At 31.5% G+C, this 69,775-nt stretch overlaps 10 protein-coding genes across 15 annotated transcripts; 3 read left to right on the forward strand and 7 right to left on the reverse strand.

The window, feature by feature from the left end:
• The first annotated feature begins 4,743 nt into the window (after positions 1–4,743).
• Positions 4,744–10,575, forward strand: LOC123909124 (CDP-diacylglycerol--serine O-phosphatidyltransferase 1). 4 transcript variants are annotated; one of them, XM_045959910.1, is made up of 13 exons: positions 4,744–5,272; positions 6,472–6,747; positions 6,881–6,946; positions 7,044–7,103; positions 7,257–7,347; positions 7,540–7,594; positions 7,711–7,790; positions 7,911–8,027; positions 8,123–8,207; positions 8,749–8,840; positions 9,017–9,270; positions 9,362–9,450; positions 10,279–10,575. In XM_045959910.1, exons 2-13 carry the CDS (start codon positions 6,587–6,589, stop codon positions 10,404–10,406), a joined length of 1,278 nt encoding a protein of 425 aa, XP_045815866.1. In that variant the 5' UTR covers positions 4,744–5,272; positions 6,472–6,586; the 3' UTR covers positions 10,407–10,575. The 4 variants fall into 4 exon arrangements, with proteins under 4 accessions (XP_045815866.1, XP_045815854.1, XP_045815874.1 ...); XM_045959898.1 differs by having other exon boundaries at positions 4,773–5,272; positions 9,341–9,450; XM_045959918.1 differs by having other exon boundaries at positions 4,783–5,411.
• An 863-nt stretch (positions 10,576–11,438) lies between these two features.
• LOC123911414 (palmitoyl-acyl carrier protein thioesterase, chloroplastic-like) lies at positions 11,439–13,851 on the reverse strand. The gene is made up of 6 exons (XM_045962823.1): positions 13,436–13,851; positions 13,088–13,221; positions 12,618–12,731; positions 12,349–12,517; positions 12,144–12,212; positions 11,439–12,033 (listed from the first exon to the last, which is right to left on the reverse strand). Exons 1-6 carry the CDS (start codon positions 13,790–13,792, stop codon positions 11,713–11,715), a joined length of 1,164 nt encoding a protein of 387 aa, XP_045818779.1. The 5' UTR covers positions 13,793–13,851; the 3' UTR covers positions 11,439–11,712.
• A 1,615-nt stretch (positions 13,852–15,466) lies between these two features.
• LOC123887354 (sec-independent protein translocase protein TATC, chloroplastic) lies at positions 15,467–19,288 on the forward strand. The gene is made up of 4 exons (XM_045936666.1): positions 15,467–15,866; positions 16,528–16,817; positions 17,859–18,149; positions 18,897–19,288. Exons 1-4 carry the CDS (start codon positions 15,626–15,628, stop codon positions 19,104–19,106), a joined length of 1,032 nt encoding a protein of 343 aa, XP_045792622.1. The 5' UTR covers positions 15,467–15,625; the 3' UTR covers positions 19,107–19,288.
• An 885-nt stretch (positions 19,289–20,173) lies between these two features.
• On the reverse strand, positions 20,174–23,238 carry LOC123902107. Its single transcript, XM_045951765.1, has 3 exons — positions 22,996–23,238; positions 22,212–22,421; positions 20,174–21,097 (listed from the first exon to the last, which is right to left on the reverse strand). The coding sequence occupies exons 1-3, from the start codon at positions 23,174–23,176 to the stop codon at positions 20,406–20,408; spliced, it is 1,083 nt and encodes a 360-aa protein (XP_045807721.1). The 5' UTR covers positions 23,177–23,238; the 3' UTR covers positions 20,174–20,405.
• Positions 23,239–24,714: 1,476 nt separating this feature from the next.
• Positions 24,715–28,741, reverse strand: LOC123907288 (protein DETOXIFICATION 14-like). Its single transcript, XM_045957488.1, has 7 exons — positions 28,400–28,741; positions 26,608–27,152; positions 26,415–26,501; positions 26,260–26,316; positions 25,918–26,156; positions 25,598–25,803; positions 24,715–25,095 (listed from the first exon to the last, which is right to left on the reverse strand). Exons 1-7 carry the CDS (start codon positions 28,637–28,639, stop codon positions 25,033–25,035), a joined length of 1,437 nt encoding a protein of 478 aa, XP_045813444.1. The 5' UTR covers positions 28,640–28,741; the 3' UTR covers positions 24,715–25,032.
• A 780-nt stretch (positions 28,742–29,521) lies between these two features.
• On the reverse strand, positions 29,522–33,275 carry LOC123907296 (protein DETOXIFICATION 14-like). The gene is made up of 7 exons (XM_045957499.1): positions 32,757–33,275; positions 31,591–32,135; positions 31,219–31,305; positions 31,035–31,091; positions 30,678–30,916; positions 30,371–30,576; positions 29,522–29,982 (listed from the first exon to the last, which is right to left on the reverse strand). The coding sequence occupies exons 1-7, from the start codon at positions 32,994–32,996 to the stop codon at positions 29,920–29,922; spliced, it is 1,437 nt and encodes a 478-aa protein (XP_045813455.1). The 5' UTR covers positions 32,997–33,275; the 3' UTR covers positions 29,522–29,919.
• A 3,038-nt stretch (positions 33,276–36,313) lies between these two features.
• On the reverse strand, positions 36,314–39,120 carry LOC123907305. The gene is made up of 2 exons (XM_045957510.1): positions 38,510–39,120; positions 36,314–37,448 (listed from the first exon to the last, which is right to left on the reverse strand). Exon 2 carries the CDS (start codon positions 37,440–37,442, stop codon positions 36,747–36,749), a length of 696 nt encoding a protein of 231 aa, XP_045813466.1. The 5' UTR covers positions 37,443–37,448; positions 38,510–39,120; the 3' UTR covers positions 36,314–36,746.
• Positions 39,121–40,584: 1,464 nt separating this feature from the next.
• Positions 40,585–45,267, reverse strand: LOC123907312 (protein DETOXIFICATION 12-like). Of its 3 annotated transcripts, XM_045957526.1 has the most exons (7): positions 44,847–45,227; positions 42,392–42,936; positions 41,866–41,952; positions 41,725–41,781; positions 41,387–41,625; positions 41,107–41,312; positions 40,585–40,943 (listed from the first exon to the last, which is right to left on the reverse strand). In XM_045957526.1, exons 1-7 carry the CDS (start codon positions 45,141–45,143, stop codon positions 40,881–40,883), a joined length of 1,494 nt encoding a protein of 497 aa, XP_045813482.1. In that variant the 5' UTR covers positions 45,144–45,227; the 3' UTR covers positions 40,585–40,880. The 3 variants fall into 3 exon arrangements, with proteins under 3 accessions (XP_045813482.1, XP_045813490.1, XP_045813473.1); XM_045957534.1 differs by lacking the exon at positions 41,866–41,952 and having other exon boundaries at positions 44,847–45,267; XM_045957517.1 differs by having other exon boundaries at positions 41,725–41,952; positions 44,847–45,228.
• A 3,285-nt stretch (positions 45,268–48,552) lies between these two features.
• LOC123907339 (probable H/ACA ribonucleoprotein complex subunit 1) lies at positions 48,553–48,939 on the forward strand. The gene has a single exon (XM_045957557.1). The coding sequence runs from the start codon at positions 48,601–48,603 to the stop codon at positions 48,814–48,816; it is 216 nt and encodes a 71-aa protein (XP_045813513.1). The 5' UTR covers positions 48,553–48,600; the 3' UTR covers positions 48,817–48,939.
• An 8,224-nt stretch (positions 48,940–57,163) lies between these two features.
• LOC123907330 (protein DETOXIFICATION 12-like) lies at positions 57,164–62,023 on the reverse strand. The gene is made up of 7 exons (XM_045957545.1): positions 61,551–62,023; positions 58,839–59,383; positions 58,348–58,434; positions 58,201–58,257; positions 57,860–58,098; positions 57,563–57,768; positions 57,164–57,452 (listed from the first exon to the last, which is right to left on the reverse strand). Exons 1-7 carry the CDS (start codon positions 61,854–61,856, stop codon positions 57,387–57,389), a joined length of 1,506 nt encoding a protein of 501 aa, XP_045813501.1. The 5' UTR covers positions 61,857–62,023; the 3' UTR covers positions 57,164–57,386.
• Positions 62,024–69,775: the final 7,752 nt, after the last annotated feature.

The raw sequence follows: 69,775 nt of genomic DNA on the forward strand, positions 1-69,775 counted from the left end.
GGTAGTAAGAAGAGGTTGATGGCATATACTTTAGAAAGATTGTAGAGTAAGGCACCTATGTTGCACAATATAATTAAGCTTCTCTGTATCTATTTGTGTTGCTTGTAGTTGATGTGAGATTTCTTAACAAATCTCTTTACGTTCAATGCTATTGGCTTGAGGGCGCATATACAAATGATGGAAGGTCCGATCAGAAACCTAATAGCAAGCGGTCCAGCGGAGAAGACTTTGATACCATCTTAGAAGTTTGACCTAGCTCAACCTTACAAAACTCGTCTTATAAAATGAAATTTGTCTCTACTTTATAAATACATATTCAGGTTATTTCGCAACCAATCTATCGATTCTTAATAGACTTTAAAACGGACCCGTTAATTATAAAATGACAGGAAGGAAATTGACCTCTTTTGGCAGGAGTAGTGGTAGAAAGTAGAAAGAAGTATCTATACCGCACGTTTAATGGTTGGATATGATTGATCACTAATGTTAAAAAGTGGTTGTCTACTTCATTTTATTTTTCTTTGAGATAATGTTTATCTGACACGGAGGAGTAGAACAATATGTAACCAAAAAAGAAGAAGAGAACAATAATAATATACTTTTCCGACAATATTTGGACCATTGGAGCACAAATTCATTCTATTCAATTATTTTCTTTATTGAATAACCCTAGGTTGTTTTGTAGTCCTCTTTTATGAGTCTCTATTGTATAGAGATGTGATTATTATTAATAATATATTTGACATTAAAAGAAAAAATATATGTATATATATAACACTTAGCTAGCATTCTACTTAATTAGAAAGCAAGTATAAGAGTATTTTTTTACTAGACATGAACAGATTAATTAGTAAGTTTTTATAATAATATTATTTAGTCAAGTCACAATGTAAAAGTTGTTAAACAAACATTCGACCAAATTATATTAACGTGTCGATTTATTATGTTTGTTCCTAATGTTGGAATATACAGTAAATTCGGTAATTGAGAGAGAAAAATAAATGAAAGTTAAGAAGTTTAATATTGATTGTGAGATGATCTGAATATGCATTTATAAAGTAGACACAATTCTCACTTTACAAACCGGTTTTGTAAGATTGAGTTAAACAAAATTCTCAATTTTAGGATGATATCAGAGTCTCTCCACGATCCATTGTGTCGTCTACTATCAGGTTTCCGTTATAATATCCGTGCCCCAAGCCTAGTAGTACTGAACGCGATGTAGTATGTTAAGAAGTTTCACATCGGTTGAGAATCTCATACCACAAGTCGATTTTATAAGATGGAGTTGCGATCAAATCTTAATTCTGAGGAACTCTCCTTAAGACATTGTGTCCGTGTATTTTTGTATCATGCATGTAAGACCTTATCTTAAATTTGGTATGATTAGTTGCCTACATTGTGATAGTTGTCTCTGTACTCTATCTTAAAGAGAGGACTTTATGAATACGAATTTCATATAGTAAGAGATCCCAAGCATTTAAGTGGTTATTGTATGTTGTTGAATTGAGATTAAAAGGTTGAGTTTTAAAATTTGATTTTTTGTATTTTAGAAAAGAAAAAAATGGCTGTTGAATACCGATATAGTGACAACTTTAATTGCCGAGAATTCATATATAAAGATTTTTTTCATCCATCATTTAAAATTTATCCTTGACATTAAACATTATGATTTTTGAAATGTTAAATGGACATACAAATTTAAAAAGAAAAAAAAAATCATGTCAAATATTGGAGTTTATATCTAGATTTTGATTTTGATTAGTCAGAGAAAATAAAAAATTCTAGACTTTGATCATCTTATCCAAAAATGGTTGTAGATGACATCAAGTGATGGTAAAGAAGTAGATACTATAATTTGAGGATATTCTCAAAGATAGTGGAATTATTCTCTTCATATCAAACACAACATATTATTTTTTGTTTTTCTTCTATCAAACCCAACTAATTCGTTAATATAAGTTTGTTGGGACAAAGTTTTTTGTTTTTTGTTTTTTTTTTATATATAAAAGTAGTAGTCTATATTAGTTATTTAGGTAAATTCTAAAATGGACCACTTCATCAAGTGGTTCATGATGGACTAGTCATGAATAACATTATAACGAATACGAATTTTACAAAATCCACCGTTGAATTTTAAAGTTTATATCATATAGATCATCCATAAAAAATTTAGAAAAATTGAAAATCATTTGATATGTTATTGAGACACATCAAGATTAACGGTTTATTAAATAACGTAAATCTTGATGGGTCTCAATAACATATCAAATGATTTTCAAAAAATTTCAAAAAATTTATGAATGATCTATACGATATAAACTTTCAATCCAACTGTGAATTTCGTAAAATTTATATTTGGTAGGTCACTTGTCCACGGTGGACCACTTGTAAAGGTGGTCCACCGTAGCATTAGCCTAGTTATTTATGTCATCTTTTAAGACTTTAGGGGCGTATTATGGGTCAAGTTAGTGTCTGCTTTAGTGATTTGGAGATTGAGATATTTCTTTCTAAGTATGAGATTAGAAGTTGGCCCTAGAGATCGAGAGGTTATGAAAACAATAATTTTATGTTTCTTTTTCTTTTGACTCAAAAGCCACTTGTTGATTGTTGGCATACATAAAATTTAAAAGGGCATATGATGGGCTCGATAAAATGTGGTTATATGTTCGTTTTTTGATTTATGTGTGAAGGGAAAAAAATGTATTTTTAAATGTCACATAATTTTTTTTACAGAGATTTTATTTTATTTTTAGGCAAAAGTGATAGTTCAAAAAATTAAACAATGACATTTTAAATATGTTGACACTCTTTCATTTAACTTAAGAAGTGATCCAGCATTCAAATATTATAAAAGAGAAATAATGAAATACAAATTTGGGGATTAGAAAAGTACAAAGCCTGCAAAAGGAAAAACCATATCAAGGGAAAAATAGTGCAATGCTCCAAAACTTTGCAAAATCTTCAGACTAGTATTAGCAAGACCATCAACACACTAATTTTTCTCTCTAAAGATATGAAGGATAATAAAAACGATCTTTTTGGTAACAATTTCAAAGCCACCGAGAAATCATATAAGTGTTACTGTGTTAAGCAAATCAAATTCACCATGAGAGAATCTATTTTCAACCATAAATGATGCTACTCACGAGAGTAGGTAACTTCAACAACAATCACTACACAACGTAAGAGACATCCATATGTTTAGCGAAACTATCCAAAATTGTCACCGAACAATCACGAAAGATCCCTCCATAAACAGTCACGTCAGGAGACCCAAGGGCAGTGCCATCAATATTACATTTGATCCAAGAAGCTTTAGGAGGATCCCAATAAAAAAATTTAATCACCGGAGCTTTTGGAGGACGAACCCAAACCGAAAAAGCTCTGAGAACTTGAAATTCATGTATAGAAACTAAGCATTACTGACAATTGCATTGGCGCTATTGCTTTTCCGGTGCTATTGTATAAAGAACTCTAAGAATTTGAAATTCATGTAGAGTCGATCATTTTATGGCCTTTGGCGAGTAGTTCAATGTTGAAGATAAGAGGCGTATTCGTCATTTGGTTTGGTTGGCCACCACTTGGAATTTATGAAAAGTCCGAAACAATGTTATTTTCAACGGTGGCATAACGGATGCGTCGGCGCTTTTGGAAGAGATTAAATTTACTTCTTGGTTATGGTTCTCTCGTCGGTTTAGTCGTAAAACTTCTATTTCTTTTTCCTAGTTGGTGTTTAGATTCGTTGTCGTGTATCCATAACTCTTGAGTTACTTGTTATTTGTTGTAAAGGTTTGTGTACCCCATTATACTCCCTTATAATATCATTTGATTATAAAAAAAAAAAATACATATTTAATATTTCGATTACATAAAATACTCTTTAATTTAATTTTTTTTACATTATCTTTGCAATTTTTTCAATTTAAAGAATTGAGGAGGTAGCTAGTCAACCCACTAGTTTACTATTCTTTTCGTCCCAATTTGATTGACATAGTTGACTGTTATGCACTATTCACACATGTTGTTTTGACCTTATTTTTTTACTAATAAACAAAAATAAATATTAGCATATGAGATGTTGTTTGATTCGTCTCGATGAATATTTTCAAAATATCAAATTTTTATAATTTTTACTATTATACAATTAAAAGTATTAATCATCAAAGTTATGCATCGACATGCGTGAAACAATTAAATGTGTCAATCAAATTCGAACGGAGAGAATAGTATAAATCAAGGCAGAATAAGATTTTTAACTCGCCACTTTTAATTAACCGGCCCTATCCTGCACCAATTTTGGCAAATTACTGACAGTGCAAGTCGACCTTTTTTCCATTAAGGAACCAAATTTATTACTATTTATATCAATTCATTGTTATTAAATATTCTTATAAAGATTTAAAATAAACATTAAAACATTTATAGTGGTAATTTTTTTTAAATCCTGTTATTAAAAAAAAAAAGGGTTTAATCCTACTACTTAGCAATTTATGTGAAAGTGAAGGGCTATATAGTCAGAAAAAGTAATAGTAGCAGTAGTAGTACACATATACACATAGTAATAATATAAAAAAGGGTCATGCTAACCGGTGCCCCTGGGCACTGGTTAAGGAAACCAAAAAAGAAAATTTTAAAATTGAAAATAACACTTTTTAGATTTTTGAGATATTAACCGCACAAACTTCAATATGATATTACTATATTTGGTTTCTTAAACGGTGTCCCGCATTTTCCAATAAAAAAATGTTGGTGATGATGATCGTCATCGTGCGTATCTAAAACATCTTCAAATCTATCTTTGACCATCGTACTCTTTTCTCTCTCTCTCTCTCTCTCACTCATTCCTCCTCATCATCATCATTATCATAATCACACCCTCTTCACCTTTTCGCCGCTGTAATTGCAGACTCACTCTGTTTCTTTTCTTTTCTTTTCTTTCCAATCCAAACAAACAAAACATTCATCCACCACCACCACACAAATCATTCACTTCTTCTTTCTTTCTCTCTCTCTCACTCCCACTTCAACATATATATACCCAATACCCTCCTCCTGAAACAACCTCAAACTCAACAACAACAAAAAAACCTTATTCTTCTTCTTCCTCCGATTCATTCATTTATCAACATCATTCATAACTCTGATCCAACGGCTCTGATCTCCTCGTTTCTTTTAATCGTACGGCCAGGAGTCCTTTATCTCTGCCTCTTCATCAACTATCTCTCCTTTCTCTTTCACTCTCTCTCTCTCTTCTCTCTCTTTACGTAACGTAAGTTGTTTGTTGGTTACTATCTCTCTATCTTCTTTCTCTAGTAGTAGTATTTATAACGCGCTTTTTTCATTAATCTCTTTTTCATTACGTACAAATATAGCCTAATGTTGCAGAATCTACTTCCTACCTATGTTATGTACTACTACGTCATTTTCCCCTTCTTTTATTTACCCTTTTACTTTTCTTTTCTTTTCAATTCAACTTTCGTTTACCCCACTTGGGGTTTTGGTTTTTGCTTCATTTCAATTTTTTAATTACATGCATCGATAAACTCTTGTTCAATTATGCATTTTTCTTTATTATTGCTATCATGGATTTCAGATTTAGATCCATCATGCTGTTATAACCGTTTTCGAATCTTCAATCTCTCTGTTTTTTTTTTTTTTGATGAAATGCATTCCAAATTATAAAAAAATAATTTTTTTCTTAACCCTTTTCTGAGTTTTTGATGTGCATGTGGGTGTTTTCTGTGTTGAGATGATGGCTTTTGGTTTCTCTGAGGTTATTAGAGGGAATAGTTTTTACAAAAAAGTAATTTTTTTTTAAGTTTTAAGATTAAGTTGTGTGCTAGATTCTACCATAGGCTACAATTAGTCAATTACAAAGTTGGGGTTTATTGTGTTGTCAATTCACTGGATTTGTAGGTGTTTCTAGTTTGGTCCTTAATTTTGAAATTTGAACCCTAATTTTGATGGCTTTCTTATGTAGAATTTTGGTATATACTTTTTCTAAAGTACTCTTGGTATACTGTTAATGTACTTGGTATACTCTTAGTGGAAGTACTTTTGTGAGTATTAGTGTTTGAAAACTTTTCAGTTTGTATGTTCACATGGAGTTGTCTTATTTGTTCAATTTACACTTTGTAATCATTATTTTATAATAATGCATATATGAGATTTATTGTGTTAGTATATGTGAACTTATTCTTTCTCTAGTTCTTTGCTCAATTTATTTCTCTTGTCAATGAAGTGTTCATATATTGTAGCTGAAATGTAATTATACATGGATATTTAACAAGATGATGTTAGTAATACATATGTTATGCTAATGTTTGGTGTGTCTTTAATTATAGAAAATGAACTGTTTGGTGTGTTTTTTAATCTATGATATTGTTTTTATTACTTTCATATTGATAAATTTATATTTGAATTAAGTAGATGAACTTTTCGTGACTGTTTGTTTTGTGTGTTTTCTAGGAGGTGATCTATTGAGGCACATATAACTTCTGGGCTATCTGCGTGGTATCTTCAAATGATCTTATTTCTTTGATTTCAATTGTTGTTAGAAAGTAGCTTCTCCGGAACAATAAACATGGAGTCCAATGGTCATAGAAGAGCAAAGAGATATGATTGTGTCATTAAAGAAAATGGTGATTCCCATTCATCAAATGATGATGAGCATGATCCATGGACTGCGTGGGCATACAAGCCTCGAACGATCACACTATTACTTATTGGTGCTGGCTTTCTTATGTGAGTGCTTCACTTGATAGATTAAACACCAATAAGTAGTGTATAACTTTCATAAACTTGGAAATTTGTTCTTTTATAAATTTGAAAACATTTCTCCTCACATCATATTCTTATGTATAATTTTATATGTCAGTTGGGCAAGTGGAGCACTTGATCCTGAAAGAGATGCATCAGGCGATGTTGTTACTTCGGTTAAAAGGTTTGGTATCTTTAGTTTAGTTAGTGTTCATTTTGATTTGTTTAGCATTTTCTGTGTGTACAATATGCTAAATTTCCACACAATTGTTTCTCTGTAGGGGTGTATGGGCAATGATTGCTGTTTTTCTCACTTATTGTTTGCTGCAAGCTCCTTCTACGTGAGTTGGCATTTTTTGTTTATTAGTCTTGTTTGATGGAAAGCTCGTAGCATAGAAATTTTATAATGACTAAATTTGTTCAACTAAGTTATAATGCTTGACTTATATACTTATGTGTATCACATATTTTACTGGTTTCCTATTTTCGTTCAGGGTTCTCATTAGGCCGCATCCTGCAATTTGGCGCTTGGTACATGGGATAGCTGTTGTATACCTTGTTGCTCTCACCTTTTTGCTTTTTCAGGTTGGTTATCATTTTACATCTTGTAAAGATTTAGTTTTGCATTTTGTTGGCTAATCTTTGCTCTTGATTTTTGCACTGTCTGGATTTTACTTGTGTTAGCTTCTTCCTCCAATTTTGTTGGTCTTCTGTTACTATGCTTGCAGCAAGTGAATAAAAGTGAACTAACATTTAATCTTAATAATCCCCTCACAGAAACGGGATGATGCTCGACAGTTCATGAAGTATCTTCATCCTGATCTCGGCGTTGGTAATTTAATTTGATTCTTATGATTTAGCTTTGAATCGGTTGGAATTATTTCATCGCTGATCAGGGTTGTATTTGAGATTCGAAATACCTAATTGCTGCTAAATTACTTTTGACAGAACTTCCTGAAAGATCTTATGGTGCTGATTGTCGTGTATATCTACCTGAAAACCCTGCAAGCAGGTTTAAGAATGTTTATGTATGATTTCCTCTTTCTCAACTTTGTACTCTTGCCTATGAGCAGGAAATATCTCGTTGATCTTTCCTTCATCATGTTGGTATCTAACATAGAGGTTATTTATTATGCTTTGTTTTTCAGGAGACACTTTTTGATGAGTTTGTTGTAGCACACATTATTGGATGGTGGGGGAAGGCAATATTGATTCGTAATCAGCCCCTTCTTTGGGTGCTATCAATTGGTTTTGAGTTCATGGAGGTCGGTGTTGATCTGATTAATAAACTTCAATTTTTTATTGTTTCGGTATATGTCTTCTGTTTTCCTTACAAACTATTCTATGTTGTCATCGTCAGCTTACTTTCCGTCACATGTTACCGAATTTCAATGAATGCTGGTGGGACAGTATTATTCTGGACATATTGATCTGCAATTGGTTTGGTAAGAGTTCATTGTACATCAAAAAGTTTCAATGATTTAACTAGTAGCTGTACTTTTTTTTTTGTTGGTAATATTGTCTAGAATGATTTTCGAGCCTGTAATAGTTCAATATATTTTCGAGTCTGTAATAGTATAAATAGTTCAATATAAATAGTTCAATATATTTTCGAGCTTATTTTTGAGCCTGTAATAGTATAAATAGTTCAATATATTTCCATGCAAATTTAGTTCTTATTATCTATGCGGATTTTTGCATCCTAGAGAAACAACTTTGGATACTAATAGATCATGTGCACTTTAGTGATTATTTTTGTCTTGTAGTTGATAATTCTGGTGGTATTCCTAGTATTCCTATTTTGTAAATTCTTGTGTCGATATTTTAAAATATTATTTGTTTGAATTATCTGATTGTCCCCCCTCTATCCATTTTCACTGAAGATAATGTAGTTTTATTTTTGCAGTATTTTTCGTAATTAATGTCTTTTGACATTAAAATTGCAGCAGCAGTTTGTATGATGTTTTAGTTATTTTAATATTGCAGGAATTTGGGCAGGAATGAATACTGTCCGGTACTTTGATGGGAAAACATACAAGTGGGTTGGTCTTAGCCGCCAGCCTAATATTATAGGAAAAGTATGTCTTTTCGTTTTGATTTGTTTTGTCACCTGTTATTCCATTATGTTCGAATCTTTGATTTCTATTTGAAATTGATACTGCATGTATGATACTCTTTCCCAGCAATACTTACTGTTTCATCGTATCTTTTGTTTTTACTACTAAAGTTGTGCGTTATCTTTGATTGTTACCAGGTGAAACGAACGTTAGGTCAATTCACGCCAGCTCAGTGGGACAAAGATGAGTGGCATCCGTTGCAGGGTCCATGGCGATTTATTCAAGTCCTAAGTCTTTGCATTGTATTTTTGACTGTAGAGCTCAATACATTCTTTTTGAAGTTTTGTCTATGGATACCTCCGCGAAATTCAGTTGTTATATATAGGTTAATTTTGTGGTGGTTACTTGCAATTCCAACAATTCGCGAGTACAACACATACCTTCAAGACAGGTAACATTCTCAATCTCTCATGTTGTGATGACTGAATGCATCATTATAAATTTTTAACATTTTGTCATAGTCTTTATGAATATTTTTTCAGCAAGCCAGTGAAAAAGGTTGGAGCTTATTGTTGGCTCTCTCTTGCTATTTGTATCGTCGAACTTCTGATCTGCATCAAATTTGGACACGGTACGTCTTTCAGTTTCTTTATTTTTTTTTAAAATAAAAATATTATATTAGTTGCATTATTTTTCATTCATGTGTCAAAACCTTAAACAACTTACATAATACGAAACATATGAAGTATCATTTAATGGGGTGATAAGGTATTGGTCCATGGCGAACCAAATCACGAAAGCTTATTGAGATCATACTGAACATTTCCTTGACGCTATACTATACTATACTATACTATACTATACTATACTATACTATACTATACTATACTATACTATACTATACTATACTATACTATACTATACTATACTATACTATACTATACTATACTATACTATACTATACTATACTATACTATACTATACTATACTATACTATACTATACTATACTATACTATACTATACTATACTATACTATACTATACTATACTATACTATACTATACTATACTATACTATACTATACTATACTATACTATACTATACTATACTATACTATACTATACTATACTATACTATACTATACTATACTATACTATACTATACTATACTATACTATACTATACTATACTATACTATACTATACTATACTATACTATACTATACTATACTATACTATACTATACTATACTATACTATACTATACTATACTATACTATACTATACTATACTATACTATACTATACTATACTATACTATACTATACTATACTATACTATACTATACTATACTATACTATACTCATGCATGGTATGCTTTATTATTATTCACTAATTAAATTAAATTAAACTTTGGACGTAACCAAAAGAAATATTAAACTTTGGTTGTGTTTGCATTGCAGGCTTATATCCCAAGCCAATGCCTTTATGGCTGGTAATTTTGTGGTCATCTGTTGGAGTTGGCATTATTACATTTTTGGTTCTATGGTCTTGGCAACTTCATAGGAGTCTAGAGAGAAAGAGGAGATAATTTAATTTTTACTACTATTGTAGTAGTGCATTTTATTATTACTACTATTCTTTGATTTGATTCCTTCCTAATTTTTATGGATTTTCATAGAGCCATACAATGTGTAAATACTATCCAATCAACAACATCCTCATAATTGTAAATGTTTGCCATATTATTCTTCTCTTAATAGTTTTGAGTTTCTTTGAGCAGAGGCTAAATTTGTGTCTACCGCAACTAAAATTGGCATTTTCTTTGTAATTCTATTAATAAAATTTTATCGTTCAACAAAAGAAAAACTTTGCAAATTCAATTCATGTATGACTATGCAAAATCATTTTGCATAACACCCAAAAAATTAAATTGATTTTAACGTTATAATAGGCGACGAGTGTCATAATTGGCTAAATTGGAACATGTAAAATCTTGAAATTTCAAAAGGATTCAAGAATTCAAATGTGTAAAATATTGAATTTCAGATTTTAAAGTTTAAATCTGTAAACTCTTAAATTTCAAAGGATTTTTTTGAACCCTATATATAATTTACGGGTTTTAGAATTTACATGTGTAAAATGAAGTTTAAATTTTAAAATCTGAACAAAGTATTTTTAAAGTGGAGAAAGTAGAGTGTTGCATAAAATTTCATTACTCTTAATAGAATGGAAAAACTTTCTCCACCCCGTACATATTAAAAAAAACAAATCCTTGTAAGAATGAAGAACCCTATATAACACACACTAAGCAACAAGCTATACAAGATACTACACAATGGATATTATACAAGATACTACCCTAAAATACGGCATATAGAACAAAATATGTTTTGTCTTTTAGTGATTTTTTTTTTTGAGAAAATGTTTTGTCTTTTAGTTTTTTTTTTGAAGCATGTCTTTTAGTTAAATAAATGTTTTTTTCACATATATATATTTTCTTAATAAATATTTTCACATATATTAGTTTTTAATAAAAAATATATTTAGAAAAGAGTAATAAATACATCTAAAAATTTATAGAGGAGTAAATTTTTTTATAAAATTATAAGGACAGAGCAAGTAAAAAAGAGATTGAGATCTTTGTTTACCAATTACCATATAATCCAGTATAAATAAATTAGTATCATATTTCACACAAATTTCATTTGGAACATACTCAAATTTCATTGGTAATGTGACTTTCTTTATATATTTTTGTTTCTCCAAATGCTTCTCTACTATCTTGCCATCATGTCGTTTACTTTTAGGCCAAGAAATTCTTAGTGAGCAAAGTTTGTTCCTTCTCAGTTCCCAATTTCCAAACACTACATCCACATGAATTACTATGTAGAAAACTATGCAGTGAACTTCCTTTTCCATGTAGTCTTTCCTCTAACCATTTCTTCATTTTGTTTTATTCCCTTAGCTTGTAAAAGATGTGTATACTTTATTGGTCTTTGTTCAAAGTAGCTCAAAACTCCACCACCATTTATAATATCTGATGATACTAATGACAATCCATTAAACAAATTTGGTTCCAACATACTATTAAGTACTATTTCATCTTCTTCAGGTTCACATAATGATTCAACTATATCTGAACTTCCACATTCCCTTCTGTATTCCAATATGATTTCAGATAACTGGTGACTCTCTAGAATTTGTTCTGGAATTGTCTGTAAAATCATCAATATACTAAAGTTAACTATATGATATTCTAATCATGATATTAATATTGAAGAATGATATGATGACCAATGAGTAGATGATTTTTTTATTAATTTACCTCAAGCATCCATCTTAGATATTTTACATTATTAACATGTTGGTTCATGTCTAAATCACTTCTCTTGGGCTGCAAATTTGAGAGTGACACAAAATCATTAATTGTATACATTTTTCATGCCGTGGCATATTTTAATTGAACTATAATGAAAGGCTCTAAAAAAATGTTCGCAACCACAATCTAAGTTGTGACATCAATTGCATACCTTTAAATTGGAATTCATGTATTTTGCCTCTTTGTCCAATTTGACAATTTTTTCAAGAGCATCTTCTTTTATTGCTTGCTTCTGTATGAACCAAGGTGTAAGTTCATCCCTCACCTCTTCCGGCATTTTGGAGAGGCGTCTTGTTTTGCTGTTCATCATCACCCATGTGCTGTTTTAAAATTATGTGTTAATCTCAATTCTCAATCAGAACATGTATGAAAAATAGGAAGCTGAAGAAAGTTTAGAAAATGTACAGAAATGTGACCAACCTTGTTGCACGAGCGAAAATTCGGCCTGTTGCCTTACTTCTTATGAGCCAGTCGCGTCGCATTCCATTCTTGCCCGACGCTCCAACCCATGTGTCAATTTCAAGTACCTCTCCCCTGTCACACGTGAAGTGTACACCTACTGTTATAATTATTATGGTATTAAAACTAAAATTTCATATATTTCATTAAAATTGTTTTAAATCTTAAGTTTTTCTATTGTTATGTATATCAATATTTAAATCTAAAAGGGCTAGTTGTCTGCATCCAAAAGGGTATAGGACAAAATAACTTGATTAATATGGAGAAAACTCCTAGAAGAATCTCCATGAAATAGTACATTTTTGTCTAATATGGCATGAAAGTTATCAAATTGGATGGATTCTGTTTTTCAACAAGGTTTCTTATGTACATTAACTTGCATTGTGTCTTTGTATAATAATAATAATAATATAATAAATAATAGGACTTACCAGATGGGATAATAATCAATGAGAACTTGCATTCTTGATACAACCCAAATAAGATCATTCCTCATCATTCCATGTGTTGCTCCAAATCCATCACCAAGGAGTCCAGACATCCATACATGGTTTAATGCTGTTTCCTGCATAATATTAAATATAAAGTTATATAGATGTAACATATGAAGTACCGACACAAACGTCAGACATGACACTGACATGCTGACACTGATAATAATGTAAAATGTTACGATTAAATGTAATCACATGTATCAGTGTCAAACACAGACACATGTCGTACACTCTTCAATCAAAAGTGTCAGGTGGTAACAAAACAATGAAACCCTTGTGAATTACCTGAAGAAGATTGAGAATGCTCTCAAGTGTTGCAGTTTTATCAGCACCAACTTCATAGGACCTAATAACAACAGTTTGTCTATAACCAACACCACCTTCAACAATAAGACCTTGACGATAAGGATCAACTAATTGCTTCTTTGTTGGAATGTTCTGTCGTTGACCACTTTCAACAAGAGTTGTAGGAGCAACTTCAGCTGTTTGACTAAGTGATTCAATTTTAATTGGAGACCTAAAACTCCCATTCATTCTAATGCTACTGTTACTACTCAATTGATCGCGATGGTTTTCTTTCATAGAACAACATCTTACAAGAAATGAAGAAGCTGAACATGTAAAATTAGTAACAGCAGCCATGTTTTCTTTTTCACTTTTAGTCTCCAAATGATATGGAAGGAGAGAGAGGTTGGAAATGAAACATGTTATTTATAGTTTATAGTTTGGACGGATTGAACAAAGAATGACTTAGAAGAATGAGAGACAAAGAAGTGAACCTTGTGAATTATCTGACAAATCAAAGAAGCATTGAATGGTTTTTGATGTTTGTGTGGAAGTAGCTGTCTAAATTGAGAAAGGAAATCAAATGCACAACCTTGAACTGATCGATAAGCCAAAGTGGGACAAAAGCAACTGTTTAGTTTGTGTCAGGTAAATTTGTTAGTTTGTCAAATATTGACCAATTTATGAGTGAGTATTTTTTTTTTTACAATATATAAACACTGTCCTCTTACATATTACATCATTACCGAGATTTAACTTTTAAGTAAAGAAGGACATCACGAACAAAGGCAATCAAACGGTGAAGACATGATGACAAACACAACTAGTGACAACGAAAATTGCTAATTCGTACACAAAATTGTTTGCTCTTTGTTTTGAAATGAAAACGGAAGCGAAAATAAAATAGGCTAAACAATAAACAAATAAATTTTTCTTCAAAAAAAATAAACAAATAAATTTAAAATAAAATACTCCAACAAAAAAAATAAATAATATATTTGGGAAATTACGAAAGAAAGAGTTGAGATCAAAAAATTGGTTGACCGACGTCTTCAAGTATTGAAAGATCGTATAGCCAAGCCAAGGTTATGGAAAAATATGGAGCAGTTATGGAACCTTCAACACCATCATTTTTATTTTCCTCTTGAATCACTGTTTTTTCATAAGAGGATTTGTTATCACTATTTTACCAAAGTTGTTTACTTATTCTCAACCGTAAAATTCAAACGTATGTTAGTCTCAACCGTTCCGTCTTTAACTTAAATTTTCACACAAAAGAGTTTTCACTTTCTCTTATTTCAAAAGTTACTTTTCATCCATTTTTTCCCCGACAAGTATCACTGACACTCACACAATTGCAGGATACTAAATTCGAATTCGAATAAAGGTGTTCAATCTAATAATATTAACATTTCTAAATTTTATTCTATCGGTATAACAAATTAATTTAAATATGCATTACCGATCATTTTTTATTTCAAAATTTAAATTTCTCAAAATTTAAATTTCTCAAATATATAGCTTCACAAAAAAATCCCGGCAAGAACTAAAATAATAATATAAAAGTTAAAAAAAAATATTTTTAAATAATTAAAGTGATAAAAAATATATAGACCAGGAAATAAGTGATAAAAATATTTTAAAAAATTGAGGGATAGATCAACCCACTTCAAAACCCATTTTCTTCATCCGAGCTCCAACGGACACAAATAGACAACACTCGTAACATCTATTGTTGAAATCAAATGGCCTTTAATGCTAATTAGTTCATTAAAAACCCAAGTTTCTCTCACCCACTAATGAGAGGCGCCATTGACGATGAGCCTGTGACTTCCGCCCTCTCATCAATTGACATTGGCTCTACCTTCGAATCAATGACGATGAGCCTGTAACATTTAGTGTCAAACTAGTTGGTGTCATTTGATCGTCACCCTTGTTATTATCCATCTAAAGGTTGAAATTAGTATAAAGCAAAATTAACAAAAAAAAATAGTAATAGAAAATGAAATCTCTTTCTACCAAAAAAATAGTAATAGAAAATGAAATCTCTATGTGTAAGTGCAAATATCACAGAACAGAACAGAACATATAACACGCAAACAAAATCGTATCTAACTAACGAGAGCCAACCAAACGTTCGACGGAACCAAAAAGAAAAACATAAACAACACCGTACGTGGCCGTGGTAGTATGATTTTGGGAACCACCACTGTTCCTATGAATATCCTTTCTCAATTCGGGTTGCTCCGAACCCACTTAACTCCTATTCGGGTCAACAACTCTTCCGGGTTCAGCTTCCCTCACTCTCCAAGAAGAAATAAGAGTTTTGGTAAATTCGTTTGCTTAGCCGTTGATGACGAACTTAGACAGAATCAACAACAGTTGAGTACTACTTCATCTAGACTTGGCTCCGCTATTGAAGAAAGACCCGGTAAGTTATATAGTGCTAAACCCACTTCATATGTCTTGTTTGGATAAAACTGCTTAATTAAGCTGTATAGTGTTTTTGTGTAACTGTATAAGTTATTTCTATAACCAAATATTTCATTGATCATACGGTTTTTATATAAGCTTTAAGTTGTTTTTGTAAGTTATTCTAGATAGCTTAAGGAAATAGGTTCGGTTTGGATAAACAGTTTAATTAAGTGTTTATAGCATAAGTGCTTATCATATAAGTGTTAATGCATAAGCTATTTGTAGAACAAAAGATAAAAGTAAGTCAAACTATTTTCAAATAAGCTATAAGTCGTGTTTATAAGTTATCTTGTTAAACCTTGTGGAAATAAGCTGAAAACAACTTATCGACATGTTATTATATAAGTTGTCTTCATAAGCTCTCACAAACTGTTTTACAACTCAAGTGTTTATGCTAGTAGATAAGTTCAAATAAGCCAATCTAAACGGGCATGTAAGCCCAAAACAACTTATGAACATGTTATTAGTTGTTTCCGTAAGCTCTCTCCAACAGTCTCATAAGCGCTTATGAAAGAAGATTAGCTCAAATAAAGTCAATCCAAATAGACCCTTAGTTAATGATTATGCATACAAAAGTTTTAGAAATAGAAACTTACTGAATTTGCTTGATGGTATAGGTGAAGAAGCATTGGAAAATTTTAATGAAGATGGGGAAAGAAGTCCTATCTATGATTTTCTTTATCCCGATAAAGAACTTCTTCCTGATGATAAGGAAATGAGTCTATTTGATCATCTTGAAGAGCTGCGACAGAGAATCTTTGTATCAGTTCTGGGAGTTGGAGGAAGCATTTTGGGATGCTTTGCATTTTCAAAAGATTTGGTAAGGCTTCTCGAAGCTCCTGTTCAATCAGAGGGTGTCAGATTTCTTCAGCTAGCACCTGGCGAATTTTTCTTCACCACATTAAAGGTAACATTTTTATACACCGAGAATCTCTAAAGTGATTTTTGCTTCCTTCCCTATCTAGTGAGCTGTGAATGTAAAAATTCTATTTCTTGGTATGCATTTCATGTGAAATTAAATTAAAAGGTCCTATGTAGTTGGCTTTTTCTTTATCAGAATACAAACCACCCTTAGTTCGTATGTTTGTGTTGGGTATGGTTCAGTGATAATCTTGTGATCTAAACCGTAGTACTTAAACACAAGATATACTCTCTTAATCCTAAACTTGAATTATAGAAAGGTTTTGCAGTCGGAGATGTAGGCCCAATTGGCCAAACTCCGTGATCAAATCATTTGTGTTCATTATTTGCGGGTTTTTTTTCCTTCTTCTTTTGAACCAAAGTTGCTGTTCTAACAGTCTGTCTTATAGATAGTTCACAAAAAGTCTAATGGGATAGGATAATTGCAACTTATGTTTGTTCTTGAGCTAATTGTTTTGGCAGTAAGATTTAAATTAAATTTCAAATAAGTCCAATATCCATTAAACTACGAGAACAGGAACCATTGAATCTTTTGTTACAAGCATAACATCAATTAATAAGATCACCGGCTTAGAGTTTTCCAGGGTGAAAGACCAAACATATAATAAGCAACTAAATTCCTAAATTCGAGGAACTCCAATTAGAGTGTAAAGCAATATCAACTATTGATGAATAAATAAATAGTTGATATTATATAAGTTCATAATTGTTTTTTTGACAAACATATGTAAGTTCATAATTAATAATGGGTTTGTTGAACTATCAGCATTTGAAATTTTCTCACTTTACTAACTACTTACTTTAGAGAAGTCAAACCCGGGGTAGGTAGCAGCTATTTGTCATGATAAGTTGTGAGAGAAAAATATGTTACCACCCGACTTCTAGCCAACATTATTTGATGTTTGCTCTGTATTAACCATTCTGCATACCAGTCTAAATCGTGATCAAACTATTCTATTATTAAAGATAAGATATAAGAAGCTACCTTGCTTGAATTAATATTGTTGTGATTTTGTGGTGCATGCAGGTGTCTGGATACTGTGGCCTCCTCTTGGGAAGTCCCATCATTCTCTATGAAATCATAGCCTTTATAATTCCAGGTCTAACAAAAGCTGAAAGAAGGTTTCTAGGGCCAATTGTTTTAGGCTCATCAGTTCTTTTCTATGCCGGAATAACCTTCTCGTACTTAGTTCTGGTACCCGCGGCATTAAATTTCTTTGTCAATTACGCTGAAGGTGCTGTTGAATCATTATGGTCCATTGATCAATACTTTGAGTTTGTTCTGGTTCTTATGTTCAGTACAGGCTTGTCTTTCCAGGTAATATAATTTTCCTGTTATCTTCTTCCTTTCTTAATGAATATATGGTTAATAGTACCTTCCAGCTGACACTGATTAATACTTGCCACGCAACCATTGACCCAATGGTAAATATACAACACAATAATAGAAAAGATAAACTGATTACATTTTTAAAAATGCGTGCATCAGGTCAATTTGTAGCTATGGATAATATGGACATTCCAATATACCTCTGTTAGGAATTCAAATGAAAGACATGTTATTGCTATTGAGTTAAATGGCTCATAAGATAGTTTTTATGTTTGTAATCAATCATTCGGATTTGGGACTTGGGTATAACAGGGTGTCTAAGTCTCATATCAAGTAGTATTAGATGCTTGAAAAATTTATACGACTCGGTTCTTTTTGACAGATATTTGTCACTGTTGAGCAACGGTGGACACTGCACCTATAAAATATAGTAACTAAAAAAAGACTTGGTTCTCCTCCCTTGAGAGCTATCTTTTAAGGGAGGGTTTCTCAAATAAATGAGTGCTTATCACATTCTTTTAGAGTTTGGATTATAGTGTGCAATTGCATAGATGATTGTGCCTTAATGCGGTGCTTGAGGAAACAATTGCATATATTTTTATATATGATTGCAAAATAATTGCATATATTTGTAATTTTGTACTATTGTGTATTACACTATGCTTACTTAGAATGCTTTTCTTCCTTCCTAAAGAGTTTGGCAGCAATGGAATCTAAGTCATATTGTATCTGTAGGTACCTATTATACAACTTCTATTGGGACAACTTGGATTGGTGTCTGGAGACAGGATGCTATCAGTTTGGAGGTACGTTGTAGTCGGCGCAGTGGTGGCAGCTGCTATAGTTACGCCATCGACAGATCCTCTCACTCAAGTTCTTCTAGCAGCACCCCTATTAGGTCTTTACCTAGGTGGTGCATGGATGGTTAAACTTTCTGGACGATAACTTTGCCCCACATATTAGCAAAAGAAATCCAGTTTAAGCAGATGTTAATGTATATTCATACAGGAGTCTAGTGTATATTTTTACTCCCTACGGAGCATTACTCTTCCTGTATTGTAATTGATTTAAACTCATAATTTTGTAACTAGTTATTCCTAAATTCCATTAGGCCTTGGCATTTGAAGGTATTACTTTTTTTGACATAGTTGCAGTTAGATTAAGGATTTGGCTGCAGTTCTACATTTTTTCGTTAACACACTTGTTAATTTTGTTAATCTAAAATCATGATTACAATAGAAATACATATATAACTAAGAAAGACTTTTTCAGTTTCAGGATGAATTACACCATCACATGGTCAGAGTTAATTTTGTTAATCTAAAGTCATGATTACAATAGAAATACATATATAACTAAGAAAGACTTTTTCAGTTTCAGGATGAATTACACCATCACATGGTCAGAGTAATAAAGCTTAAATTATGAGACATCACTGCACCCTGAATTTCAGATGTCATTATTCTCAAGCATTTAACTTTAATCTGAGAAAATTATTATACATAAAAGTCTAATTAGAAATTGATTTATGAAAGGGAGTGTTCCCTTATAGGCACAATTTATAATAATAGAAGTGATGGATGGAATCTTGTACTGATATATTAAAGGTAGCAAAGTACAAGCAATTATGGATGAAAACAAGCAAATAAAGCCAAAATACTGTAATGGAAAAGTTGACTAATGCAGTAAACAAGGCCTGCAAAACCAGTACAAGGATATGGAATGGAAAGGAAAGGTTTGTGAAATTACAGCCTAGAGAGAGAAGCATTCAAAGCTGTCATATTCCACAGTCCACATCCACCTAAAAGGGAAATGCTCACTATTTAATCATATTTTCTGTTAGGCTTCCTTCAACTACTGTGTTCCTCAGTAATTTCCTCATTCACTGCAGCAGTTACTTCCTTAGATAACTCATTTTTATCATTCATAACAATTTATTTATTTTTTTTTTCTGTAATCTAAACACAGGTCAATTCTGAAATAATTCTGATAGTGTTGTGTTGGATTAATAATTGAAATGTTAAATTTGGAACGCAATTCGATTAACGTTGGACCTTTGGAGACAAATACTCGGCAAAAATTACAGTATCCTGGGCAAAATAAAAACTAAAAGAAGTGGTTTACAAGAAACAAAAATATACTTATATCTATATAGAGAAAATCATCAACAGGATCATTTCAGAAATTCTACACAAATTCTACTTGGTCAAAATTATTGCACACAAAAAAGGTACAAACAAGAGTCTACTTATCGGTTAATGTTATATTTTCCACTCTGGCTTCTATATCAGCAGTATTAGAGCAACTTAGTTCAGATGCAAGCTCTCTCAATGAGCTCCTCAAACCATTGCATGCCTCCAGAAATGCATCTGAGGCACCTTGAAGTCCTCCTAATTCCACTTGCAGAACATCAATAATGCTGTTGATTTTCTCCAGTGCAGCCTCGATGGAAGAAATCTCTTGCGGGGGATAGAGGCAAGCTCCAATCTCATCAATCTGTTGACCAAGTTCCTGACAAAGCTGCAACAATTTTTCAAGTGAATCTACAAAACTACTATTGTCGCTTGGTTTTTCCATCTTAATCAAGCCTGTGATGGAGCGAATAAGTTCTTTCAAGACTGATAGCATGTCAGACACAACCACAATGGTTCTTTCAGCCACTTTCATCTCTTCTGGTGATAGGTCATTCCCAAGATCACCTTCACTTGATAATGACTCTGTTTCTGCACAACTCTTGTCAACAAGATCATCACTAGAATCTGGTTTTAATTCTTTCATCTCGCGTAGAACATCCTTCACTGAAACCGCAACCTTTGTCATTCCTCGCCCAATTGCTGTAATATTTGATGTGGGAGTCTTTTTGAGGGCAGAACACGCTTCCCACACAGCACCTACCAGTTGCGGAACTGATTGTTTCTGGCCTTCTTGACGGGAACCTATTAGTTTTGGTTAAGAGAGAATGAAAGGTTATCAACAATTCAACAGAGAATTAAGAAATAGTTTTGATGTAGGGTCAGGACTCAGGACAAAGGTAATGGTTTGAAACATGATAATTAAGTCAACCAAATTATATAAAGGAACAGCAAGTTAATGAGGGATATCAAAGACGGTGTTGACAAATGTCAAAAAAACTGAATTGTAATAGAATTTAATAAAGGAACACCGAATTGATGTGCATCCAATGATGATAATAAATGTCAATGCCGTCACAATGATTTCTAATTAAGCTGAGGTATATCACACAGTAACAAAAATAGCAAAACACAAGAGTTAAGTGAAGTTCATTCTGCCTTTGTGTATGGTTGCTCACATAGCAGCAGCCATATTGCATTCTATGGGCATGCTGTGTGAATCCCAATCAAATATTTTTGTCAATACCTTTTATATTTAGCCTCATCAAATGTTAATGATTAATTTCAGATTTCGTCATATATGTATTTTTCATAATATGTCAAAATATTCTAATGTTTAATGCCATAACCAAACCAGAATACTATATAACAGATAAGTCCAACTCTTAAATGACATGATTTGGGGAGACAATTCAAAATAGTTTCCCGAAGTTCTCCAAAGAAAAGGATTTAAAAACTTAGGCGAAAATTACGAAAACATGGTGTTATAAGAAGGATTCAAATTTCAAAAACACATCTACCACCATTTTGACATGTGCAATGAAACTAAATATCTAGGCTAGCATCATATCTGACCTTTCTCAACCACCCACATGCAGTGATTCACCTACCTCCTGACAGAGAAAGTGGATTGAACTATGGTCTAGAAATAAGCATGTTCTCTTCTCTCTTTTTTTGCTCTCAGTCTCCCTTGTTTCTCTCTTCTCTATATTCACAGTCCAGTACCAAAAAAAGTGATATCTTATTGATCTACATATGTTAGTGATTAGTTGCAATCCTAATTAAAACATCACTAGATATATTAAGTTTTAATGTCAATAATCAATAGTTAAATAAACTGTTTAGTGATAGAATATCTTCCAGATCAATTATGTGTTTTACTGAGTGTTATTGAGAGAGAGGGAGAGAAAGAGATTACCATAAAAAGAGACAGTTTCCTTCATCAACCTGAAGCTGGAATCAACAACTTGCTTGACAGATTCATGAATACTCGAAGACAAAGTAGGCCCTGCACCTATCTTGCTGCCATGAGAAATCAAGAGAAAACCTTGTAGATTATTGAAGTAGGATGTCATAGTTTCCTCAATTGCTTTTGAATCCGGTTGGTCTCCAGTCCAAAGCATTCCAACTACAGAGAAAGTATATACATTTAAGGTCAGTATGAATTGACTTATATGAGCTTATCCACCGCCATTAGCACTTGTGAGACTATTCAAGATAGTTTATGCAAACAGCTTATGACACATACATAAACTATTTTCAACTTATTTTTTGTAAGCTCTTCAAGATAGCTTACGTAAACAACTTATAACTTTCATGAATCGACTTATTTGAGCTTATTCACCAGCATTAGCACTTGTGAGACTATGGGCCCGTTTGGATTTGGCTTATTTTTGAGCTTATGCAAATAAATTATGTTTGAAGTTAATTCATAAGTTTCTACAAACAAAAATTGAATCTTTATAAGTTGTTTTCTCATAAACAACTTATAATAATGCATAAAAAGCTTATTTATTTGCATAAGTTGTTTTGTATAAGCTCAAAAATAAGCTAATCCAAACTAGCCCTATTTAGGATAGCTTATGCAAACAGCTTATGACATGTCCATAAACTATTTTCAACTTATTTTCATAATCTTCCCTAACTAACAACAATCTGTAGTAAAAAGAAAGAAAGTATAGAATGAGAGGGAAAGAGTGAACCTGTGGTGGCTTGTTTAGAAACTTGTTCGGACATCTTAATGACATCTTCCCAGGTGACTTTGGCATCGAAGGAAGAAGATGGAGGAGTTTGATCCAAAAGCTGTAGGGTTTCATGGATGGTGGTGAGGTGAGAACCTAAGAGATGGTTGAGACGCTCTTTCTCAGCTCTAACTGCCGCCATCTTCGAATTCGGATGACGGCGCTATCAACTTGTGTGCTGGGTGGGTGGGTTGGCTTTAAACGTTTTTTATTTTTATTTTTATATTATAATTTATAAATAAATATACATAAAATACAAAAAATAGTTAAGGCCCCGTTTAATGCACGTGATAAGAGACAAAATATGATAACTGTATCATATTCTGTCTCAATTCAGTGTTTGGTGACACAACATGATATGATAAGTTAATCCTGAAGCTTATCTTATCTTGTCTCTCTGGTTCAAATCCTTATATTGAATTTAAGTTGAGTTACCAATAGGATAGGATAATTTTTTATTTTTTTTCTGATTTATTCTATAAAATATATTTTAAAATAAGAAACTGAAAATTAATAAAATAATTATTAAAAAATTGCAAAATAGGGATATTAATTTAAATTTTATAACAAATTAAATATAATTCTTTTGCAATAATAATTTTATTATTTACATGAGATATATCATATATTTATTTAGCTTAACTAACATGTATAGAGTTATTTATTTTATCATGATTCATATAAAAAATTTAATTTGTTTATTTTCTCATGATTTTTATATTATTTTTCCCATTTTTGTTGTTGTTTTTGTGTGTTTTCTTCTGATGGGTTTGGTTATAAGAGAAATGCTAACATGGGCACAAACCCAAACAAATTATTCTTAGGCACACTCACATAGGTGAAAAAAATTTAAAGAAAATATAAATACAATTATATTAATTGATGTGACTATTTAATTTTTGTTTTAATTTTTTTGATTGATGTTTGTGTGCCTAAATATTTTGTGCCTATGTAAGAATGCCTCTGGTTATGCCCCATCTTGTAGCTACTCTTTTTCACCAACCTAGTTGGGAGTTCTTCTAGATTTTTTAATGTCATTATGCTCTTAGTTCACAAAAAAAAAATTAAAATTTTATAAAGTTATTTGATTACTTATTTATATTTTTATTTATAAAATTCAAAGTATTGCAATATAATTTTTAAAAAATAGCAATTGTTTTACAAGGGTATTTTTGCCATTTAAATATGTTATGTATCTTATCATATTGTTATGAGCAAATATGTATTAAAAATATGATATAATAGTTATTATATGTTTGTTATCCTGTGTGCACCAAACACAAGATATGATAACTGATGATAACTGTTATTTTGCTGATATCATATCCTATCGTTATCCTGTTGTATATCATATATTGTCACTATCCTATCCTGCGCGCCCTAAAGGCATTCTATTATTATTTTTATTTTTATTTCTCACTCCTCAACAATTTGGCATTCTATTATTACTTTTTCTCACTTGCTCTCTCTCATTTTTCATTATCATTTTAAAGGCATAAATGTATTCATTCATGAGAAAGAAGATATATTACAATTTACAATTGCATTCATCACCCATCAAAGAAAATTATGGTAGAGGAAAAAAGATAAACCATGTTGCCTAAAATATTAATAGAAAGTTCAATTAATAAAAGTCTAAAATTTGATCCAATAAATATTTAGTATCAAGAAAACAAAAACAAAAAGAACAAACATTTTACATTCTCACTTGGCTCGTGTTCATATCCGATTGAAATTGAAGAGATGAACTCATCCAATTTATTTTACATCATAATAATGATTAAAGTTACACTAACACTGCAGCCTGCAGGGCCTTGACAAAATTTGAACTGAGAAGAAATAAAATATCATAAATTTTATAACTCTATTCTCTGTGTGAAAACTTTTTCCTCCATATAGTATGTGTGATTTGATCTTTTTCTCTAACCAAATTAAGCTATAAGCTTTGCAGATGCTAACCAAACAAGCTGAAAGCTTGGAGGAATCTACTCCATTAGCTTAAACTAATCTATCTTCTACTGCAAAACTTCCTTCAAATATCCTTTCTCGTGCCTTAGTTGCCTGCAATCATAGACACTCAAGAAATGAGTATCTTCCAATTACCAGTATATGTTCAAAACTGTTACTGAATCTTAGTAAGATAGCATAGCCTAAAATGCAAGTTCTCTGAGTATGAAGATAACTGTCTTTTCTAGTTTAACATATTAAGTTAGAAATATATTTAGTTTGATATGATTTCCTGATCCGAGATGATGCTTTGGATTGTGCGGTGCCTATTAGATTTTTATACTGAACCGTGCTTATCCTGACAAACCAACTTGTAAGTTGATGTGTGTCATTCTTTATAAATTATTTTCAGACGTTATCTCTTACTTTTTAGAGTAAACAGTTATTTCAGTCCCTAAATGAGTTAGGCGGTGTCACTATGGACCGTAAATATTGAAATTACAAAAGCATCCTCAAGTGTGTATTTGATGAAAGTCGCTGTTTACTATGTGTGTTTACTACTAGTGCCAAATGTGGAGAGAGGTAGAGTTACAAAGACGTCGAAGTGAAGGCAAACCTGTTTTTCCCAATTTGTAAGACTTGTTATAAGGGCTAGCAAAAATGCTTGACAGAAGGCACCAACAAGTATCCCAATCCACAGGCCTTTTCCTCTCAACTCAAACCAGAAACCTAACAAAACGGCAATTGGAATTCCAAAAACATAATAGGCTCCAAGGTTCACATACGCTCCCAACTTCTGCCAACCAGATCCTCTAGCAATACCTATAATGGTCAAGTGTTACATTCCATAGCATAATAACTCAGACTACATTAATTAATTTCACGAAAATTAAGTATTTTGAATTGAATAATAAAGAAAAGAGTTAGAGAGCCAACCTGCAAGGGTACCGTGTAAACTATCAACTATAACATTTATACTTATCAGAGGAACCATATTTGTGACATAATCCACCACGTCCTGCTCATTGCTAAATAGATAACCTAAAATGTGTCGAGAGGCGAAAATGGTGGAACTCACCAAAATAGCCTCAGAAACTGCAACAGTCATAGCGGCATAAACAGACAACCGTGCTGCTTGTGCACATCCGGCTCCTAATGCATTTGAAACTCTAGAGCTGAAAAGAAAAACCTTATCAGAAAGAAATAGCATCACTTTTAATTGTACAGACAAATATATGTGCATAAATTTATAGGGTTGTAATTGATCCAAATAAAAACCTTGCTGCCGAGCCAGTTGCTTCTGGTATCGTATAGATGGTTGAGATGATTGATAAGCTGATCAGAGAAAAATATTAGACAATTTCAATACAAATTTAAAAACACAAAGTAGTTCATATATGAAGGACAAGAAAAGTTGTGACTTGTAATCATACCATATGGATAAAACTGAAGTTTCAAGCTGTGGATTTGGTAGAAGACCAGAAAGAACGATTAAGAGCTCAAATGACCACCACTCAAGGCTGAAATGATCAAATTTGTAAGAAACAAATCATGGTCGAAAATCAGCAGCAAAAAGGAAAAACACAAAACTGAAAGATATGATACAAAAGGAGGGAGGGAACTCACCATATCATTCCAGCAGAAGGAATCGCATAGCGAAAGAACTCTCCTATTCCATTGAATGACTCCATTGAAATCGGAGCCCGAGTCTTTTCACAATCAGTGGAGAATTTCATATATAGTCCAAGTATAATCACATTCAACCAATATGAAGTACCGATAGAAAATGCAGCTCCTAAGCACCCTAATTCAGATTTAAAAACCAGCAACCAACAAAAAGCTATATGGAAGCAAAGTGTAACAGAGGAACTTATAACAAGGGGATATATCAAACTTTGCATCAGAAAGTATCTGACCAGTCCCTGAAGTGTTGCATAAGCAAATAGAGCAGGAATCATGCACATCACAAATTTTCCAGCTTCATGTGAAATCAACGGGTCTTGGCCAATTAAAATCAATAGCTTCCCCATGTAGAACCATAATATAGTGAGAGGAACACAAGTTATAATAAGAGAAACGATACCAGTGTAAATCTGAACACCAAATTTTCTATATTGCTTAGCACCATAAGCTTGTCCGCATTGAGTTTCAAGTGCACATGACATTCCAAACTGTTTGATATTTACAAAATATATAATAAAACACAATTAATTTCATACTGATTTGATGCAAATAGTGAGTAAACAATCATTTTGGTCTCTAACGTGCGAGACTGGGTCATTATTAGGGGTGGCAAAACGGGCCAGGCCCGCCGGGCCGACCCATTTGACCCACCATTTTTGGCGGGCCGGGCTGAGGTTTTCGGCTCGCTACCTTAAGGTGGCCCGCCCCCGCCTAACCCGCCTAAAAAACGGGGCGGGGTGGGGCGGGGCGGGTTAGCCCGCGGGCTTTTTAATTTTTTATATTTTTTTACTTTTATTGAAAATAGTGTGGTGCTTGCTCTAGGAGCGGTTCTTGACCCAAGGATTTGTTACTCAAAAGTTGATCCACTTACTTCTAAATGTAAAATGGAAGAAGTTAAGAAGAAGTTGTACGGTCTCTTTGAGAATTATTCTTCCATTCCTAATTCATCTACCACAACTTCCACAAGCATTACATCTTCCGCTACTTCGTCTACCCACAAATTGACTTCCAGCTTGTTTGCTTGTTTCAAATGAGAATTATCACTTGCTAGTATTTATTCTTTTATCTTATATTGTAATGAATTATTTATTAACTTAGTTGATGTTTCTATTAGTTTAATTAAGGGTAATTGTAAGTATTAGTTTAATTAAGGGTAATTGTAAGTGCTAGTACTAGGAGGTAAGAATTGTGAATTTATAATTCAAATAGTTAAAAAAAAAAAAAAAAGAGTATTTGGCGGGCCGGCCCGCCAACCCGCCAACTCGCAATAAACGGGCGGGCTTGAGTTGTTGAACCCGGACACCTAAGTTGCCCTGCCCCGCCCCGCTTTTGGGCGGGCTTAAACGGGGCGGGCCTAAATGGGGCGGGCATGCCCACTTTGCCACCCCTAGTCATTATAGTCCTTAAATGTATCAAAACTTCAAAAACATTCTTAATGTGTCATGTATTAGTAACTTTATGGTCCGACAAACAAAATACACATTCGATAATCAAAGTAACTAACCAAAAACACATTCAAGGATATTTTTGTAATTTTGATACACTTGAAGACTATAATGACACGGCCCTACATATGCAAGGACCCAAATGACTGTTTGGTATGCAAACTAGACAATAAGAAGCACAACACTGGGACACACCTAATCCGAGAAGTGTTTGTGCATCATATAGCTCTTAAAATCAAGAACCTAGCTAAGAGTAAAAAATGAGCTTAATAAGGGAAAACAAAACTTACAAGAAGACTGAAGCCAGTAACCCCACAAAGAGAGATAGCAATTGCTGTACTAGAGAGAGCAAGTTTACCCAAACGACCAACCATCATCATTGAAATGATTTGCAGAAAATACTGTGACAAAGTGACAGTAATCATAGGCAAAGCTAGAAAACCAACATCTTTCACCTCTTGAAAAAATACACTCCATGTTATCCTGCTTGATCCACCCTCTCTGTATTTCTCTAACAAACCCTTTTCCATATCTTATAGCTCTAAGGTGGTTATCCAAATCTACAGTTTCTCCGTTTTTGGCCTTTATTATTTATTGTATATGCTCCGTGGTCCTTTTTTTAAAGATTTGGTAACAAGTCATCACATTCTATTTGTATTTATATCTTTGTTAGTTCATTAAAAGTTTCTGGTCCCTATCCTATGGTCTTTGTCCAAATCGCTGTAAGAGTTAAAAAAAGATTTTACAAGTTGACACTACACTAGTAGTTGGAACACATACCAACATTTAATATCCAAATATAGTATTTCAAGAAAAATGATAACAAGTGCAACCGGAGTACTCTCTATGGGTTTGATCTGCTAAAAAATAAAGGATCGGATATGACAATCTCTATTGTACCGTGTTTGATTTTAAAACTGTTGTTGGTATTGGACAAACTGGTGGCTAAGGGACATGACAAAAACTGAAATTCTTGTCCCCCACAGAATCACGAGACAACTTTTTGTCCTCGGCACAAGTTGTCTAAAATATCAAAATAATCTTTTGTCCATGAAACATCGCACAACACAAAATTGATTCAATAGTTATATTTTGCAGATCAAACAAACCCTTTAAATATTCTGAGAACACTCGTTATTTGTTAACAAGACTCATATTTCAAATAGGATTATCTCAATCGAAAGAAATTTATGAAAAACTTAATTTAATTTTTTTTTAATTAAGCAAATTACATCAAAGAAAAATACTGATGTTTATGAACAATAAACAAAGATAACAAGTTGAGATTCACACATATATAATTGAGATTCTTCATTTAAAATAAAACACTTAAACAAATTATAGGTAGATAACAAGTTGATAAAAAAAAATCACCAAACAAACAAAGAGACATTTAACGATCATTTGCCTCATAGCCAAAAGTGTCTTCATTTCTCAATAACACATAAACATCTTTCACATAATACAAACCACCGCAAGTATAGTTTCAACAAATATTAATAACTGTGACACTAATGACAATTTTACAATGTCTCGGGTGGAATTTGCCTTAGGTCTCAATGTGAGCCTTGACAAAATATTGAATTGAGGAAAAACTTCATCATTTTGATAACTCTTTTCTTGGTGTGAAAAGTTTTCCTCCCATTTTTTTTTTACTAAAAAAGTTTTCCTCCTTGCAGTATCTGAGATTTGATCTTTTACTCTAATCAAATGAAGCTATAAGCTTTACAAATCTATCTTCTGCTGCAAAATTTCCTTGATGAATCTAAACTAATCAAGCTGACAACTTTGATGAATCTACTCCATTTGCTCAAACTAATCTATCTTCTGCTGCAAAACTTCCTTGAAATATTCTTTCTCGTGCCTTAATTGCCTGCAATCATAAACACTCAAGAAATTAGCATATTTCAATTAATATTATATTTCAAAACTGTTACTGAATCTTGATAGCATGGCAATTAGATGCTAGTTCTCTTTGAATATAAAGATAGATATAAGTTACAAATATATAGTTTGATAGGATTTAACATTATGAAATTGATGCTTTTGACTGTGCCAAATGTAAAGAGAGGTAGAGCCACAAAGACATGGAACTATGAAACACAGAAACATGCACGGACACCTGACACAACATTGACACGTCGACACTGAAATTTTTTTGAAAAGATGAAAGTAATTGAATGTAACTACATGTGTACGTGTCGTGTCCATGTCAGACACTAGACACGTCTTCAATAAAAAATGTTAGTACAAAGGCAAACCTGTTTTTCCCAGTTTGTGAAACTTGTAATAAGGGAAAGCAAAAGTGCTTGACAAAAGGCACCAACAGCTATCCCAATCCACAGGCCTTTTCCTCTCAACTCAAACCAGAAACCCAATATAACAGCAATTGGAATTCCAAAAACATAATAGGCTCCAAGGTTCACATATGCTCCCAACTTCTGCCAACCACATCCTCTAGCAATACCTATAATCGACAAAGTGTTACAATGCATAATTCATTCAGCCACAACGAATTTCATAAAAATGAAGTATTGTACGTTGAATAATAAGGAAAAAAGGGCCAACCTGAAAGGGTACCATGTAATGTATCCATAATAACAGATACACTTATCAGAGGAACCATATCTGTGACATAATCCACCACATCCTGCTCATTGCTAAATAGATAACCTAAAACCCGTCGAGAGGAGAAAATGGTGGAACTCACCAAAATAGCCTCAGAAACTGCAAGAGTCATAGCAGCATAAACAGACAATCGCGCTGCTTGTGGATATCCAGCTCCTAATGCATTTGAAACTCTAGCACTGAATAACGTGTGCAAAACAAAAACCAATCAGAAAGAAAAGAATACCATCGCTTTTTGTTGTACAGAAAAATGTATATCCACAAATTGATGAGATTGTGACTGATATGAATTAAAACCTTGCTGCTGAGCCAGTTGCTTCTGGTATTGTATAGATTGTCGAGATGATCGATAAACTGGTCAGAGCAAAAAGTAACAGTTAAACAATCAATTAGTACTAATTAATTGGTAACAACTTCTATACAAATTTTAAGACACAAAGTAATTCATGTATGAAATGACTAAGAAAAGTTGTAATTATACCATATCGATAAGACTGAAGTTTCAAGCTGTGGATTTGGTAGAAGACCAGAAAGAAAGACTAAGAGCTCAAATGACCACCACTCAAGGCTGAAATGATCAAATTTGTAAGAAACAAAGTTAAAAACCATGGTTGACGATAAAAAAGAGTCTAATTTTTATACACAATCGGTGTAAAAAGTTTGACATTATCAACAAATCGCGATCATTCATGTGTGTGACTTTAGAAGTAGTTACGATTAAAGTCAAACATTTTCAATGATTTAACAATTACGATTGAATGACAATGTAAAAGATCTACACTAACAGCGTATATGCATTATATCCAAATAAAAAACACAAAACTATATGATATAAGAGAAGGGAGGGACTCACCAAATCATTCCTGCCGAAGGAATAGCATAGCGAAAAAACTCTCCAATTCCGAGGAATGATTCCATTGAAATCGGAACCCGAGTCTTCTCACAATCAGCAGAGAATTTCATATATAATCCAAGTATAACTACATTCAACCAATATGAAGTACCAATAGAAAATGCAGCTCCTAAGCAACCTAATCCGGATTTAAAAACTAGCAACCAAGAAAATGCTACATGGAAGCAAAGTGTAACGGAGGAACTTATTACAAGAGGAAGTATCAAACTTTGCATTAGAAAGTATCTGACCAGTGCCTGAAGTGTTGCATAAGCAAATAGCGCAGGAATCATGCACATTGCAAATTTTCCAGCTTCTTGTGAAATCAAAGGGTCTTGGCCAAGTAAACTCAATATCTTCCCCAAGTTCAGCCATAATAAAGAGAGAGGGACTCCAGCTATAATAAGAGAAATTATAGCAGTGTAAATTTGCACACCAAATTTTTTATATTGCTTTGCACCATAAGCTTGCCCACATAAACTTTCAAGTGCACATGACATTCCAAACTGTTTTACATGTACAAAATTTAAAATAAAATGTAATTAATTTCATATTGATTTGATGCAAATAATGTGTGAACTTAACAATCATTTTCATTCCTAAATGTTTGGGACAGAGTCATTATAGTCTTTAAATGTATTGAAACTATAAAAAAAATCACTAAGTGTGTCTTATGTTTGTAATTTTATGGATCAAATTGAAAAAATATACATTTGATGACTAAACTAACTAACCTAAGACACATTTGATAAATTCATGACAGTAATAATTTTATGGACCAAATTGACAAAAAGATACATACGAATACGGTAACCAAACAATCTTACCTATGACACTATCAAAACTTCAAAATCATTCTCGAATGTGTCTTATGTTAGTAATTTTATGGACCAGGCCGACAAAGAAAATACACACTTGATAATCAAATTAACTATCAGAAAACACATTTAAGGATCAAAGTGACTTGAAAAAGACACATTCAAGCATGTTTTTATAATTTTGATACATTCAGATACTATAATGACACCGTCTGACATATGCAAGGACCCAAATGAATGATTACACTACAAATAATACATGTATAGAATAAAAACCTAGCTAAGAGATAATGGAAAAAGAAGACTTACAAGAGGACTGAAGCCAGAGACAGCACAAAGAGAGATAGCAATTGCAGTGCTAGAGAGAGCAAGCTTACCCAAATGACCAACCATCATCATTGAAATAATTTGTAGAAAATATTGTGACAAAGTAACACTAATCATAGGCAATGCTAGAAAACCAACATCTTTCACTTCTTGAACAAATACACCCCATGTTATGCTATCTGAACCACCCTCTATGTCTTTCTCTAACAAACCCTTTTCCATATCTTCTAGCTCTATAGTTCATACAACAAAAACAACTTTTTGTTGTTGTAGGTAAAAATATTTGATTTGAATACGTAGAATTTGGGATTATTATTCAAATTCAAATTGAAATAAACAATGTTTCAATGTGATGCACGAAAATATATTATTCGTTTACATGTGATGCACCTTTATTTAATGTGATTGTGATGCAATAGTAACACGGAACGAAGAAAAATCATTGGCTACATATGGTAGTGGTACACAAAACTAATTTGATTGATTAGGTTTTGTGCTTACCAGTCACCACTAATCTCGATTATGTATACTAATTTCAATTGACCTTTAAAACAAGAACACGAACAACTTTATATAAAAGAGAGACAGTGTAACATGCTCACCACCCACTAATTTTCAATTACCTTGTTACTCCGTAACTAAAAAATCACTTTTAACTATAAAATATAAAATAAATGTATTCGGTCAATAATATAAATTAAATACGTTATTTTTTAATGAATTTATAAAGTAGTTTTTGACAGAAGAAAGTATGAAGTAAAAATTTTAACCTAAATTTTGGATGTTTGTAGTTAGTATTTAAAAAATATAAAATTAAAAGTCATGATAAAAGTGTCTTTGAGCACTTGTTAAATATACAAAAAAAATAAAAAAAATAAAAAAGAAAATTAATTTTGGTAAGATAATTTTTTACATTTTTAAGATATTAAATGTACAAATTTCATCATAATTTTTTTGTATTAGTATAGTATGCTTAATTAATATTCTATTCTGGAGGCATATTTTATCATTTTTTTAAAAAATAAATCAGACCTAAATCATAAAATATGTATTCCCTTCTTCGCAAAATATAAACAAAAATGAGTCAAATAAACTTGATGTATTTGGTTCAAAATTTGAACCAAATACACTCATTTTTGTTGACCAACTTTTACTTATATTTTGGGACGGAGAGATTACATTATTATTTTTTCTTCATTCAACATCACTAAAAAGACAATTACTGCTTTTAAAATTTGGGTTCATAGGTGTAGTAAAAGAGAAACACGGACAACATGCTCAACATGGCACACACCCACTATTTTTCAATTTACTCGTTATTGAGAAAAATTTATATCTGAGAAAGAGTTTGTTGTCTATTTGGATCTCACATGAAAGATTAGTTTCTGCAATTATAGAGAGTGTATCTAATTTACACAAAATAAATTAGTCTAATCTAATCTATAAATATGAATCACTCATTCATTTGACATTCAATGCCTTAATTCTACTGTTTGAAATTTGAATCACTCGCTTTTTTTTTTTCTTTCTTCTTTTCTCTTTCTGATATCATGCTAATTTATTACCTATTAATCACACATTATTATTTTTCCCAATTTCAATCAATCATCAAAACCTCTCTCTCTCTTTTTTTTTTATAAAAAAGTATCAAACTAGATGAAAGCTATGGAAGCTGAGTCTTCTTCCACAAATATGGAGAACGATTGTTAAATAAATAATTACTAGTATAACTTACCCGTGCTATCGCCCGGGTTAATGTTCTATGAAAAATATAGATCATTTTTTTTTACACATGAAAAATATGGATTATTAAAATTTTAATATTGTGATTTTTTTTTAATTATTTGTAAAATTAATTTTATATTTAATGTAATAGTTTATTTAAATATGATAAAAGATCCAAATTTTAGAGATTTTAAGGAGAAATGGCATAATGGAGAGTGATACTCCACTCCCCGTTCCCAACTCACATGTTCATATATTTGTTCTTTTATTTTCATAAAAAAAATGTCATTATGCAAAAACTAATCTAACGGTTAATATATTTGTTCTTAATCGTCATCTCTCTCCTTTAGACATTTGTTTTCTTCAGGAGTATTTTATCTCATGTCCCCGTGTGAAAAAATTTCACATTTGAGAAGCAAAATGGGGCGATTTTAATTTTAATATTATTTATTTAAAAGTAATGAACAGTAGAATTGTTTGTCATTTACTTGACACAAAAAAAAATTATATAATTTTTTTAAGCATATCTAATTTGTTAATGTGAAAATTTTAAAAAATGTATCTATTTATTTTTATTTTTATTTGTTTATTTTACAGTGATGTATGAAGATTAAAAATAAAGTAATACATGATATTATTGCTTTTAATTCTTTTTTTATATATATATATATAAAATCATTGTTACTTTCCCTGCTTTCAATTGATATCGTATTTTTTATATAATAAAATCTACAAATGTATGTCTCACCACGTGTAAGTTATTTTTTGTTTAATACCTCCATGTAGGTTATTTTTTTTTATCAATACCCCCGTATTTTAATATTTTGTTTGGTACAAATCACTATGTATTTTTTTTTATTAGAAAAACCACATTAAGGTAAACCATAATTAATAGAATAATAAAATGAAATAGAAAAATAATCTATGAAGTCAATTACTTCATTCCTTTTATATTTCAGACAATGACACCTTTTTCTCTACTTGATAAGTATGAAGTTTAAGAATAATTTTTTTTAAGCATATCAATTTCTCAATTCCACATTTTTCCAATTCATTCTATAGTATAGTCATTCGAGGAGTTTCTATTATTTTATCAGTGTATTTGTTAAATATCACATGAAAAATTAGACAAATAAAAAAATAATGAGTAAAAAAATAGAGTACAACATTTATTTATAAATAATAGTAAAAAAACATTTATAAGCATGATTTAAATCCAATAAAAAATAATATGAACAACAATTCTTTTTTAATAAGTAAACATATGATTAAAAAAATGACAATAAAATATAAAAAATATAAATAAATACTTAAAACTCTAAGAAATGATATTATAGATACCTATTAATCACACATTATTATTTTTCCCAATTTCAATCAATCATCAAAACCTCTCTCTCTTTTTTTTTTTTTATAAAAAAGTATTAAACTAGATGAAAGCTATGGAAGCTGAGTCTTCTTCCACAAATATGGAGAACGATTGTTAAATAAATAATTATTAATATTACTGTTAGTAATAATAAATAATAATGTCGTCCACAAGTTATAGCTCATCCGGTAAAAATTATCGAAATTGTTAAGTCATGCGTATGACCGAGGTTGAATCCCGGCTCCCTCACTTGTATGTGTGAGTTTATATGTACCAAAGCTTATCAAAAAAAAAAAAAGTTTATATGTACCAAAAAAAATAAAAAAAAATAATGCCCTCTTTTCTATTTCTATATGTGTGAGTTTATATGTTATTTCTATTTCTATTATTAAGGCTAAAAAAAGCACAACCTTATATCATTCTTGCATACGAAGTTGATCATAAACATGAATAGTGTAATCCTGTCTTCTAGATTACGAGAGGTTTTAATGAATACGACATAACTATTCAAAATCAAATATACATAGTACTATTACACTACAGCGGTATATACCTAAAATAACTACTATGATGGAAAAGCAAAAAAGAAAAGAAAAGAAAAGTAAAGCTCTCATAAAAGACCTCTTTTAATTAGATTACAACCCACAGCTTTACAGTGATCTGGATTCTTTTATGAGTAGCTCAAAACAGCAGCAGATATGACTATAGAGAAAACTTTTATGATTGAAATGTTCATGATTGATGAGTAGCTCACACTAGCTTGCTTTTGATCTGGTGCAATTAACATGTGCTCTGGCGAAGTTGATGGGTTAGTTTCCAAAAATCCATCAGAGCCTTCGATCAACCAATCCAACAAAAATGGTGTACATGTTTCCAAACTATCTACGGCACCCCTTCCCCTTCTTCTTGTCTCTTGCTCTGGCACCCCTACTAGTTTCACCCCCAGCCCCTATTGCACGCACTGGTTCTGGCACACCAGTATCTTGGCTTGCTTGCTGCTGCATTGCAAGAATATCCCTCTCCAATTTATCTAAATCATGCTGGTACTTAAGACGACAGGAATATGCATCGCGTTCAACAAGCAACGGACCAAAGTGCAAATCAGCCTTAATGGCATCCCAATTATTCCTCCCATATTTAATGACCCCCAAGCACAATGCAAAAGCCTCATTTGTTTTCCAATTTTCAAATTTTTCTGCATCATCATTTACCTTATCCTTGCCGTCAATTTCAGAACGGTTCACCCCAAAAAATTCTAGATCAGCCTCGAACTTATTTTTAATGTCATCTTCACTCCTTCTACTAAGAATTGAACCAAATCTAGGATCGGCCTTAATCTCTTGCCAAATGTTCGGCTGATTCACCCCGGAAATCCCTTCCTGATTTAGTCTAGTTGGTTGACTCTTTCCAAACATAGCTTCATCAGCCTTGACCCAATTCCTAAGGTCCTTTTCACTAAAATTAACGAGCCAGGGACCAAAGCGCAGATCAGACTTAATCGCATGCCAATTGTTCTTATGTACAAGATTCCCCACATACAATGCAGAAATCGCCTTTTCTGTCCAATTTTTCATGAATCTCTGCAAATCATAGTATGTAAAACTAAAAATTACTATTATTAAAAAACCACATTATTAAAAAACCACATTCTAACCTAAGAAATTAAATAAAAGATCATCTCAACAAATAAACCACGTCTAGATTAAACGCACAAAAATAATACCTAAAATAATACTTGAGTAACAAAAATGATGAAGAAATAGATCCTTGTTAAATGAGAGTAAAAAATAACAAATTCAAGTTTCAACATTATACTTCATATAGCAAAATATGATAAAGAAATAGATCCTTATACTTAGCAGGTTTTATAAAATAAGGTAATAAGATAATCAAGTTTATTGGTCTGTGTGAATAAGTTCAGCAAAATCTCTTCTATGTTGTGGATAATCCAACTTCAAATAACTACACTAGCCACCATCAAGGGACTTGGACAGGAAGCACCCTAACTGTTAATGATCATGCCAAGCACAAAACAGGTTTACCGAAACCGCAAAAGAATGCATTCAACTAATATAACAAATGATTATGTGTTATAATAAGAAAAACGCAATGAAAATACTAAAGCAATTTTTTATCTATTTACCGAAAACACACAGACACATCATAATTCAGCTACTTAGTTCAACTAGTTGAGATTATTGTGTCTAAACTATGGACAGTCAGGACAGATATATCATCATTGAAACAAAGTTCACAACCAAAATCACATCATAATTCAACAAAAATTCTCAAAAACTCAAAAATTCAAAAATGTCTTACAATGCTTATTTCAATTAAAAAATGTCAACAAAAATTATTTAGGCTATATTTCAATTCAATATAGTTCAGCTGACACTCTTAACCCTAATTTCTTAATTAATCTCGACTCTTAACTGATTTTTTACTAATATCAGAAATCACATTTGCAAAAATCACTTAATCAAACACAACAATGACCTAAAATCACCAACATGCAAACACAAATCGCACTTCGATATAATCTCAGAGAAGAACAAAATAGAGAGAGAGAGAGAGAGAGAGAGAGAGAGAGAGAGAGAGAGAGAGAGAGAGAGAGAGAGAGAGAGAGAGAGATTTCATTTACAGTGTGTAAGCTCCGAAGAAGAAACGAAAATTGTGCTCCGAAGAAGAAGAAACGAAATCTTCAAGTCCGATTTAGCTCCGATGAAGAAGAAATGAAATCATCAAGTACGATTTAGCTCCGATTCAGTGATGTTGCGCAGATTCGGTGATTTTGCTGAGAGTTTGCGAGTAAAGGTATTTTGCGAGTTTGTGAGCGGGAAAGCGATTTTCCAGAAAGCGCTTTTGTGTGTGATTTTCAGAATGCAAAGTTTGTGTGTGTTTTAATAGAAAACAAAATAAAATATAAATTGTCTTTATATTTTAAAATAATTGTTTGTGATGAAATAATTTCCTCACAAATTTTATAACACTTATAACGGAATATTTCCCTACTAAAAAAAACATTTGAGATGAAATTTTTATGGCTAAACTTTTGGGTATTCTCCCAGCTTTTCAATTTGCCAAGAAAAAGGATTCAATAGAGTAATGGTTGAATCTGACTCAGTTGATCTTATTGTCGAAGCATGTTTACCTAAACAATCATGCTCATCTATAATTAACCGCATCAATCGCCTTAAGATACATGATGAGGAGGTATCTTTTCAACATATTTACAGGCAGACAAACCAGGTTGTAACTTGATTGTGAGACATGCTCTTACTATTAGAGGCGGCCTGCACACATGTGCGGCATGTGGATGACATCGGGCCTTAAAATTTTGAGGGTCTCAAAATTTTGAGGTCGTATAATATTAGTTATTTATTATTTATATCTACAAAATATAAGATGTATATTAATTGATTAATTTTCAGGCCTTAAAGTAATAGTTATATATTGTTAATGTTCATAAAATATCATATGAGTATCAATAGATTAGTTATCTATACTAGTAAATATAGTTCTAGTCCATTTTAATCTTTGCATAAAATTTAATCTTAGATTATGATGTTCCTTTTTGACGTTATATACAAAGATAATTGTTTTGTATTCTTTGTCTCATTTGATTTAATATTGGTAATTTATATGTTTACAAGAATAAGAGTGATTTTTTTGTATTATATACAATTTAAATCGACAAGTTTTTTTTAAAAAAAAAATAATTTATTAAGGGACCACTTTTATATTTTGCATAGAGCCCCTAAAACTCGTAGACGCCACTGCTTACTCTACCTACGGGTATCCATACTCTTACTATTCTTTATTATTATTATTATTATTATTATTATTATTATTATTATAATTATATATAAAAGTTAATATTTATTTTGATCACTCGTAATTTTCTTGAGGATCCAATTTAAACTTTAACAAAAAATAAAATTCAAACTAGTAGTGGAACTCCCATTTCATCTCTTGGGGGCAGGATTGAGCTCTTGATAGGGGATGGTCTTTTGAAAGTGTGTATGTTTGCATCATATAGTCTAGCAGTGTGATAGACTCGTTAGGAGGTGACATTATTTTCTTGGTTAATATTTAAGGGTTTCTAGCTGCAAAAACCTAAAATAAAAACATTTGAGGGTTTCTTATCATAAAATCCTAGGCATTATAGGACTCGGATACTTAGAGAAAGGTGATTAGAACATATTAATTGAAGGCACCAAAAATTAGGCTTTGTTTTTTATCTCCAAATTTGTACATGATAAGGTCAAAGATAAATATGACGGTCAATTTTTTATATTAAGTTAATTTTTTTTTTATGAATAAACTTAATTCTGCTAATATAAAATTAGAGAATATAATAACGTATAGTAGAAAATTTGAATCTTAGTTGCTTTTTATAAATGTTAATTTTTAATCCGGTAATTTATTTTCAGCTCTTAAATTTATACAAAATTAATTTTATTTATTTCCTAACTATGTTAACTTTGATCCGTCAAAAAAAAAAAAACTATGTTAACTTTGTTGCACGATACATGATAAAAATACAATCCTTATGAAGAGAACATGTAATTTTATTACTAGATATGATTTGATACATTGAAAAAGAAAAATACATCACATAAATGACAACAGCGGTGGTGAAAAAAAAATACTCTGAAATTCTTAGTCAAATAATGTTAGACCTTAGAGAAGGTATGAATTGAGAGAGATAGGGGATAAGAGATAAGAGGGAAAAGTTATGATTTCATTCAATTTATACTACAACCAAGGTTACTTATGATCCAAGTAACAAACATAACTACTTGACAACCGTAAACAAAGTTAATAACTTCCTAACAAACTTTGACTCTAACTGTCATAACAGAAAACTAACTTCTATAGTGCTCGCTAAGCCAGGCTTAGCTCGCTGAGTCAAAAAACACTATTCACTCCTCGCTATAGCTCGCTTAGCCACATGCTTCAGGATACTATAACAAATTTGATCCCCTAAACAAATTTGGCCTTCACTCATATTATACAAGTCTATCCTCTGCTGAAAATTGAACATCAAACAACCTTTGTCTAGCCTTCATTGCCTGTATTATTAGTAAACATGAAATTATTAAATGATGCCTAAAAGGATATGACCTCATAATCATATTATATATCACAAGTGCTTAGACAAGTATTTATCCAATTTTCCTAAAAATTGTGAACCAAACACAGTAAACTAGAAATTAGAAAGGTTAAAGTACATACCAGTTGCTCCCAATTTATACAACATGTTATGATGGAAAGAAGAACACATTGAACAAAAGCACCAACTTGTATGCCAATCCAAAGCCCTTTTCCTCCCACTTGAACCCAAAATGCCAATGCAGCAGCAGCAGGAATCCCACAGAGATAGAAGGCCCCTAGATTGACATATACTCCTAGGTGTTGCCATCCACAACCTCTAGCAACCCCTGAATCAAACAATAGTAGTATACACTCAGAAAATGCTACTCTTGTTGTGATTAGAGAATTAGTTGAATAGTACCTGAGAGAACGCCTTGTACGCTGTCGAATATAACAGACAAAGAAACTAGAGGAGCCATGACAGTGACATAATCAACAACTTCTTTATCATTACTGAAAATGTAACCATAAACATGCCTGCATGCAATTAGGGTTGAACTCACAATACTTGTTTCAATGAGTGAAAGTGACATAGCAGCCAATACAGCGATGCGTGCTTCAAATGGATTCCCAGCTCCTAATTCATTTGAAACTCTTGTGCTATAATATTCAGAGACAAAAAATGATAATTTAATTAGAGATAAAATTAACGGTTAGAATATTAAGAATTAATGAATATGTTTATGTTAAACTTGTAACCTTGCTGCAGCACCAATTCCAAATGGTATTGTATAGAGAGTTGCAATGGTATTTAGACTATACAAAAATGAAAGAGTTAGCAAAAATGACACAAACAATATGATTGATGGAACATTAGTAAAAAAATGATAGCCAACATACCAAACAGATAGAACAGAAGTTTCAAGTTGTGGATTTGGTAACAGCCCAGAGAGCAAGACCATTAGCTCAAAGGACCACCATTCAAGGCTAAAATCATGAACATGAAAATTAAATATATTATTCAAATTTAATGGAAAATAAACATCGCGCTATTGAGAAATTGAAAAAGTAAATCAGCATTTTAGCGTTTGAAATGGTAAGTATCGGTCAATTTAGTCCCTCAAATTTGGAAAATTGAAATGTAGACCTTCAAATTTAAAAAATTGCAATTTAGTCCCTTGATGTAACAAATGCACATTCAAGTCAATTTGTAAGTCTTTCATTAGTTTTGGTGGACGTTCACTAAAGAGATCTTTTGATATATAGATTAAATTGATTGATGTTCTTTAATTTAAGAGGCGGAATTGTGGGACTCTTCTAATTTCGAGTGCCGAAATGTTGATTTATTCAATGACTAAATACAAGTTGAGTATTTGTCAAAAAAAAATACAAAATACAAGTTGAGTAGAAGAGAAAGACGGATCACCAAATCATTACTGCGGAAGGTATGGCAAAGCGAAAAAACTCCCAAATTCCTTGAAATAGTTCCATAGAAATCGGCGCTCTAGTTTTTGCACACGCAGAAGAGAATCTCATATATAATCCAAGAAAAATTACATTCAACCAAATGGAAATGCTCATTGATATTGCACCACCAACATTACCTAACCCTGTCTTGAATACCAAAGCCCAACAAAGAGGTACATGGATACCAAGAGTGACACAAGAGCTTAAAAGCATTGGAAAAAGCAAGCTTTGTATTTGAAAATATCTAACTAGTGGTTGCAATATTGCATAAGCAAAAACTGCTGGAAGAAGCCAAATTGTGAATCTTCCTGCTTCATGTGCAATTAAAGGGTCTTGTCCTGTAAAAACTAGTATGTTTTCAATGTTGATCAAAATGAAAGAGAGTGGAATACAAACTAATATGAGAGAAAATATAGCTGTGTATGTTTGCATTCCTATTCTTTGATATTGTTTAGCTCCATAAGCTTGTCCACATGTTGTTTCTAGTCCACTAGCCATTCCCAGCTATTAGCATGAGTAAACATCAATTATAGTTAGCCATTTTAAAATAAATGTCGTTTTAGAAAAGAAAAATCTTCTAAGATAAGTGTCGTTTTTTTGTCAAGTATCTAGGTGTTAGAATTTCACATTTTTAAGTGAATAAGTAGGTGTTTCCAGATTTATGTTGAGACTAAGTGTGGCTATAGCCACACCGGTCCATCCCAAGATGGGTGATCAATGGTAAATGATCGTCTTGTTGTAATTTGAAACGTTAGGAGGATTCATTGAAATTGAAATATTTTTAGAATTCATTATAGACAAGATGAGCGATCAATGGTAAGTGATCGTCTGTTCTTAGAACAATTAGTAATGATGTAATTTCAGCTCATTTTTAACAAATGGATACTATTTTTTTTGTAAATTTAGTTGCTACGACTATTTTTAGTATAAATTTTTAGTAAATTTAATATAATTTAGTTTTTGGACAAAAAAATTAGCCCCACTAATAATTTACGTCTAGATTCGCCTCTGGATATATCAGGATTATATATAATCTTTATATAATGTCTCTACTATATATTAATTTATATATAATCCGATCTCTACATATTATATATAATGTCTCTACCAATTGAGTTAGGTTAACCGGACAATTTTTTAAATATAGTATTAATTTATTTATTTCAAATTTACTTTCAAATTAAAATACTTATTTTGGAACAATGAGATTAAATACTAGTAGTACAAAAATTCTACCCTGTTTACTCAATTCAATGCTTGCATGGTTCACATGGTCTTTATATTTTGGATGTCTTACATACATCCCGGTAAAATTAAAGTCATTCTCCAAAGATTTTACTATAAATCAGAAAGAACAACTATAGCAGCGGTTAGAGTTTTTTTGGTACAAAGCGGTTAGAGTTTGTTTGTTTTGTTTTGTTTTTTGAGGGATATATGTTATTTGTTATTTGTTGATAAAGAAAAAATAAATTACTTTAATAATGTAGACTTGTATGTTGAAGGTTAAATTTAATACTTAAATAACAAGAAGGTTGAATTTTAATACTTTAATAATGTAGTAGTATGCACAACCAAAAAAATAATAATGTAGTAGTATATCTAAGGGGAAGAAAACATATTGATATTGCTATACCCAAAAACAAAAATGTGAAGTTGCAACTCAATTGTACAGTGGTGATTGACGTTAAATTTAGTAGGGATGACCATAGTTTGATTCCCGCAACTGCAATCGGATGAAATTTCACTTGATATCAGAATTGATCTTCAAACTAGATTAAGCGGTATAGTGGGCCGGATATTATTGTGAAAAAAATGTGAAGTTGCAACCGCAAGACTTAAGACTTTTTTTTTTTACAACCACAAGTCATAATCATGTAATTGTTAAATATTTAATTTAATTATGTTATTATATATTAAAAACACAGCTCACATACACTCAGAAAAGAAGGCTGGAAAAAAAGGACTCTTGCGTGAAGACAAAATAAAAAGATTAAATAAATAAACAAAGATACCATTTCATATAGTAATTCATTTGGCTCTTTACTCTATAGTCAAAAAACAAAGATATTTTCAAACTAGACTGTAGCACAAAAATAGACAACCAAATAGGAGTATACTAGGTAATCAATTAAACTCAAATTCAACTTTCAAAAAACAAATAATTCAAATTAATCATGTGATTCTAAAGGGAGTTATAACTTATAAGGTTGTATTGGTGGTTGGAAAATGGTAGAGGAAGAGGACATTCCCGGGTTCAAAGTTCAATTTTCACCTCTAATAAAAAATTAACGTCATAAGTGTAACGATAGCTATAGGAGATATTGGAGTTACTAAAAAATAATCTAAACTATGCTTAACAATAAAAAAAAATAAAAAAAATCAAAAGTATGATAGTAGTAATAAAATTTACATACCAAGAAGCTGAAACCAGTGACACCGGTGAAGGAAATAGATAAGGCGGCGCTAGAGAGATAGAGTTCACCTAAGTGACCAACAATCATAGTTGAAACAACTTGCAACAGTTTAGTTGATAATACTACAGCTACCATAGGCCCTGATATGTAACAAATCCTCGTCATTTCTTCCATGTAAATATCCCAACTAATTATTCTCTTCTTCCTCTGTTCTTCTTCATCACCACTCTCTGTTTTTGAATCAATTTGTACTTTTGCTAATAGACTCTCTTCCATCATGTTTCTCTCTTCACCCATTTTGAAGAAGGAAATCGATTGAGATTAGAGAGAGCGAGAGAGGTGTATAATATAAGAGTCGGTAATGTATGTATATATGACACGTTTTGCTGATATTGAGTTGGAAAGTGATTGTTTACAAGTTGTGTAAGCCATTAATTCAACACATACTAGTAGGGGTGATCGTATCCGAACCAATCCAAAAGTAAAACCGCAAATCGAACCAAACCAAACCGAAAACCGCATTTGGTTTGGATGTATTTGGATGACTTTCTTACTGAACCGCAAACCGCAAAACCGCAAACCGCAAAAACCGCGGATAACCGCAAAAACCGCATTAAGTTACTATTATATATTTATATTCCAATATCGTAAAAGAAAATATATTTATATTCCAATATACATGCCCAATTACCAAGTCAGTCGACCAAATTAATCGAACTTCAAGTTGTTTTTATTTTTTGTACTGAAATTTTATTTTGGTGTTGTAATGTTATTTTAAATAAACAAATTTTATCGGTACCGTGATGTTATTTTGAAAATTCAATTTTTTTATATATTTAAAATTGTAAGTTACTATAATGTTATTTTGGATAAATAATTTTTGTTGGTACTACAATGTTATTTTGGAACTTCAATTTTTTATTTTTTTTTTATGCTTAAAATTGTTCGGTACAATCGTTATGTTTTAAACCGCACCAACCGAACCGATCCAAACCGCATTGGTTTGGTTTGGTTTGGTTTGGATGACTTTTTAAAAATCAACCGAACCAAACCGAACCGCATGCATTTTTATCTCGCGGTTAGGATGACTTTTATGCTCAAAACCGAACCAAACCGCATCGCGATCACCCCTACATACTAGTAACCGAGGCGGCTGTATCTGAGCGAGGGCGAAGAGGACGACCGTCCTAGGTTCATAAAAATAAGTCTAAAATTTGGACCCAAAATAATTTTTTTAGGGACTAATAAGCCTAACAAAAAATACATACTAGATGTATCAAGAAATAAGCTATAATAAATCAAATCCCTTCTCATTTTTTTAGGACAAAATTCATTAAATAACTTACAAAAAATACACTCACTAGATGTATCAAGAATACACGGTAGAGGTTGAGTTGAGTGTATACCATTCCTAATAAAGACATTGGGATTACCTTTGGCTCTAGTCATAAAATCACCAGATTTTCACTCTCATGATCTAACATAATTTGAACATAAAACGCAAGAGAATTGGATCCTATAAAGTATCAAGAAAATGGTATTATTTTAGAGCATCCACAATGGAGCACTCTGATTTTGAGTACTTAAATGGGTCTCATATGAACACATCACTAATTTATTATTTTTTAATAATAGTACCTAATAGGTACTCAACCCCTCCAATGGAGCACTTTTTAAAAAGTTCTAAAATGAGTCCCATCAATAACCTCACATCATTACAATAACTTATTATTTAATTATCTATTTTATAATATAAATTGATTGAATGATAAAATTACAAAATTAGTAAGTACTATTTTTTTTATAATTTAAAAAAATAATTAAAATTCAAAATTTAATTTAAAATAATACTGCCAAATTTTAAGAATTACACAATTAAAAAATAATTTAAAATAACATTACATAATTTTAAGAATTACACAATTAAAAAATAATTTAAAATAACATTACATAATTTCAAAAATTGTACGTACCAAAAAAAATTCTGTTTTTTAATAAATATTCTTTAATTCAAATTGAATATATAAAATAAAAGTGGGTCCCATGAAAAGAATATTTTAATGAAAAATAAGATGGGTCTAAGAGGAGAGAGAATTCTTATTTTAGAAATGGTACCTAATAGGTACTCAAATTGGTGGTACTCCAATGGTAGTACCTAATAAGTACCACATAAGTACCTAATAGGTACTACATCATTGGAGATGGTCTTTTTAAGACCATCTCCAATGGTGTAGTACCTATTAGGTACTCATGGTACTTATTAGGTACTACCATTGGAGCACAACACATTTTAGTACCAAATAGGTACCACTTCTCAAATAAGCACCCTCTCTCTCATAGTACTTAATAGAATTTGTGGGACCCATTTATAAATATGTAGAGTTATTGATGAAATGTGTAGTTATTTGTGGGACCGGTTTAGAATTTTTTAAGAGGTGCTGGGTTGGAGAGATTGAGTACTTATTAGATACTATTATTAAAAAATTATAAATGAATGATGTGTACATGCAGGACCCACTTAAGTACCCAAAATTGGATTTCTCCATTGTGGATGCTCTAAGTATTCTTATTAACATGTTTTATTTCTTATGGTTACCAACTGCACCATTTTTCATCCTAATATCTATATATATATATATTGCAATGATAGGTCGTAATATATATGTCCTTGTTTAGCTATCTTTCACACTCCCCTAATTACATATACACCCCTAATGTTTTTAAAACTCTGTATTGACTGTGGTATTAGCAAAATGGATAAATAAGGATTAATCTTTAAGTTTGTGGCCTATAGACAGACACAATACTGATCTATAATCTATAATAAATTAAGCACTTTACTTTGTTCCATCCTCTTTTATGCTTGTTTTCGTTTAGTAAATCTTTTTGTTTATTTGATTCTCTGCATGTTTAATGAAATTTTTTATCTCCTTTAATCAAAAATAACTAACGTACGTAACATGTTTGGTTTTTCTTTTGTGATCTACTTGTACATATACATACATAGCTGATCGATGTCACAAGTGTGTATCTATAATTAACTTTAAACACATGAGATTAAATTCCCATCTACATTAAAATTTTGAGCACTTGAACTAAATTAAAACAATTATAGATGTAACACTTTATAGTCTTAAATATTACATCTACAATAATTTTACAATTTACTTCCAACACGTGAGACAAGTTGAAATTTGAAATAAAAAACTCGTCATCTATTTTATTAATCATTTTGTGTTTGGTTGAGTTAGTTCAGGGTCAATCATGTTTCATCCGCTATAAACTAGTTTATCAAGCAAAACCAAAGTATGAGAAAATCGAACCATACACCTCGGATTGTTTTGTCAAATTAATTGGTTCAACCCCTAAAATGCAATAGTATTTTTTTATGGGCACATATGCTAACATTTAACTAGCTAAAATTTGTTATGAAGATTAATAAAGGATTAATATAGATATTTTCAAGATTTGCATTAGTAAATACTACCACCGACCACACAATTCTTCGGTAAAGACTTATCTCTTGAAAACTATGAAATATTTGGGAAGTATGAGAAGCATATATTTATCTCATAAGACTAATTAATTAATTAATTTTGACCAAGTATTTCACCGGCCTCAACCATTATCTTCACAATTTTTCTTTTATAAATAGTGAGCCAATTACTATTTTAATTGTATACTACTACTACTACTACTATCATATCCTTAGAAAATTCTCATATTTGTAATTGTGTTTTTGATCATTTGAAATATGGCTGGCAAAGGTGGTAGTGGTGGTGGTGGTGCAAAAGGAGGTGCTGGTGGCAGCAGTGGTGGTGGAAGCAAAGGGTCGACTGGTGGCAGTGGCGGCGGCGGATCAATGAAAGCGCCAGGTGGTGGTGGATCATACATCTCTCGTGGTGCATTTGAAAGTAACCCTCAAGGATACTTTAGTGGCCTTCATTCTGCGGGCAAGGGCAACAAGTAGTGCTATTTTATTTCATCTACCTATTACTGAGTTTCTAATTTGCCTCTTAATTTATGTAATTGTGTGATGGTGATTTATATATGTCACTACTATCACTATAAATAAATGAATAAACGCAATTTTCTTCTCTTATTGTTATCCAACTAGTACACACATATATGGTTGAATATATAATTTAATCAATCATTTTTTTTAATAACGATGTGACCTAGAAATAAGCTATAAGATAAAAAAAATAAGCAACATTGTCAAAAAATAACTTCACTTTTTTAGGAGGGGAGCCTTTTTGCCTCCGCTTTAGTAGACTTATTGAGTTGTTCACTAATCTGGTGCAACCAAAGAATTTATCCATGTATTATGCCCCAAGAATGCCACTCCTCATGTCTCTGCAGGCATATGTCATCATGTTTACAATTAGTTATAGTTAATTTGAAAAACCAAAGGCAAGAACCAAAAATAAAAAACTGACCCTTCCCATGCAAGTGACCAAGTGGTATTGTTAGCAAATTAATTAACAATTTCCTAGTCTATTCTTGTAAAATCATTTTATTTGTCCAATAAACATAGATAGTGATATAGCCTAAATAGTGATTATAAGTTGTGATAAGTGGAAGGCAACACTTGCCTCACAATCTAGCATATATAGTTGAGTTAGACTCAAAATCAAATCCTATGAAGATAATACAGGCTATTGCGGATCCATTGCCACCAGCAGATGTCCAATCTTACATACCTCATGCTCCATATATCTGATCCTAAGCATGAGAGTCCCGCATTAGATAGGGATATGACCTAACTAAAGGTTATAAGTGGGGAGCAACCTTCACCCCATGAGCTAGATTTCCGGGTTGAGTCCAAACCCAAATACTATGAGGAATTACTTCAATGGATCAATATTAGAGGTACAATAAGTATGAACTATCTGCATAACAAAAGATAAAAACTAGATTCCACATTTGTGATGTAAAAAATGCACCTGAACACGGCATATCACAATATCGTCATTATTTACAAAGAAAACTTTCTTTTTCATAGGCTTGTTTCTCTTTGGATCAATTTGTTGCAATAGCTCAACAATCTCACAATTCTCAACAAGAGTGGATGTGCAGAACACCTTTGCATCCGGGAGTAAAAATAGTCTGCAGAATATATGTAACAGATGTTAATTTCGTTGTCAATAAATAGAAATTACTGCTAACTTCCGAATGCCAAAAGAGACGATACACACTTTGTCCGGTAATTCAAGGATCGGCAACTTAACAACAAAATCAGTAACTGCTGATATTGGATTTGTTGCAGAAAGGGGGAAAACAAAAACCGTGTTAGAAACCACCATATAGTACATGGATCTCAACATAAATGACATAGATCTCAATATGTAATTGAGTAGCACTTGAAGCATGTTTATAGTAGGAAAAAGTCCTCCTGTCAAATCAAATTTTTAAAGCCACTATAATTTATGGATGAATTTCATATCCAAATAAATACAGTACAATTTGAAATTGTTTGGAATGGGAACTGCGAGGTCATAGTATATTTGTTACTCAAATTCTCCTGGGAGGCTAAACGTTTCATATCAGAATAAGAAGATACGAAATTTTTTCCAAAATAAACTAGCTTTTACACATTGCATCAAAATTGTTTGTAAATCATGTTATAAAATTTCTCTAATATCTACTAAAATGTACTATTGTTTCTGATGTACACGTGCTCCCTCTCTCAAAGAAAATAACTGTTACAACCGTTTATAACTACAAAGTTACCAAAGTTACCAAGTGGGGAGATACTCAAAAAGGCTTCCTTACAAATGTTTTTAAAAAAAAAATACGCTCTTTGACTCTTCATAACTGAAATTGAACCAGCTAACAACTGACTCTAGGACATCTTAGACTGTTTTATTAGTTCAATGTGCATGCTAATGGGTTGAAAATAGACGGGTGTACGACAAAATAGACGTGAACAACCGAGACAAAATTTAGTGTTTATTTTAAGGTTTAAATAATCAAAGATCGTTATCCTGTAAGCTATATCCTATCCTTCTAAACCTTTGGATTATATAGGGTGTCCAATTTTTCATAAGCACAAAGTGTAAGAGTTGTGGTACAAGGAACCATGATGACATTGTGAGACTATGTGCACGAACTACAAGAGGTGGCTTATTCTTCCTTATCCTATTTCTACTTCATCTGCTACTCCTTCATGGGATTATTTTTTCTCAATCATCACCTCCTAATAGTCCATCAGCCACTGTTCCTTGCATTCCAAGCAATCCCTCTCCTCCCATTCCTTAAACTTGTTCAACAAGTCAACCAGTTTTTGTCCCTCCTACTTCTTCTTCTGATTTGAAACCGTTATTGAACCTTGTAGAACTACAAAGAGGTGGCTTATTCTTGCTTGTCAAGAAGTAAATAATCATATTTATCCTTAGAGTCAGAAATATCATAAGATAGGCAAGTTTATTAATCTTTCTATTTATTTAAGTGTTATAAACAATCATTAATTAAAGAAAATATGACAAAAATAATATATTATTAATTTTAAATTAAAAATAAATTTAAATATTAGATAATTCACACTTAATTAATTTTCTCTCATTCTCATTAGGTAAATATGACTATAGTCATGCATTTCAATAACAAATAACACAACAACAAAATATATCTTGTAAAGAAATAATATCTTTATTTTTTTTTTTTTTACATATTAAATATGACTCTTTGAATCATGCATGTCATGTGAGATTGAATATTATATATGACTAAAATACACAGTGATTGTATATTTTAACCCCTATTATTTTATTTTATTTTTAGGAAACTCTTATTATATTATGTTTTATTTATGTATATATTATTTATCAAATTACTTTTTTTTTACAACCATTTATCAAATTACTTATTATATTTAAATGTCCACAAATCTTAATTCAACTGTCAAAATTGCTATGTAACACGTCATTTTATCTATCCATCAAAAAAACATATTATATTTAAATAATCGCATAAAATTAACAATATTATTTTATTTTATCAAAATATAATTACTTATTTCTTTTGTTTCTCATTTATTTTCATCTATTTTATCAAAATTGTTTGTAAATCATGAATTATATAACACATTTTCAACAAAATTTCTCTAATATCTACTAAAATATAGTATTGTTTCTGATGTACATGTGCCCCCCTTTCAAAGAAAACAATTCTTACAACCGTTTTTAACTACAAAGTTACCAAGTGGGGAGACATTCAAAAAGACTTCCATACAATTTTTTTTATAAAAAAATATGGTGTCTGACTCTTCATAACTGTAATTGAACCGGCTAACAACTGACTCTAAACAAAAGCTGAGCAAAATCAAAAAATTCAAAATACACCATCTCTCTAATATCATTATCAACTTTACATTATCTTATAGGGAAAAAAATATTTATTGTAATGTTGCTTCTTTTTTTACAATCAACCGCGAATTACTTATAAAATTAAAAGTATGTCTATTAAATTTTCTATTGTTTAAGTAATAAAATATTTTTAGTAGTAACAAAGTCATTATTTTTTTCTTACGCATATAAAATTTTTAATAGACTGATATAAACAATTAGATACCCCTAAATATTTGAGGCCCTGCACGGTGGCTCACCTTGCACACCCACAGGGTGGGCCCTGGTGATAAGTTGCGTATACTATTGTTTAAATGAAATTACGTGAGTCCTTATAGTGTCCGTAATTGAAAAATTAGTGTTCGTATTTGCGCACAAAAGATATACAATTTACAACAACAAAAATCTAGAGTTGTCGTGTAGAACTTCATTTTCATTTTCGATTATTACAAGTATACATATTACTTAGCACGAGTCCATTGACTTTTATTCGATATTTGAGTATATTAATGTAGAAAATTTATTTAAAATTAAATGTTTAAAAATTTGTTATGTAATATTGTTAAAATATGAGTGGAATTATGGCAAAATAGCTTTTATGGCAAAAAAAAAAATGATAACGGTGTATGAAATGGGAATAGAATAGAACTAATTGGTTTACATTGCCCTAAACGATTATACGAATTAGTAACATCACCGTCAACCTTTACGGAAACAAGATTTCGGTGATCGTAACCGCCTCTGCCTCCGTTGTCGATGAGTGGATCAACTACACGCTCACCCGCGGCAAAGAATTCCACCAATCTCGGACACTCGTCGTGGCCCTCAGCGTTGATCCTTCTGCACATACGTTGCAGCTATGCGTCGGTCACCGGTGCCTCATTTTTCAGCTTTCTCAGGCCAATACATAAGCCTCCGCATTTTCCTCCTCGATTCGGCCTGCAAATTCACAAGATTTTTGGACAAAGAGCATCGCTCGAAGCTGTTGTCCTCCGAGCACCATTTGGAGATGTACATAGATCCCATTGATCTAGGGTTTATAGATGCAGAATTTGATAATTGTTCGCATGGCGCATGATGAACACCTGAGGTTGGAGTTCTTGATCTGGAAGCTGCGCCACAGTGCAAGAGGCCTGCGCCACAGCGCAGCTGTAACTACCTCTTTGCGCCAGGGCGCAGGGGCCTGCGCATGGCGCAGGTGCGTTTATTATAAATACCTGTTCTGTTTTCTGGTGCAGGGTTGAACTTTTTGGGATCCAGAATTGAGAATCAAGCTCCATCTCGTACTTTCCTCTACTCTTTTAGCTGAAGATGATGAAGATCATGGAAGATGAAAGTCAATTGGTGATCAAGTGCAAGATTATGGCACACTAAGCACCAAGATTGGGAGTTGGAGGTGAAGACTAAGGATCAAGCTCTCGCGCGGATTTGTACTCAATTGTAATCGGTTTAGTGTATTCAATTCAGAACTTCTTATGTGTTTAATGCTTTTGTGTCTTGTAGCTGATTACACAAATGATTTGATCAATTGAATGCATGTGAGAATATGGTTTAATTGTAGACTTTAGAATTCTGAGTAATCAATGTATGTTTAAGAGATTGAATGTTCTTGATTATGTTAATTGAATCCTGTGTTTCAAATCCTCAATGAATCACAATCCACTTAAGAGATTAAGGAATTGTGATTGATTGAGAGAAGTGGATTGCAAGAGATTGAATCCACTTACAATCGATTTAACATTGAATAGATTAACCGGTTCTATTGTGTGTGATTCCGCGTGTAGCTTGTGAATTAGTTCGATCTGAAAACTCTCAATCGTTCCAAAAACCTTGAAACTAAGAAATAGTAAATCCTTTTGAAAATTCACCCCCAAATTATGTTTAAAAATTGTTTGTTCAAATACGATATCCATGCGAATTTAATGCAATCACTGTGGATCGACAACTCTTTATATTACTACTAGACGCATTCGTACACTTGCGAATAGGTCATCAGAGGGAATGATTGAAAAATGTCTCGCCTACAAAGTGGACCTGAGAGAAGAGATCAAAACATCTTATTGGAGTGTACAAACTCTCAGCGATGGTCAAATTCTCTATGCCTGTGTTGAAGTGAACTGTGTTTAATAATATATTTTTTTAAGTTAATACTCAAATTCATCATCTATTTGCTTCTAATATTTCTCTTGTTTTTTAATTTGTAAATTTTGATTTATTTATGGCTTATGTTGTACCACTATTGTGGTTTTGGCTTGATATTGATAGCATTGTGGTGTGTTTTTCTTGGCGGTTCTTGCCGTTGATTGTGTTTTTCTTGGATGCTCTAACAACACAAACCGCTCAAACTAGACTGTAGCACAAAAATAGGCAACCAAATAGGAGTATACCAGGTAATCAAAACCGTCCTAAATTCATAAAAATAAGTCTAAAATTTGGACCCAAAGTAATTTTTTTAGGGACTAATAAGCCCAACAAAAAATACATACTCAAATTCTTAGTTTTGTCATTTCCTTCACATAAGATGATTTTTCCTCATCTTATGTTTAATGGTTTTTCCAAATTTTCTTAAATAAATTTGGTGCCGACTTCTACAATCTATTAATCTTTCCATAATTCCATGTTACATTTGTTTAGCCGTTTTGTCGTTTTTCCGTTACGATTTAGTTCCAACTGTTAAGATCAAAGATACAAAGTAGATAAATAACAATGGAGGCTACTAGGGTTTCAAAGAGTTACATTACAATAGCTTAGAATACAATGAGTTGTCTTATGAATATATAGAAAATATAAATAGACTAAATTACTATTATGCCCAAAGCCCAATTACAACAAAAAGCCCATTATATTATTAAATCACTAACATATTATCTAACATCTCCCCCTCAAACTCACAATGCCTTGATATGAAGCATTGAGAGTTTGTCAAACAAGACATCAAACCAAACAACCAACAGAGAGCAGCAACCAAAGTGAGTTGACATCATTGAAAATGTAGCAAGAACCATCATTAGTAGAAGCGTCCAAACAAAACCAGTCAAACCAAACTTATCCAGTCCAAACTAAACCAAATCAAATTGTATCAATCCAAACCAATCAAACAAAACCAAATCAATCCAAACCAACATAGAGAAGAACCAAACCACCAAACAGAAGAATCAGTCAATAGAAAGAGAAGCAACCAAAATAGAAGAACAGACGGAGGGGAGCAATCCGACATAAGAGAAAAGAGAGGCAAACAAACAAAAGAAATCAACAGGAGAGGCAACCAGACATAAGAAAATCAGCAGAGAGAAGCAATCGGTCAGAATTCAGACAAAAGCATCATCATTGAGAAGAAATCAGTAGAAAGAAACGATCAGACATAAGAAATCATCAAAGAGAAGCGGTTAAACAAATAGAAGAATTGACAGAGAGAAGTGCAATGCAATCAATCAGAAAAAACAATAGAGAGAGAATCAAACCAATTCAAATCAAACAAAGAAACCAACAAAGAGGGAAGAACAATTGAAGAAACAACAGAGAGATGTGCAATCAAATAGAAGAATTCAATAGAGAGACAATCAATTAGAAGAATCAAGAAGTGCAACCAAATAGAAGAAGTCGATAGAGAGAAATGCAATCAATCAAAAGAATTGACAGAGAAGGTCAATCAAACAGAAGAAATCAAAAGGGGAGAGACAATCAACAATCAAACCAAAGAGACCATAAGAAATCAAAATTGTGAGCACTCGACTCACCAAACAACCAAAAGAAACACCATAACATGGTGTTTCACAAACAAAACCAGACATAACCAAATCAATTCAAACAAAACTGATCCAAAGAAAACCAAACCATTATTGAACAATCAACTACGCGCGGAACCAAACGATGCACTTTCAGCCAAACGAACCAAATAGACAATCTAATTGGAACCAAACATAATCAAATCAAACCCATTAATTGCAAAAGCACTCACGCTACAGTATCAATTAATCCTACAAAACAAATTATCCACTATGCCACACGTTCTCACCAATGAAAGTAGCATCCAAAATCAAGGTTTGTGCCGTAAGAAGCATGTACCATGCAATAGAAAAGTATCAAGAAAGTAATTACCTTCACAAACCAATTACAAAACAGTAAACCGAACAATCACAAAATGGCAACCGACAAAGAAACAAAGAAGCCACACAAACCAAGAGATGTCAAAAAAACAAAACGCAACGCTCCTGAAGTTCCAAAACTTTGTTTCACAATCAACCCAAGACTCAAATTTTTTTTCTTCAATAAACTAACCAACAAGGAAGCGATCCACAAAATCAAATCAAACTAATTTAGACAACTAACCGTAACTCAAAAATCCACAAACTCGATTCACGATTTCGTTCCCAAATATTTGAGAACTCGATAGCGTAAGCAACAAACAATTCAAGGAGGATCGAACCATGCTCTGATACCATGTTAAGATCAAAGATACAAAGTAGATAAATAACAATGGAGGCTACTAGGGTTTCAAAGAGTTACATTACAATAGCTTAGAATACAATGAGTTGTCTTATGAATATATAGAAAATATAAATAGACTAAATTACTATTATGCCCAAAGCCCAATTACAACCAAAAGCCCATTATATTATTAAATCACTAACATATTATCTAACACCAACAACAGTCAATTAGTTTACTTTTAATTCTTAACATTGTTCAAAACTAATTCTCTATTTCTTCAACAATCCTTGTGAAGAGAACTTGTTACTGTATTACTAGATACGATTTGAGGCCCTCACTATGGTGAGCAGGCTTGGCAAATCGCATACAATACATACGCAAGCTTGATTGACAATATGGTATAGATGGCATATGGTACACCATTATCATCAACTGATTTTCATTCATCTACATACTCTTCACCGTACGCGATATTTAAGGCTTGCGCACCCTAGCAGCCGCCACAATTTGATAATTTTAAGAAAACCATACTCAAGGACACCTCATAAATGGCAATTGGTATTCCGAACGGCGCAACACAATGCTAGTAAAACAAATACTCTGAGAAAAATACTCTTGAGATTCTTAATCATATACATTATGGCATATGCTCATATATACTATACTATAGTATCACTTAAAATAAAAGATGTAACAAGCTTTAGTTCAAAACCTCCAATAAAATGGAGAATTGTCCCCCTAACAAATTTGGCCTTCACTCATATCATACCAGTCTATTATTCTCTCCTGATAATTGAGCATCAAATAACCTCTGTCTAGCCTTCACAGCCTGCAAAATTAGTAAAACCAAACAATTGTAATTAATTAAACATCATTTATTATTTTTTCTTCTACATAATTACTGATGTTTTATATTAATACAAAGATTAAAGTGCATACCAGTTGCTCCCAATTTATACAACATGTTATGATGGAAAGAAGAACACATTGAACAAAAGCACCAACTTGTATGCCAATCCAAAGTCCTTTTCCTCCCACTTGAACCCAAAATGCCAATGCAGCAGCCGCGGGAATCCCACAGAGGTAGAAGGCTCCTAGATTGACATAAACTCCTAGATGTTGCCATCCACAACCTCTAGCAACCCCTGAATCAAACAATAGTAAAATAATCTCAGAAAATGCTAGTCTTATTGTGTTTAGAATTTATATCCTATTAGAGAATTAGTTGAATATTACCTGCGAGAACACCTTGTACGCTGTCGAGTATAACAGATAAAGAAACTAGAGGAGCCAGGACAGTGACATAATCAACAACTTCTTTATCATTGCTGAAAACGTAACCATAAACATGGCGGCATGCGAATAGGGTTGAACTCACTATACTTGTTTCCATTAGTGCTAGTGACATAGCAGCCAACACAGCGACACGTGCTTCAAATGGATTCCCAGCTCCTAATTCATTTGAAACTCTTGTGCTATAATATTCAGAGACAAAAATGATAATTTAGTTAAATATAAAATCAAAGGTCAATTAGAATATTAAGAATTAATGAATATGTCTATGTTAAATATGTAACCTTGCTGCAGCACCAATTCCAAATGGTATTGTATAGAGAGTTGCAATGGTATTGAGACTATACAAAAATGAAAAAAAGAGTTAGCAAAAATTTCACAAGACATGATTGATGTACCATTAGTAATAAGAAAAATTATAGGCAACATACCAAACCGATAGAACTGAAGTTTCAAGTTGTGGATTTGGTAACAGCCCTGAGAGTAAGACAATTAGCTCATATGACCACCATTCAAGGCTACAATCATGAACATGAAACATAAATATGTTATTCAAATTTTTAATTGAAAATAAACAACACATTGCCTTATAAAACTTTTTTGAGAAATTGAAAGAGTACATCAGCATTTTAGCGTTTGAAATTGTAAGTATCAGTCAATTTAGTCCCTCAAATTTGGAAAATTGCAATTTAGTCCATCAAATTTACAAAATTGCAAGTTAGTCCTTTGATGCAACAAAAGCATAGTCAAGTCAATTTGTAGATATTTCATTAGTTTTACTGGACGTTCACTAAAGAGATCTCTTGATTGAAGTTCTTTAATTTAAGGGACAAAATTGTGTGACTCTTCTAATTTCGAGTGTCGAATGCTGATTTATTCAATGACTAATATATAAGTTGAGTTGAAGAGAAAGACGAATCACCAAATCATTACTGCGGAAGGTATGGCAAAACGAAAAAACTCCCAAATTCCGTGAAATAGTTCCATAGAAATTGGCGCTCTAGTTTTTGCACACGCAGAAGAGAATCTCATATATAATCCAAGAAAAATCACATTCAACCAAATGGAAATGCTCATTGATATTGCACCACCAACATTACCCAACCCTGTCTTGAATACCAAAGCCCAACAAAGAGGTACATGGATACCAAGAGTGACACAAGAGCTTAAAAGCATTGGAAAAAGCAAGCTTTGTATTTGAAAATATCTAACTAGTGGTTGCAATATTGCATAAGCAAAAATTGCTGGAAGAAGCCAAATTGTGAATCTTCCTGCTTCATGTGCAATTAGAGGGTCTTGTCCAGTGAAAACTAGTATGTTTTCAATGTTGATCAAAATGAAAGAGAGTGGAATACAAACTAATATGAGAGAAAATATAGCTGTGTATGTCTGCATCCCTATTCTTTGATATTGTTTAGCTCCATAAGCTTGTCCACATGTGGTTTCTAGTCCACTGGCCATTCCCATCTGTTAGCATGAGTAAAACATCGATCGATTATAGTCAGTCGGTTTTAAAATAAATGTTGTTTTAGAAAAGAAAAATCTTCTAAGATAAATATCATTTTAAGGTGAATAAGTAGGTTCAAACTTCAGTCCTTACATATTATATGAAATGTCTCTACCGAATGAGTTATGCTCATGAGACAATTTATTTTCTTAACTTAGTATTAATTTATTTATTTCAATTTTACTTTCAAATTAAAATGACTTATTTTGGAACAATGGGAGAAAATACTAGTACAATAATTCCACCTTGCATGGTTCACATGGTCTTTATATTTTGGAGGTCTGACATACATTCCAGTAAAATTAAAGTCATTCTCCAAAGATTTTACCATAAATCAGAAAGAACAAATATATCAGCAGGCAGCAGCTAGAGCTTGTTTGTTTTGTTTTGTTTTTTGAGGGATACATGTTTCTTGTTGATAAAGAAAAAAGTAAAATACTTTAATAATGTAGACTTGTACGTTGAAGGTTGAGTAATAGTATGCATAGGTTGAAATGGGGACCATAAAAAAGGTGGACTCACAAGAGAGAGCTTGACTAAAATAGTTAATGAGTATATCATCTCCTATAAATTTATAAATTGAATATTTTACCTAGATTAGGAAAATGTAAATGAAAAAGATTTTTTTTGAATAAATGTAAACAATGACATCATACAATTAAAGTAGTATGTAGTTATATGTCAATTAAAAAACAATGATTTTTTTTATCAAAAAATTGATAAAGACAATCTAATTTGAGGGTAAGTTAAAAATTTCATGAATTTTATTTTGTTTTGATTTTCACCACTAGTATCGGCTCACTGAACCGTTTAATTTAGTTCGAGGGTTAGTTCTAATATAAGTGGTTCTAGTCTCCTTCAATCACAATTGCAAGGATCGAACCAACTATCGGTTTTCATTATCCGACTTAAAAACATAACTAATATGAAGAAAAACATTACATAAGGGAGGCACATTCCATACTCTTTGATTAATTCAAATATTCAATTCAACAATAATCCACAATAAGGAGTAAATCTAAGGGGAAGAAAACATAATGATATTAGTTTACTATCTTAAAAGTGAAGCTATTTCCCCAAAAACAAAAATGTGAAGTTGCAAGGTAGATTCCTGACCAACTAACTTCATGGTCAAACAACAATGGCGGCCCAGCCTATTGGCCCTCTTCATTTCACTTTTAAGACTTTTTTTAAACACCACTAGTCATAATCATGTAAGAGTTAAATATTTAAATTAATTATATTATTATTATATAATAAAAACACAGCTCACATAAGAACGCTGGAAAAAAAGGACTCTTGCGTGAAGACAAAAAAAAGTTAAATAAATAAATTTCAACAAAAGACTATGAATGAAGTATGAACATGAGGATACTCTTTAGTCAATAAAACAAAGATATTCTCAATAGAATTTTTTTTTAATATTAAAATACAAAATATCAAGCTCATTTTCTAATTTATGATTAATTAATTGAGAAGAAAAAAAAAACAAACTAACAACACAAACTACTCAAACTAGATTGTAGCACAAAAATAGGCAACCAAATAGGAGTATACCCAGCTAATCAATTAAATTCAACTTTCATCTTTAAAAAAAACAAATACTCCCTCCGGTCTTTTTTATAAGAAATAGTCAATTTTTTGATATGACAAATATATTTGGTCTATAATATAATCTAAATACATTAATTAATTATTGAATGTGAAAAATCAAAAGTTTCTTAAAAAAAGGGTGGGCCGGAGGGAGTAATTCAATTTAAACTTCTTTTTTTTGTTCAAAATTCAATTTAAACATGTGATCCTAAAGGGAGTTATAAGGTTGGATTGATGGTTAGATTGGAAGAGTTTTGTGAAGTAAAAAGCATAGTCTAGTTCCACAAATTCTAGTTCAACCGACAAACAGGAAACTCCGATCAAACTAGTGTCGGACGTCATGACAAGGTTCAAACTCCAATCAGTCTATTTTTATGTGTGTTGAGTTTTCAATAGTTTTACTATTTGTCCATCCAAAAAAAATTAAGGGCGGTGTGAGGATTTAATTATGCCATTAGTACTAATAAATAATCTAAAGTATATGTACCAAAAAAAATAATAATAATCAAAAGTATGATAATAAAATTGACATACCAGGAAGCTGAAACCAGTGACACCGGTGAAGGAGATAGATAAGGCGGCGCTAGAAAGATAGAGTTCACCTAAATGACCAACAATCATAGTTGAAACAACTTGTAACAGATATTGTGATAATACTACAGCTACCATAGGACCTGATATGTGACAAATCCTCTTCAATTCTTTTATGTAAATATCCCAATTAATTGATCTTTTATTTCTCTGTTCTTCTTCTTCTTCTTCTTCATCATTCTCTGTTTTTGAATCAATTTGTACTTTTGCTAATAGAGTTTCCTCCATCGTGCTTCTCTCTTCACCCATTTTGAAAAAGAAAACTGATAGAGAATATAGAGAGATGTGTTATGTATAATATAGAGTCGGCAATTAGTGTATGACAGAGCTTTGGTCTTTCTCGTGGTGTGGTAGCTTTCTATTCACATTAATATAAGCCGCAGTAGCAATAATAGGGTTAAATTTAAATATGATTTTTGTTGAAAAAAAACAAACTTCAAAACTTTAAATATTCATTTTAGCTTTGTTTTGGTTAGGTAAATTTTATCTTTTTAAAATGTTAAAAGAAAAAACAAACTTTAAATATGATTTTAGTTTTGGGATAGATAAATTCTATCTTTCTTGACAAAAAAATAATTTTTTTTGGTGAGGCTGATTTTATACCCTTTATAATTAGGGATATTTTTTCAACAACCAATTAGAGCAAGTAACATAAATAGACGTGTTAGCCACAACAATTAACTTGTAATCAACTTTTTATTTCATATCCATATGAATAAATAAATATAGACGGGGAGTCAAAACTTCCATCATATTAACATCGTCTGTATCTGCCATATGTTGAAACCATAAAATGAGATGACTGAGACGATAGAACCATAACCAATAGGAAAGAAAGCTGACGTAAAAGAAAGACATACTAAACCGGGTCAAAAGAGAGATTGCCCTCCGACTGCATTTCAGAGTAATTCACTTCAACCACGTACTTCAAAACAATTTTTTATCAACGCATTTTAAATATAATTTTTTTATCTCCGGCAAACTTTAAGCCTTCCGACACACTTCACAACTCATCAACAAAGGGATTGCAACGTCCAATATATTTTAAGAATCCTCCCAACATTTCATATCCATGCCTCTAATCAGCCCTACACCCCCGTATAACCGTTATTTTTACTGAGCCAATCGCTATTAAGTTTCACCCAAATCATTCGATGTAGGCCTCAACTCACAATAATTTGATATTTTTTTTACCGTTGTGAACTACCTCCGCTATACTCACAAGTCACAACTTGTTTATAATCACTAACGTGCTTCCTAATCTGCACCCATTGATGCGGCGGCCTCACAACATATTTGTATCATGAGTCATGACTTTGTATTCCTCTGTATCCATAATTAATGATTAGTGAATAGTGATAACCCATATGATTATGACATTCCATTTAATATAATCCTCATCTTCTAAACTAAACTTGCGTCTAAACTCTAAACTAAACTTAGATTGGTATCAATCCATTGTTTAGTAGTTAAGGAAGGTGTCACGAAGCTTGCTTCTTACCATGTGAAGCCACACCACCATACCAAGCGGGAAATCTCCTAGGTCTAATTAATAACGTTACATGTTTTAATAAATTAACTAAGAACAACTGTTTACCAAATTTTAACAAACATTTGAAGAAAATAATGCTAACTGTTATGAACTATTCCTAGAGAATAACAAGAATAAAGAAGAATAGAGATGAAGGAGAGAAGAGAGAAATATTAGAGTTTGTATATTCTCTTCAAGGTGTGTATTACATTGTAACAAAGGGGTCATATTTATAGGACACAATTAGGGGACAAGAAAACCTACACAATAATGGACATTCATTACATATTATTCATAACACTCCCCCTTGAATGTCCATGAAGGATATTCTTTCTCTAAAAAAAACTCTAGTGAAGGAAAAAGAGTACATCATCATTTGTGTGTGAACTGCCTCATTAAAAACCTTACCAGGAAAACTCAGTGGGACAAAACCACGGTGAAGGGAAAAAGAGTGCAGAACATATTTATATCTCCCCCTCATAAAGACAATTATTATACATGAGATGAAAAATCAAATAATCTTCTGTACTAGCTGCTCCAAAGTTTTACTAAAAGTTGACTCTGTAGAAACTTCTGTCATATCTTCTTTATTATAATCTTCTCTAAATTAGCACTGCGTCTGATATTATCTTCATGTTGAGTTGTTGCAGGAACCATCATTTTGTAATAAAACAACGAATTTCTTGTATGTGTTGAATTACAATCCTCAACAAAAACATCTTCTCAGCTTGCTTGATGTAGTGCTAAAATCTTCACATGATTGGATGATATTGTTGTTTCTTTAAAGTATAAATAATTCTATGTTTTGCTTTACTTCAATATTTGGGTTGGATGAATAGGCAAAAATAAAATACTACGAAATTATAGCAAATATATTAGTGAGCTTAATTGAATTAAGATATGGTACTTCAGGACCAATTCAAATTGTTCATCATTTTCTTGAGGCATGACACATCAAATGACATTGCAACCATTTTTAGTATACAACAAATTAGATTTGTCAATGTCAAACTGTTTTAATACTTTTGCTATATAATCTTATTTAAATTATAAATTTAAATGAGAATATCTCATAAGCTCTTCGGGAGTCTAGATGATATTTTATCATTAATATAAGCATCGGATATAAATAATTTATTGTCAAATATAACTAAATCTTTCAGGGATCATCATTATCAAGTGAGCCAGTAAAATACGTTAAAACACATATTTCACATGAATTGAGTATTTCAGATGCTACTCAACTTAATTAATTTTTTGAATTCAATTCAGGTGAATATGCTTCTTGAAAATCAATGATTGACATTTATCAATATACTTGATAAACAATTCAAACTCTAAACATTTTGTTTTTATTATTTTTCTCTTGAAAACTTATTCATATCGATTTATCTCCATCTGCAGATGAAATGGACTACTGGTCCAAAAACATTTCGCTTTGCAAAGCTAGTTTAATTTTGTATCAATTGCGTCTATCTTATTTAGTCAATCATTTCATTGTCTATAATCCTTAATAGACTTTGATTTATGATCCTCATTGTCATTTATCACATATATAGCGCTTTATTATGTGCAAAAATATTGTCAACGTTGACTTCATCTCGGTTCCATCGTATTCCATTCATGACATAGTTTGTCGAGATCTCTATATTTTCGTAAATTACAGGTACCTGATAAGTTCTTCTGGAACTGGAAAATTAATTATGTCAAATACTATTTTCATATCCTCACTCGGGTCATCTTTGTTTTTAGCTCCTTTTCTTATTTGAGGATTTTTATCTTTGGAACCGATTTGCTTACCATGCTTCACGCGTGGTTAGGAATCATTTGCAGTATTAGATTGTCCAACAGGGACATTCATTTTTATTGGAGCATTAGCAGCTGTTGATTGATTTCATAAACTTTGCAAATGAGTTATCTTTTGAACTTCTGGTTCATATTGATTTCTAAGAGGATCAAAATAACAATTATTAATTTATTTCAAAACATTTCAATTGAACTTCTAGTTCATATTTTTAGCTGCTTATTATCTCCCCCTAATATTGGGAAAACTAATTCACCAATTGATAATCAGCCCATAAAGCTGTAAAAAAATCTCCAATTATTGGCTCACTTTGGAGATTCATATAAAAATTATTTTCCCAATATTCTTTTACTACCCATTTAAATGCATTATATTGGAGCAATTGAAACGTACCCAACACATCCAAAAATGTTTATATGGGAAAATATGTTTATAAACTAAAATTCAAATAAATTAGGGGAGAGCTTATGTATATAATAATTTGTTGGCATGATGCTATTCAATATCTCAACATACATGTTTGAATGTTCCAAACTATAACTTAGAATGGATCTTCAGGTCCATTATTTTTTTGTTTGTATGAACATATTTCATAAGATTTTTGGTATAATAATAGATCAGAGATGACCCAACTGATCTTGCCAATTACAAACTTATTATGATTTGTAAACTTCTGGTTTACAAGAACATGTGCTTCAATTGCACAAATATATATAAATATACCCCAAACTAGAGGCAAATGTTGATAATATGTCTCGTAATGTATAGAGATACAAGATCTCATCCATTTCTTGTTTCAATAGGATATTCATTTATGCGAATATCCTTCAAACATAAAAAAAAATCTTTAAGACTTAAAAATATACAATATATTGGCAAAGCGTAACTTTATTTCTCGATATAACAATGCATTGGCTCTTCTGGAACCTTCAATAATTTTTGTACTACTAAATATAAAAGTTAATTCCTTCCAAAAAAAAAATATAAAATTTAATTTTTCATAAATAGTAATATCAATGAATATTTTCATGCTAACAATTATGTTTATGTGGATTTCAGCAGAATTATAAAACAGAAACAGTTAATTTTTTTTTATCTAATAATTTAAAATCAATAAATTGATTTAAATAAGTAACAGAATAATTAAAAACCAGTTTATATTTACAAACTGTAACCGAATTATAATTATAAGTGATTAAGAAAATAACTGTATTCAAAGCTTAAGAAAACATAATCACCATAAAATAAATTCAAAGTTTAATGTATAAAAAGCTAAATGTAACTTTTTTCTTAGGCATATATTTCATAGGGAATAATAATCGTCTACCTCATAGTAAAATATAAAATAGATAGATAGAGATCTTACTAAGTTGTGCATCGAGAAATAAAGTCGAATTATCATGTAAAAACTTTCACATTTCAATTGATAATTATTGAAATTGTACCAATCTAAAATATGATTAACCAAATATTTTTGAAATTATTTTCATAAGTTTGCTACTTCAGGAGCATATTCAAGAGACATACATAATCGTTCTTTTAATTTTGGTCCAATTTATACTAAGATCAAATAGATCATGTGGACTTTAATCATGTTGTAAAAAAAAATTAGTTCTTCAGGAACTCAACAACAAATCTCTATTCATAATGGCCAGAGAAATTCACAATTTTACAATCTTTCATGAATGGTTAAATTATTTGTTCTTCAAAAATTATACCAATAATATTCATAATATTGGTTAAGAAAATGCACATTCTTTGAGCAATCCATCAAAGATGCGCTAATATTAAAGCTTTAGCTTTTCAAGAACTATATCATAAGTGATCTTCATATAATGATCACAATAATCTTCATAATTTCTTCAAGAAAATTTTATTCTTTGAGCAATCATTCAAAGATGCTTCAATATTAAGGTTTTCCATTTTTCTTTTCTTGTTCTTCGGGAACTAGCTAATGTCACATATATTTTCAATAGTTTTGCTAATTTTCCCACTTTTTTCCGGGGCCATGACTATTACCACGACCATAACCACAATTTTGTCCATGATAATCGTGTGTTGCTACATTCACTTATGTGAATGGAATAACATCAGTGGGTCGGACTTCATTCACTTCTGGGAATGATTTTTCATTCATTTCTCAATGATACTATCATCAAATAAAATTAAGCAAATAATTAGATAAACATAATAAACACAGTCAAATAAAAAATTTCAATTATCTTTATTAATATTAATATAATGTAACATAAAATTTTATAATGCAAATTAAATAGTAACATAATGAAATTAATAATAATTATAATGTAACCTATAATAATAATTATAATGTAACGTATATTAATTAGTAAGTTATTGAAAAAAAAAATTGGCATATGCATAGAATAGGTAAAGTATGAAAAATAATTTGTTTATACTTTTCAATATGATACATGCAAAATTTGCGTATGATATGCATTTTTTATTTTTTATTTTTTATTTTTTTATGTTTTGTACAATATAACAATAAATAAATAAATTCAATGAAATTTGTAGATTGCAAAATTTTTATAAAAATCGATAAAGCTATCCCATGGATATGTATATTGAATTCTTCTCGAATTCTTAGGAAATAATTTGATTTTTCTTTTAAGTTCTTCAGGAACTATATAATATTGTTATAATGTAAGAATAATCCTTTATGCAATCCTCATAAGAATAATCCATATTCTTCGTTATATTATAATATATCTAATTGTACAATCCTTCAAAGATGTATCCGTAATGAATTCTTCAGGAATTCGTGGGTAATACAAATTGATTTTAAAATTGTTTAAGAACTGTATAACGGATCAAATATATATTCAATCAGTTATTTATCCAATCCTTTAGGGATTGATGTTCATTTTACTTATATCTATGAATCTTCAGGATTCATATTTTAAAATTTCATCATACTATGAATCTTCAGGATTCATATTTTAAAATTTATCACACCATGAATCTTCAGGATTCATATTTTAAAATTTTATCACACTATGAATCTTCAGGATTCATATTTCAAAAATTTCACCACGATACTTCTGGATCGAAGGTTTGTGAATCAATATAAAAAAACAAGAAGACAAAAAATTATCTGAAAGAATAGAATAAAAAAATCATACATAAAATAAAATTGTCACTTCCCTTTGTTGCTATACCTTTCTTGAAAGAGGAGAGACTATCGTGCTGATAACGTGTTATGAACTATTCCTAGAGAATAACAAGAATAAAGAAGAATAGAGATGAAGGAGAGAAGAGAGAAAGATTAGAGTTTGTATATTCTCTTCAAGGTGTGTATTACATTGTAACAAAGGGGTCCTATTTATAGGACACAATTAGGGGACAAGAAAACCTACACAATAATGGACATTCATTACATATTATTCATAACACTAACATTATTTTTATGGCACATATTAAAAGTTAAATGTAAAAACATTTTCTTAAAATTTATACATTTAACTTTTTAAATAATAATATTTTTTTTATATTATTAAAATGCTCTCATTATTCTTCAAAGTAGAACATCTTAATTAATTATTAATATTGTAATATGAAAAAAGATGACGTCTCAGTTCACGTGCGACCTAAATCTTAAGGACACTTTGGATGCTCTAATAGGATCACGATTCAACGTCCCCTATTATAAATTTATAATCTTGAATGTCGTCCCTAGATTTTTCTTCTTGTACCCAATGCTATGGTCATTGATTGGTACGTTTACTTTATTTTAATTTAATGGTATCGTTCTCTAAATATTCTTTTTTTTTTTTTTAAGCTGTTCTCTAAATATTCTTTAATTAACAATTTTTTAATAAACTAGTTTGGTAGTTAAAGTCAATATTTTTTTTTAACCTCATGTTTCGGGAAGGACCATAATAATTTAGAGTTCGACGATGAGATAACTAAAGTCTGAGTAAAAAGTTATTCTATTCTGGATCGAATTTGGGTTCTTCCGAACGATTTATATTTTAATGGAGTTTATTAATCATTTGAGTTTAATATTTTGGTTAAAGTCAGATACATTAATCGAAGAGTGTTTAGATAAAATAACATAAGTCTCTTCTAGTTCAAGAATAGACTCGAGCATACTTATAATTTTGATACTTATAAGTCTCCCCTATGTTATTGTAAAATATTTTACACTAACCGTGATTTTTTTTATAACGCAAAAACAACAATATTTATTCATTCAAATTCATTGGGAATACATCAATAAAAATTATTACATATTTAATTTTACTAAAACTAATAAGGATGAATCTGCAAACAGACTCACAACATCCGAATTAATAGCATAAAACGGCCTAATGACAAGGCCTATGATTGATTTGATAAACTTTAAATGTCTGAAATAATCATGTATCCGGATCTGCAATATTGATGATGCTAAAGTTATTGAATCTGCATTGAATTTGGATCGAAACAAACCTGCAAATATGAACAAAGAACAAACACTGTACTAAGACGAGACAAACAAAACAAATACTCCGCACTAATACGAGATTAAGAAACCAGAAGAAATAATCACAACATAAACAACTCGAATAAAACCTAAAAAGTGTATGAATATCACTTATTTAAATAAAATGAAATAAAAAATAATCAAGAGGGTGATTCCATATCAAAACTGATCCTAAATAATCCCTCTCTAATTGATAAAAAATGAAATAAAAATCAACCAAGAAGGTCTGCGACGGCAGAGAAAAAGTGGAGAGAATTAGGTTTCTGTGCACATTCTTCTTATTATCCTCCCAGGTACATAATTATTTACACTAACCGTAAATTATAACCACTAATACATGAGATTTT

This window comes from Trifolium pratense, linkage group LG1, assembly GCF_020283565.1.
Source record: "Trifolium pratense cultivar HEN17-A07 linkage group LG1, ARS_RC_1.1, whole genome shotgun sequence".
In the NCBI taxonomy this organism is placed as follows: domain Eukaryota; kingdom Viridiplantae; phylum Streptophyta; class Magnoliopsida; order Fabales; family Fabaceae; genus Trifolium; species Trifolium pratense.

What these genes read in the sequence shown, in the direction of transcription:
- LOC123907305 (XM_045957510.1), bottom strand. Translation starts at nt 37,442, where the DNA reads ATGAAAAATTGGACAGAAAAGGCGATTTCTGCATTGTATGTGGGGAAT.
- LOC123907339 (XM_045957557.1), top strand. Translation starts at nt 48,601, where the DNA reads ATGGCTGGCAAAGGTGGTAGTGGTGGTGGTGGTGCAAAAGGAGGTGCT.
- LOC123907312 (XM_045957517.1), bottom strand. Translation starts at nt 45,143, where the DNA reads ATGGGTGAAGAGAGAAACATGATGGAAGAGAGTCTATTAGCAAAAGTA. An exon ending in CCTTCCGCAGTAATGATTTG is followed by an intron (nt 41,953 to 42,391) that starts GTGATCCGTCTT and finishes TCATGATTTTAG; the next exon opens with CCTTGAATGGTGGTCCTTTG. An exon ending in CGTACAAGGCGTTCTCTCAG is followed by an intron (nt 41,313 to 41,386) that starts GTACTATTCAAC and finishes TGTTTGATTCAG; the next exon opens with GGGTTGCTAGAGGTTGTGGA.
- LOC123902107 (XM_045951765.1), bottom strand. Translation starts at nt 23,176, where the DNA reads ATGGCGGCAGTTAGAGCTGAGAAAGAGCGTCTCAACCATCTCTTAGGT. An exon ending in TTCTAAACAAGCCACCACAG is followed by an intron (nt 22,422 to 22,995) that starts GTTCACTCTTTC and finishes CTTTCTCTGTAG; the next exon opens with TTGGAATGCTTTGGACTGGA. An exon ending in GGAAACTGTCTCTTTTTATG is followed by an intron (nt 21,098 to 22,211) that starts GTAATCTCTTTC and finishes CAAAACTAATAG; the next exon opens with GTTCCCGTCAAGAAGGCCAG.
- LOC123911414 (XM_045962823.1), bottom strand. Translation starts at nt 13,792, where the DNA reads ATGGCTGCTGTTACTAATTTTACATGTTCAGCTTCTTCATTTCTTGTA. An exon ending in ATTTTCGCTCGTGCAACAAG is followed by an intron (nt 12,518 to 12,617) that starts GTTGGTCACATT and finishes ATTTTAAAACAG; the next exon opens with CACATGGGTGATGATGAACA. An exon ending in ATCTAAGATGGATGCTTGAG is followed by an intron (nt 12,034 to 12,143) that starts GTAAATTAATAA and finishes ATGATTTTACAG; the next exon opens with ACAATTCCAGAACAAATTCT.
- LOC123907330 (XM_045957545.1), bottom strand. Translation starts at nt 61,856, where the DNA reads ATGGGTGAAGAGAGAAGCACGATGGAGGAAACTCTATTAGCAAAAGTA. An exon ending in TCACTGGTTTCAGCTTCCTG is followed by an intron (nt 59,384 to 61,550) that starts GTATGTCAATTT and finishes TCATGCTAACAG; the next exon opens with ATGGGAATGGCCAGTGGACT. An exon ending in GGAATTGGTGCTGCAGCAAG is followed by an intron (nt 58,099 to 58,200) that starts GTTACATATTTA and finishes TGAATATTATAG; the next exon opens with CACAAGAGTTTCAAATGAAT.
- LOC123909124 (XM_045959898.1), top strand. Translation starts at nt 6,587, where the DNA reads ATGGAGTCCAATGGTCATAGAAGAGCAAAGAGATATGATTGTGTCATT. An exon ending in GTTGTTACTTCGGTTAAAAG is followed by an intron (nt 6,947 to 7,043) that starts GTTTGGTATCTT and finishes GTTTCTCTGTAG; the next exon opens with GGGTGTATGGGCAATGATTG. An exon ending in AGCCTAATATTATAGGAAAA is followed by an intron (nt 8,841 to 9,016) that starts GTATGTCTTTTC and finishes GATTGTTACCAG; the next exon opens with GTGAAACGAACGTTAGGTCA.
- LOC123907296 (XM_045957499.1), bottom strand. Translation starts at nt 32,996, where the DNA reads ATGGAAAAGGGTTTGTTAGAGAAAGACATAGAGGGTGGTTCAGATAGC. An exon ending in TCTCTGGCTTCAGTCCTCTT is followed by an intron (nt 32,136 to 32,756) that starts GTAAGTCTTCTT and finishes CATGTAAAACAG; the next exon opens with TTTGGAATGTCATGTGCACT. An exon ending in ACTTCAGTCTTATCGATATG is followed by an intron (nt 31,092 to 31,218) that starts GTATAATTACAA and finishes TGCTCTGACCAG; the next exon opens with TTTATCGATCATCTCGACAA.
- LOC123907288 (XM_045957488.1), bottom strand. Translation starts at nt 28,639, where the DNA reads ATGGAAAAGGGTTTGTTAGAGAAATACAGAGAGGGTGGATCAAGCAGG. An exon ending in TTACTGGCTTCAGTCTTCTT is followed by an intron (nt 27,153 to 28,399) that starts GTAAGTTTTGTT and finishes AATATCAAACAG; the next exon opens with TTTGGAATGTCATGTGCACT. An exon ending in GCAACTGGCTCGGCAGCAAG is followed by an intron (nt 26,157 to 26,259) that starts GTTTTTATTTGG and finishes TTTTCTTTTCAG; the next exon opens with CTCTAGAGTTTCAAATGCAT.
- LOC123887354 (XM_045936666.1), top strand. Translation starts at nt 15,626, where the DNA reads ATGATTTTGGGAACCACCACTGTTCCTATGAATATCCTTTCTCAATTC. An exon ending in TTTTCTTCACCACATTAAAG is followed by an intron (nt 16,818 to 17,858) that starts GTAACATTTTTA and finishes TGGTGCATGCAG; the next exon opens with GTGTCTGGATACTGTGGCCT. An exon ending in GTACAGGCTTGTCTTTCCAG is followed by an intron (nt 18,150 to 18,896) that starts GTAATATAATTT and finishes TTGTATCTGTAG; the next exon opens with GTACCTATTATACAACTTCT.